Raw genomic sequence first — 70399 nt, 5'->3', positions numbered from 1 at the left:
CTGTCCATGCGTGGTTGGCCATGGTCACGATCTGGCGAACAATTTCTGTTTTTGGCTATTAACGATGAATAATAGATAGTCACCGTATTAAGTTATTTTAAGGTTTCTTTAATTCTCAGACGATATCTTTATCTCTAGAAAAAAAATCTCTAAAAGAAAAAAAACCACTTGTAGATATCCAAGGCGTCCTGTAATCGGGAAGATTTATCTCTAAAAATAAAAGAAAAAATTCAACAGGCATACAATACCTAATATATAGACGGAGCTAAAGGGCTCTACGGAAGAAGGGTGAAGAACAAGTCATCAGAGAGCACTACAAGCGAGGCAAGCCAACGGAAGTCAAGAAGAAAGTCACCGACTAGATTTAAATCTATATAAGCTAGCTACACCTCCTTATAACAGACTCAGATCAATACAAGATAAATAGAATGTAGGGCTATTATTCTCAGACAGACCCGAATCTGTCTAAAAACCCCTGTGTGTTTCCCTTGTAATTCGTCTACTTAAAACATCTCTCAATTCTTCAATAAGTTTGTTAGATCCACAGTTTACCAATTGTCATCGATAACTGACGCCATCCATGGGGATCATTAAAAAAAGGTGTTGAAGAGTCTACACACGATATGCCATCAACATCGCCCAAAGCTTCATCAAAAACTGGTTTTTCGGATTTGGGGGGGGGGGGGGTTTCTACGACAGTTTTACATCTTTTCCTAACAAACCGATGATCAATCGGGTGGATTTCGATGATGAACTTTCTGACGACTATTGAAGCGACGAGGTAAGTCGATTTATGGATCAATGCGCCAAATATTACGGTATCGAGTTCAAACTACTTGGCAACCAAGACAACTGTGAATGTCCAATTCACGACAAGTTAGGATCAATCCCCGTAGTTTCTGACAACATGTATAGTACGTGAAATCTTCAGCCACTCCCTTCGTCCAGATACCACTACCCATTACCTTCGGGAAGTATGACAATTTCCGAATAGAAAAAAATCTGTTTGACGTGATCGACTTCGAGACAGCATACAATGCCATCCTAGGAAGACCTACTTTCACCAAATTCATAGCCACCATGCATTACGCTTATCAGTGCATGAAGATCCCTGAACCAAGGGAATCATCACTATCCGGAGTTGTCCTAAGATAGGTCTCTATTGTGACAAGCGAAGTCTCGAGACCACAATTCAACAACAACCAAACGAGGAACCCAAAAGCTCAAGGACAAAGGTGGATAAGAAGCCAAAATCATAATCGCGATCACAACGCCTCGAGACGCGAACCCAAAGACTCAGGGGCTTGGCTTCACAAATAATCCGAAGCCCATGAAACAACATTTACGCTGCCCTCAGAATAATAAGGGTCACTGCTTACCGGCTTAATCTAGTCTGTATCATTTAGGTTTAAGATAATGGGTCTACATAGCTCAAAGGTCATCAGGAGTTTTCCGTAAGTTCTAAGTGTAAGTTCTTAGAGTACCTTCTCATAATAATAAAGACCATATTGCCTATGAAGTCGACCGATTTTCATTTATTTGCCTTACTTGTCTTATCGCACATCTTCATGTTGACAAATGGGGTAAGTTGCTTCTCGGATCCTGCATCCCAAATGCGCACCTGAGGCGGCGAAAAGTTTGTCTTGACCCAAGCTCCGAGCAGTTTTTTTCATGTCCCAATTCCTTAATCATGTCATTAATCATAATTTAGCATCATAAGCATCATGTTTAAATGTTAAGCAATATGGTTTATTTGTTATTCCAATTGGTGGTTTGGTTTTTGCTATGTGTTATGAAACTAACTGATGTTAGCACTTATGTTAGTTTAAGTCTCACCTAGGCTTTTGGGTGAATCCAATTTAATTGGGTTCATCATGTTTTGTTCTAGAGGCACAAAAATCCTTAGAATTTTGGAGCCATCTCTCTTTAGTGAACAAAAGGGGAGGATAAATTGAGGAGGAATAGAAATAATTTTCAGCTGAAATGGCTTGCTTCACTTGCAAGTGGGACCCACCTTGGGTTGGCCCACCCCCTCCTTTTTCCCCAACTCCGCTCACTCCTTCTCTCCCACCTCACTCTCTCTCTCTCTCTCTCTCTCTCTCTCTCTCAGAGCTGAACAAAGCAAAGGCAGCAGCCCCTCTCTTCTCCCTCAAGCACTCTCTCCATTCTTTCCCTCAAATCCCACCCAAGGAGCAAAAAACAAGGTTTGCATGTCATTCTATGACATTCCCCACCTCTCTAGCTCTCCATCCATCTAATTCTTACTCACATGCATGAAGGTTTGGAGAATTGCAATCAAATTCTTCACCTTTGTTGTTCTGCAACTTTCAACAAGTTTGCTCTCCCTTCTCCAAGTGTTTTCCTTCGGTTCTTCCCCAAAACAACGTCCCCAAGCCTTGGCAAAGGACCTTGGGTAAGTATCATAGAGTTTCCATGATAGCATCGCAAGTTTAGCTTGGTTTTGGTTGAATTTGTAGACAGCAATGGAAGATTAGCAAAGCAATGTCGTGTTCTTGAGAGATGGAAAGAAGGTTTGGATGGGATAGCTAGTAAATCGAGGGTGTACAGTGAGTGTAATAGGTTTAGAACTAATGTATTAGTGCCATTGCATGTTTATGTGGTTTAGATTTCAACATGCAAGTCGATTTGATCGACGAATCATCGTGAACAATTGTTCTACAGAACTTCAGAGAGTCTAGATAAAAATCTGAAGAGTCCAGATATCCCAGAAAAAATCCAGAAACTCGGAGAGTCTGGAGATTTGTCCAGAGACTCCGGACTCCTGTTACTTTCTAACGATGTTTAGATCGCAAACATTCATTGTTTCTTTGTATGTTTTGTACTTTTAGCTTGATGTTAGGATGCATCCACTATTGATATGCATCATGCATCATATTTCATTGCATCTCTTTCATGCTCATCATTGCACGCGTTCTTCTTTAGTGAACGAATGATCGGAGGGTGACGTGGGCGTGATTGAGGATGATCCGGAGGTTGTTTCTGTTGCTTGTGAAGGTAATCAACAAGGCAAGCATCTAAGCATTTTCATTACATTACTTTGGATCATATATTGTGTCAGTTGAGAAGTTATGTTTTATTTATGTTTATCACTTGATCCTTTGTAACCTGGGTTGTTCATGTCACATAATGGTCTAACTTAAGAAGAATGTGTTATGCTTAGCATGGCTTAGGTCCTCAGTAGAAGTCGAGCGGTGGTTCGACCATCATTCGTTAGCTTAGGGCTTACCTTATATCACAAAGATAATGATGATGGAGGATGATGTAAGCTAGTGAGGATGAGTTGAGATTCGAGCGGGCAATAGGGATGGCTCGAGAAGGGAGTCTCGAATGCTATAGGCCCGTTTGAATCAATTAAGCATCGTCTGTTGTTGCAGTTAGCTTTAGCACTTTTTTGTACTTAGTACGTATCCGTATATGGGACGGATGAGCCGAATACCTTATATAGTTGTGATCTTTTGACGTGCTAGTATCGGGTGTTGTTGGCATATTAGGATTGGAAGAGGTATCTAGTTTGCTTTGGGAGTAGTTTTAGATAACCCTCGTATATCAAGGCGCATGTTCAAATGGTTAGGGCTTATTTGGGAAAGGTTGACATGAGTACCCCCTTGTGTGAACTTGTGTGGTCACGCAAGACATATGGTCCTCAAGTCATGTGGGTAATGGAGTATCCTCTGCAAGGTGTAAAACAATTTAAATTGACGTGCTGTCGGTTATAAGCACGCTTTTGTCCATTTGCATCAATCATAGAGTTTTGATTGTGGTTGTGATGGTATGTTAGGAAATGTATGGTGATGTTGTTGAAGCTTTGATACGGTTCAAGTTATAATTATAGTATGGTAATGATCTCAAGGTAGACTATTATTTATGGTTAGTTGTAGATGCTTACACTTGAGTCGAAATTGCTCTTGCATATGAAATTCACTTAACCTTGTGGCCGAGTCCTTGCTAATTATCCTAATTGCATTCTCCTTAGAGTCAGGCTATTTATAAGTGTCCATTATGGATTAAGTCTTGCGAGTACCTTCATACTCATGTGCTTTGTTTGCTTTTCTAGTGAGGAAGGTTTAGTATTTGGCTACTTTATGCCCACCGATGTTGGCAACGAGCATGAGTAGTGCCATTCTACTCAAGTGTTGTTATTTTGGGGTGGCATCTTAGGGCAACGGCACTACCCATCTTTTGTCATAATGTAACTCTTTCCGATGCGTAGTTATTCTAACAATGTTTGGTTTATGCTTTCATTGTAAAGTTAATCTACTTAAAGACTTGTAACTTAATTTAATTATTCACTCTTTATTATGTCTTGTGATGATGTGCTTGTTGTAAAGGTGTGTGTTCCGATCTTGGGCACAAAACATATACTGGGACTATCAGGGTGATATTCTGGTTAATCATTGTAGTCATGATTACATAAATGATTGACTTAATGATTAATTAGAATATTATCTGGATGGTTCCTCACAGCGTGGCATTAGAGTTTGGTTTAATAAAGTAGCCTAAAAATACTTAGGATGGGTTAATAAAATTTTGTCAACCTCACTAAGACAACCCTTTAAAGTTTATATTTAGTTCCTAAGTATTTGTTATATTTAATCCTCATCTTATCTTAGAGCTAATCGTACCTCTTCTTGTTGCTAACATGCTTAAAATTGATTTCTTAATGCGTTAAGGATGGCCGCTGTTACGTTGGTAATGGCTACTCATGCTGAGGGTGTGGAAGGTTTTCCAGCACTCCTCCGCAAAATGCTTTGGCATGCTAACTTCACCTATGTGCCAGAGTATGCGGTGTATGTGTGAGGAATTGGACCGGATTTGGTGGACTGCTTGGCGACCGTGGACATTCGAGCAAGGATCATTGAAGGTGGGGCCAATCCCCACTACTTCAAGGCGATGGGGACTTCAGAAGAAATGGCGGTCCAATATGTGGCATACAAGGCGATGGCTGCACTTCGTGATGAACTGTCAGTTCTTCGTGGATGGCGTTCATCTATTTTCCAATTCGGAGCAACAACGTCAACTACTTTGAAGATGTCCCGGATGCTGTCCCACTCAATGAGCACCGCATGGTAGAATTGTTTCGCTCCTTAGACCAATACTACCGTTGTGTGGTGGCTGAGTTGTGGGAGACGCGTAGGCGCTACAACAGGTTGCAACATGCATTGGAACCACAAGTGCGGTGCAGATTGGTGAACCGCGAGGTGCCGTATGGCGAGGGCCATATGATGCAGTATGGTATAGCACCTCACACTCATCGCTTTTCAGTGGTGCAAGGCACACGGGTATCTCGTCCCTGTGGCTGAGGTGTGAGAGTATGCGGTGCAAGTGCATAGTTTCACAACTCGGGATACACGAGGGAAGTGTTGTTGGGTGAGTCACATCCTCTCTCACATCCTGAGGCCATTGATGATACGGGCTACCCCCAACATCACCTTTTGGATGAATTTTTAGAGGACTTAGTTCGGGATCCATATAGTGGGTGGTTTTAAGTCGGTGGAGCTTTATTTATGTAATAGGGCGTAGTTTCTTTTTGTGAACTTTTGGACAATTAAGTTAGTTATATTATGCCCTATGTATGATATTTTTATGTTGTAACTTTAGGTTGTATGATTATTATGACTATTTAATATGTCTTTCAATTCTGTTGATGGTGATATATTAATCTATCATTTTACTCATATTGCATCGACGCGATCGACAAAAAGGGTAAGAAGGTAAGGGACGCATTCCAATAGCGGTCAATATTGGGGGCTCAACTAGTGCGAGGTAGGGGCCTGGTATGTCCCATATGGCGATGGTACGAGAAGTGAATATGTTAGCAATAATGTATGAACATCCACCATACGATGGTAGTTATGGTTGTCTACCCATGTGGTGATTAGATGAGGTGTCATGTAAGGTGAAGGTACGGGAAGTGAATATATTGGCAACAACGTATGAAACGTCGCTTGTGCGGCGAGTTGCACATGCACCATTCATGTGAATATTTTATCTTCTCGCGCGAAGGGTGATGATTGGTGGTCTGAATGAATTCATGCCTGTGACGATTATGGGGAGTGATGCACTCGGGAAAGAAAATGTGTAGGTAGGGATTGAGCATACTTCATTCCTATCTCTTATTTTGCACGCATTTACATATAGAGGGATTTAAGGAGCCCGACCGCATTCCTGTTGATTTATCCCTTCCTTGTCGCTTAAGGTTCCTTGGTCATTTTGCCTTCTCAAGATCTAATCTGAAATGTTGTCCAAACTACAGATCCTTCGCAAAAATTTATGGACACTCTGCATTTTTCATAGAAATGCGGACACTCTGGACAATTTTGCGGACTCTCAGCACCTTTGAACATGTGTTTTTCCTTGGTCTGTGATGCCTTAGTGTGCATCACTTGCGTTTCCTTGGTGTGTGATGCCTTAGTGTGCATCACTTGCGTTTGATATCCAACTAGTACATTTTTCCATGGCCTTGTATCACTATGTCAGAATTTGACCTCTTCCTTTTCCATCTTATCGTCCTAGCAAGATGAGGACCCGCGGTAATTCAGGTGATCTTCCTAAGGGGACCAACAAGAACAACCTATGCCACCTCCGCCGCCGAGCATGGCGGATGTGCTCATGCAAATCGAGCAGAATCTCCATGCACAGACCACTCTACTCGAGGCACTCGTGCATAATACGACTCCTTAAGGAGGAGGAGCTGGTCGCCGTGACGACTACTCGGACATCCTCCGTACTAGTCCTCCTACCTTCACACGGGCCAAGGATCCTCTCGATGTGGACCACTAGCTGCGCACCATCGAGCAGAAACTCACTCTTCTTCGGTGTGAGAACCACGAGAAGGCCCTATTTGCCGCACATTAACTCCAAGGCGCGGCTGGAGCGTGGTGGACAAACTATCTCACCATGCACGCCACTGATCATCGCATCTCATGGGCGGAGTTCCGCTAAGCCTTCCGCGATTATCATATCCCTAAAGGGATAATGCATATCAAGCAGTGAGAATTTCTGGACCTCAAGCAAGGAGGCAAGTCGGTCGTGGAATATGTGCAAATGTTCAACCACTTGGCACAATATGCACCAAAAGAAATCGGTACCGATGTACGGAAGCAAGATCGCTTTGTAAATGGTACCTCCACCAAGATGCAAGACTGTTTATCTACTCACAAGTTTGCTGACTTCAATAAGTTGGTGAGCACCTCTCTCACTGTCGCACACAAGTTGAAGAACCATCAAGAGGAGAAAAAGCGTAAGAGGGTCCCATCATCCTCTATGGGCGGGTGCTATCAACGTTAGCGAATGGGGAATTAATTCCCTCCGTCTTCCATGTCAACACCGTGTGCTCCACGTCCTATGTGGGTGGTGCAACGTTCATGCTCCTCATCACCAGGACAAACTCCAAGGCCTGCGGGGTCACAAGTAAGTGTGGTTGGTGGTCCCCGCAACCCATGCTACAATTGTGGGCATGTCGGGCACTTTGCATGGGAGTGTCATTTTCCAAAGATGGGAGTCGTGGTGATTGCTCCAAGGCCACCACTACAAGCACAACCCTCTCAGTAGGCATCTAAGGCTATGCAAGTTCCCAAACGTGGCCAGGTGAACCACATCACCACTGAAGGGGCTCAGAAGGATGATAGTATGCTTGTTGGTACGGTACTCATAAATTCCCACCTTGCAGTTGCACTTTTTGATTTCGGAGCATCTCATTCATTTGTTAAGGAGGGTTACATCTTGCATCAAAATATGGTCACCAAGACTCTACCTTCTTCATATCATATTGATGCACCCAATACCCAATTGCAAACCAATCAAGTCATTCCTTTGGCCGAGATCCTCGTTGAAGAAGTTCCATTTTCTGCGAACTTGGTCATTCTTGATACTAGGGGAGTGGATGTCATCTTAGGAATGAATTGGTTGACCAAATATGGTGTTCTCATCAATTGCACTTGGAGGATCATCTCTCTCAAAAATTTGACTGGTGTCCCTACCCCCCTCGACTTGGGAGAGGGTGGTCCCCATCTCTATACTTTAGAGTGTGCTGCAACCACAAACCTTTGGAATATCCCAGTGGTGTGTGAGTACCTAGATGTTTTTCCTGAATAATTACCAGGGATGTCGCCCAACTGAGATGTTCAATTTTTGATTGAACTAACACTCGGAACAGCCTCGGTGTCTAAAAGGCCCTATCGTATGTCTTCGAATGAGTTAATGGAATTGAAGAAACAGTTGAAGGAATTACTTGAGAAGGGTTTCATTCTTCCGAGCTCCTCACCTTAGGGATGTCTGGCTATCTTCGTCAAGAAGAAGGATAATACTTTGAGGATGTGTGTTGATTATCGTCCTCTCAATGTGATCACTATCAAAAATAAATATCCCCTTTCCTGCATTGACATCTTATTCGATCAATTGACCGGTGCTCATTTCTTCTCCAACATTGACCTAAGATTGGGTTATCACCAAATAAAGATTCGATCGGAGGATGCTCCTAAAATGGCTTTCTCCACTCGTTATGGACTCTATGTATACACGGTCATGTCCTTCAGCCTAACCAATGCACCAACTTACTTCATGTATCTAATGAACACAGTGTTCATGAAAGAGCTAGATTCTTTCATCGTAATCTTCATCGATGATATCCTCATTTATTCCAAGACTGAAGAAGAACATGCCCATCATCTCTGAGTCGTTCTCGAAAGGCTCCATGAACATCATCTTTATGCCAAGTTCAGCAAATGTGAATTCTAGCTCAAGAAAGTTGCTTTCCTCTATCATGTCCTTTCCAAAAATGGTGTCGTTGTTGACACAAGAAAGGTTCAAGATGTCCCTAATTAGGGGCAATGGCAGAACATCACCGACATTCAGAGTTTTCTTGGAGTTGCGTGATACTACTGCTGGTTCATTGAGAACTTCTCCAAAATTGCCAAGCCTATGACTGAACTCTTGCAGAAGGGAGTAAAGTTTGCTTCGTCTGGGGCTTGTGAACAAGCCTTCTAGACCTTGAAGAATCTTCTCACTACTGCTCTCGTCCTTTCTCAACCAGATGTGGGCAAGAGTTTCAATGTTTATTGTGATGCTTCCTGTATAGGTCTCAGCTGTGTTCTCATGCAAGAGGGCCGAGTCGTCGCCTATGCTTCTCGCCAATTGAAGTGTCATAAGAGAAATTATCCAACTCACGATTTAGAGCTTGCTACTGTTGTGCATGCTCTAAAAATCTAGCGCCATTACCTTCTTGGTAATCTTTGTAATATCTACATCGATCACAAGAGCCTCGAATACATATTCACCCAAGCCGACCTCAACTTGAGGCACAGAAGGTAGCTTGAATTGATCAAGGACTATAAATTGGAGGATCATTATCATCCCAGCAAGGCAAACGTCGTTGTTGATACCCTGAGCCAAAAGGCTCGGTGCAATTGTCTTATGGTCAAGCCCAGAAATGCCACACTTTGTGATGAAATTTGAAGACTTGGACTCAATATGGTATCAAAGGGATTTCTTGCAAATCTTGAGGTCAAATCCACCCTCCTCGATCAAATCAAGGAAGCATAGAAGGATGACAAGGGCATGGCCCGAATTCGTGACAAGACGAAGGAGGGCAAAGTTGTGGAGTTTTCGGAGGATAATCAAGGCATCTTGTGGTTTAGAAGGCAACTTGTGGTCCCTAAGGTCCATGAGTTAAGGAAGAAGATTTTGGGTGAAGCCCGTGACTCATGGATGTCTATTCATCCCGGGAGCACCAAAATGTATCAAGACCTCAAGCAAAGATTTTGGTGGACCCACATGAAGTGTGAGGTCACTCATTACATCATCGAGTGTAATGTCTGCTAGAGGGTGAAGGCCGAACATCTCAAGCTGATTGGTACGCTCCAACCCTTACCTATTCCCTTTTGGAAGTGGGAGGAAATCGATATGGATTTCATTACCAGACTACCTAAGACCACTCAAGGGTATCACTTGATTTAGGTCATTGTGGACTGGTTGACCAAATCAGCTCATTTCATTCCCGTCAAAACCATGTTTTCTGTCAAGCAGTATGCGGAGCTTTACCTCGGTTGAATTATTTGTCTTCATTGTCTTCCTACAAAGATCATCTACGACTGTGGGTCTATCTTTGTCTCTCATTACTGGAAGAGCCTTCATGAAGCTATGGGAACTAAACTCTTCCATAGCACCTCATACCATCCTCAAACCAATGGTCAAACAGAGAGAATAAATCAAATCCTTGAAGACATGTTAAGAGCTTGTGCTCTCACCTATAGGAAGAGGTGGGCAATAGGCTTGTCATTTGCGGAATTCTCCTACAACAATAGTTGCCAATCGAGTATCAAGATGTCCCCGTTTGAAGCACTCTATGGAAGGAAATGTCGAATCCCATTGAATTGGTCCAAGTCCGGTGAAAGAGCTTTTCTAGGCCCGGATTTGGTCAAAGACGTAGAAAAGCAAGTCCTAACCATTCGCAAGAACCTTCTCATAGCTCAATCTCATCAGGAAAGCTATGCTGATCATCGTCGATGTGAGCTTGTGTTCAAAATTGGAGATTTCGTCTATCTCAAGGTCTCTCCCCTTAGAGGAATGCAGTGTTTCCAAATAAAAGGAAAGTTGGCACCACATTATGTTGGCCCTTTCCAAATTATTTCCCGGCATGGCGAGACAGCTTATCAGCTAGAGATACCTACATCCCTCTCTGTTGTGCACAATATCTTCCATGTCTCAAAATTGAAGAAGTGTCTCCACGTTCCAATCGAAGTTGTGACAGTGGATGACAAAGACCTTCAACCTGACCTTTCTTATCGCAAGCATCCTATTCGCATTCTTGATGAGGCTGAACAGAAAACACGATGCAATTCATTTAGGTTTCTCAAGGTTCAATAGAGCAATCATACCGAAGATAAAGCAACGTGGGAACATGAAGATCGACTTCGGGCTGACTATCCCGAGTTTTTCTCCAACACGTGAATGTTGCCTTAGTTTCCATTCCCACAACGTGAAGTTCCTCAACTCACCATACTCTCCCCTAAGCTCACCCGAATCTCAAGACGAGATTCTTTTAAGGGGGGAGGTTTGTCACATCCCAATTCCTTAATCATGTCATTAAGCATAATTTAGCATCATAAGCATCATGTTTAAATGTTAAGCATTATGGTTTGTTTGTTATGTGTTATGAAACTAACCGACGTTAGAACTTATGTTAGTTTAAGTCTCGCCTAGGCTTTTGGGTGAATCCAATTTAATTGGGTTCATCATGTTTTGTTTTAGAGGCACAAAAATCCTTAGAATTTTGGAGCCATCTCTCTTGAGTGAACAAAATGGGAGGAGAAATTGAGGAGAAATAGAAATAATTTTCAACTGAAATGGCTTGCTTCACATGCAAGTGGGACCCACTTTGGGTTGGCCCACCCCCTCCTTTTTCCCCCACCTCAGCTCACTCCCTCTCTCCCACCTCACTCACTCACTCTCTTGCTCTCGCTCTCTCTCTCAGCTGGACAGAGCAAGGGCAACAGCCCCTCTCTTCTCCCTCAAGCACTCTGTCCATTCTTTCCTCCAAATCCCATCCAAGGAGCTCTCCATCTATCTAATTCTTACTCACATGCATGAAGGTTTGGAGGATTGCAATCAAATTCGTCACCCTTGTTGTTTTGCAACTTTCAACAAGTTTGCTCTCCCTTCTCCAAGTGTTTTCCTTTGGTTCTTCCCCAAATCGACATACTCAAGCCTTGGCAAAGGACCTTGGGTAAGTACCCTCGGGTTTCCTTGATAGCATCACAAGTTTAGCTTGGTTTTAGTTGAATTTGTGAACAGCAATGGAAGATTAGCAAAGCATTGTGTTCTTGAGGTATTAGAGATGGAAAGAAGGTTTGGATGAGATAGCTAGTAAATTGAGGGTGTAGAGTGAGTGTATTAGGTTTAGAACTAATGTATTAGTGTTATTGCATGTTTATGTGGTTTAGATTTCAACATGCAAGTCGATTTGATCGACGAATCATCGTGAACAATTGTTCTACAGAACTTCGGAGAGTCTGGAAAAAAATCCCGAGAGTCTGGATCCAAAGTAAATCCAGAAACCCGGAGAGTCTGGAGAATTATGTGGAGACATTGAAAAAATCCAGAGAGTCCGGAGATTTGTCCGGAGACTCCGGACTCGTGTTACTTTTCAATAATGTTTTGATTGCAAACTTTCATTGTTTCTTTGTATGTTTTATAATTTTAGCTTGATGTTAGGATGCATCCACTACTGATATGCATCATGCAACATATTTCATTGCATCTCTTTCATGCTCATCATTGCACGTGTTCTTCTTTAGTAAATGAAGGATTGGAGGGTGACGTGGGCGTGATTGAGGGCAATCTGGAGGTTGTTTCTATTGCTTGTGAAGCTAATCAACAAGGCAAGAATCTAAGCATTCATCCCATTACTTTGGATCATATATTGTATCAATTGATAAGTTATGCTTTATGTATATTTGCATGTCAATGAGTCTTATGTCGGGTTTTGGGTTAGATCCTATTTGCTGCATTACCCTCCCTTGACATTGTTTTTCGCTTGATCCTTTGTAACTTGGGTTGTTCATGTCACATAATGGTCTAACTTAAGAAGAATGCATTATGCTTAGCATGGCTTAGGTCTTCGGTAGAAGTCGATCGGTGGTTCGGCCATCATTGACGACCTTAGGGCTTACCTTATATCACAAAGATAATGATGATGGAGGATGGTGTAAGCCAGTGAGAATGAGCCGAGATTCAGGAGGGCAATAGGGATTGCTCGAGAAGGGAGTCCTGGATGCTATAGGCCCACTTGAATCAATTAAGCATTGTCTAGTATTGCAGTTGACCTTAGCACTTGTGATACGGATGGTGTCCCGATCTTCAGAACATAGGATCATGAACAAGATAACTTGCTTCAAAGAAGCCGGATAACTAGCTGCAAGCAGGCGGATAACAGTGCAACCTGGCAAATAAAACTTGAAGCCAACCACCGTCTTTAACCAGTAACCTGAATCGAGGTTTTTCCCAACCACACTCTCAAAGAACCAACCAACACAACCTGGAATCAACTAACTAGGAGCACCAATTGGGAGCCGATGACGTGGCCACTTCTGTAATTCCACAAGGAAACCACAAGAGCAAAGGGGTAGAGATCACTCTCTGAATTTGTTAGCACACAGCTGAACAAAAAGGTTTATATTTTGATTATCCAAAAGTATCCTATAATAGTGGCACAAGGGGGTATTTATACTAGGAACAACCCTCCTAGATATATGTGAAAGGTTGGTGGAGTTTCCTTGAAGATAAGCTATTTGAAAGGTCTAAAGTTGAAGAGTCTCGCGTGGCTTATTCAGCTTCTGGCAGTCTTTAGTAAATTGGCCATTACTCCTTATTGGGAAGTCAAAATGATGAAACATTTATTGGGTGTGAAAGTAGACTTGATTATCTTTCCAACCATGTGTATTATGCATGACGAATCATCACAGGCTTCGTCGCATGACTCGTGGAAGTTGAAGCAGTTGTCACAAGACTAAGAGTGTTGAAGTTTGTGGAGGTGGTCGAGGCCCCCTCTTTGTGGTCGACGAGATTGACCACTTCCTCTTCGTGGTTGTTGTTTCTTCTTCATGGTTGAGTATCTCGCTGCACTTCTCGGAACTGGTCGAGGATCACATGGCGCTGCTCAGAGTTGGTAGAAGAGCACACGACGTTACTCAGAACTGGTCGAGGAGTATGCGGCGCTACTCGGAGCTGGTCGAGGATTACGTGACGTTGCTCATAGGTCTTTGTATCCAAAGCAATGTCCTTCTCTTCAGGTGTAAACCTTAGCAAAACAAATATACAACATTTAGGTAGTATAAAATTCTCATCATTATTAAAGTTTAACTCAGTAAGATGCGAGTTCACCTCTTGTTGTATCTTTTTGGCATGGCTTCATGTAATCGACCCTTGGACTACGGGTGCAGTATCTTGGTTTGCATGAATGGTTGGGATGTCCCCATCAACTTGTCTGTACTTAACACGTATCCGTATATGGGACGGATGAGCCAAATAACTTATGTAGCTGTGATCTTTTACCATGCTAGTCTCAGGTGTTGTCAGCATAATAGGTTTGGAAAGGGTATCTAGTTTGCTCTGGAAGTAGTTCTAGATGACCCCCTCTTGTCGAGGAACATGTTCAAATGGTTAGGGCTTATTTGGGAAAGGTTGACATGAGTACCCCTTTATGTGGACCTATGTGGTCACGCAAACCGTATGGTCCTCAAGTCATGTGGCTAATGGAGTACCCCCCCTACAGGGTGTAAAACAATTTGAATTGTCGCGCTCTCAGTTATGAGCACACTTCTGTTCATTTCCATCAATCGTAGAGTTTCGGTTGTGGTTGTGATGGTATGTTAGGAAATGTATGGTGATGTTGTTGAAGCTTTGATATGGTTCAAGTTATAATTATGGTATGGTAATGTGAGGATAGAAGGTTGTTTATGGTTAGCTCTATATGCTTACACTTGAGTCGAAATTGCTCTTGCATATGAAATTCACTTAACCTTGTGGCTGAGTCCTTGCTAATTATCCAAATTGCATTATCTTTGGAGTCGGGCTATTTATAAATGTCCATTATGGATTAAGTCTTGCAAGTACCTTTCTACTCGCGTGCTTTGTTTGCTTTTCATATGATGAAGGTTTAGTCTTTGGCTACTTTACGCCCATCGATGTTGGCAATGGGCAGGAGTAATGCCATTCTACTCAAGTGTTGTTATTTTGGGGTGGCACCTTAGGGCAATGGCGATACCCATCTTTTGTCGTTATGTAACTCTTTCCGCTGTGTAGTTACTCTAACAATGTTCGGTTTATGCTTTTGTTGTAAGGTTAATCTACTTAAAGAATTGTGACTTAATTTAATTACTCGTTCTTTGTTATGTCTTGTGATGATGTGCTTGTTGTAAAGGTGTGTGTTCCGATCTTGGGCACAAAACACATGCTAGGACTACCAGGGTGATATTATGGATAATCATTGTAGTTGTGATTACACAAATGATTTTATGATTAATTTGAATATTATCTGGACGGTTCCTCACAGTTTTGCACCATAGGGAACATTATTCTAATGTTGATTGATATTTTGCTACAAAATTATATTGAAATCAAACTTGAGACAGATCCCCATGGCGAAGAGTTCATGGTAGAGTATTTTTGCACATGTGGATAGATTATCACTGCCAGTTCCAGAGCCAGTAGTGGTAATCCATTATTATCACTGCCACTAATTCACTGTCATTCAAAAACTGGTAGTGATGCTAGTTTTGAACCAGCAGTGATAGTGTGCTTTGTAGTATTGAGCTAATAGTTAGTAGAGCACGGTCTCGTTGAAAGATCAATGGACCTTGCATAGGGTTAGTGTGTTTTGGTGATTAATATCAATATAGTTGTTGGGGGTCGCCATCCAGGACCCCCAATGCCCCTTGGCTCTATCAGTCTAGGCCTGAGGACCATTAGGCTCAGGACCCCTCTGGGACCCCATGGCTCTGGAGGGGTCCTAGAGGCCATACTTTTGGAGCCCTCCAGACCCCCAGAGCCATCGGTCCTTCAGAAAGATAAACCAAGAGGGGTCCGTAGGCCACCCCGCACTTGCAGTGAAGTGACCGACATTTAATACCCATCACGTGGTTGTCGCCTGACATGCTAGTGAAAGTGGTGGCCGCTAGACATGTTAGTATAGTGCGGCGCCGGTATAGACGACCTGCCGCTAGTACAGAAAAGAACTTGTATGTCTACCGGCCTCATTTGGGCACGTTTGTACATTTACACTCTAAATATAAGTATAAATATTGACCCTTGGCCACCAAGCTAAAGGACACAGATTTTTCCCTAAGAACTTTAGGCACTTATATGTTCTCCACTTCTCCTCCAAGCTTGAATCACATGTGTGAGTTGGTTCATGCCTCTCTTTGTTCGTGGAAGACATTTTCTTTCACCAACAGCTGACGCCATCCATGGAGAGAGAATAAGTGTAGAAGCACTAGGAGAGGTAGGATGCTGCCAAAGAAGAAAAACTATCAGGGTGGCAGCCCAGGCGACCGACTCCCCGGCCACACCAGTGCAAAAGTCCACATGACCTCTACAACCAAGCTCATGCTACGCCAATGCCAGCCCCTCAGCTAGCCGAAATGAGGGCATTGTGGCCACCGGCGATTCGGAAATGACCCTTGCATGGCTGATTATAGGGGCCCCACCATTCTGGAGGCCCTTCAGCAGCAACATGGTGCGGACCATGCTGCATCCCATGGAGCTGCGGCTGAGGCCACGACCACAGAAGCTGCCATGGCCGACCACCAATCGCACGTGGTGGCCCTCCGGGCTCAGCTGGAGGAGCTGCAGGTGGCCCTAAGGGCTGCACAACCACCTACCGACATACCTATGCTAGTTCCCATAATGGCCAATGTTGCGCTAGCCCAGGCTCTGGGGCCTAGGGAGGGCTTCAATGTCATGACGCATCATCACCGTGCAGCATCTGTGGTTAACCAACATGCTGTGGAGACTTGGGCCCATCAGTGCGAGGCCTTGCACGTCAACTCTAACTCACCCCTTTAGGTGGACATGTAGGCCGTACCCTTCCTAGACGGATTCTGGACACCCAAGCTACCTAAATCAAAAGGCGATTCAGACCTAGAGGAGTTCACTCGCGCATTAGCCCTCACCATCGAAGCCAATGGAGGCGTGTAGGCCACCATGGCCAAGTGCTTTCCTCTCGCTCTAGAGGGAGTAGCTCTTCGATGGTTCTGGGCACTGGAGCCTGGGTCTCTCTACGCCTGGGCCCAGCTCAGGGACATCTTCTGCAACCACTTTCAGCGCACCTTCATCGAGCCGATGACCTCCGGGAGCCTGTATGCCATTAAGCAATAGCCCGGTGAGACCCTCCGACGGTACTTTTGAAGGTTCGCCCAAACCAAGGCCCAGGTAAAAGGCATTTTAGAGTCATCAGTCATTGACACCGCCACCAAAGGTCTGGCCACCAGGCCTCTCTTTGATCGACCTCATTGATTCCTGGTGCGCTCAGTAAGCACCCTCATGTGCAAGTTTGAGGAAAATACACATGCAAAGGAGGAGCGGCTCCGTCAGGAGATCGTGCATGTCACGATGACCCCTTGCGTTGAGCCTGAGAAGCCAACCTCCCAAGTGGGGTCCTCGCATGCCCTGCCACCTCCATTGGTAAAAAGGGGCTCCAAGGAAGCTAAGGGCTTCAGGGCGGGCAAGCCCCAGTAAAAATAACAGCGTGGCATCCACAACATCGCTCAAACCCGAGGAGCTCCAAGCTTGCCCTGTTCTAGGGGGTGCGGCCAAGGGTGCTCTAGAGCCTTCCTCAAGCAGCAGTGAACCCCAGGCCAGCAGTTAGACGAAGGATACTGGTGCACTCTGCACGAGGCAGAACGAGCCCACAACATCGAAGATTGCTGGACCCTCATCACCTTTCAAGAGGAGTACCTCGAGAGGTAGGCAGCACACACGCCAAGGGATAGGGCCAGCGACGAGCAGTGTGGAGATTGTAGGCTAGCAGCAGGCCACTAGATTGATCATCTAGCCTTGCAAAACCCTTCCCCGCTAGCTCTGCCTCTGCCTCCACCGCTACCCATGGAGTAGCACATCGACGAAGGGAATCATGCTAGGTGGGTGGTCCTAGCCATAATAGGAGGAGGACCCTTTAGTGGCTCCTCGAAGCAATAGCGGCGGGACACTATGCACGTGGGGTCAACCATGTCAGAGCCACCAGCATCCACCACTAAGTACATGGATGGGCCGAAGCCCATGTAACCTTCTCCCACGATGACACTATGGGAGTAAACTTCCCCCATACCGACACACTGGTGCTGATCGATGGAGGAAGCTCTATAGATATCCTCTTCGTACATGCTTTCAACTAGCTCCGCATTCCACAGAGCTGGCTCTCTCCAGCCTAGAGGCCCCTTCAAGGGTTCAATGGGGCTCCCCTCGATTCCTTGGGCTGGATAGAGCTACCAGCCGCCTTCAGCAAAGGCTCTGCTATGTGGACCAAGATGATCACCTTCGACGTCGTGGCCACTAGGCTACACATACAATGTCATCCTAGGCTGGGGAACTCTAAACAAGTTTGGAGTAGTCTCCCATCACAATTACCTCTGCATGAAGATACCTAGGCCCCAAGGGCTGATCTCCATATACGGCGATTAATACTTGGCTAGGCGCATCGAGTATGGGCACCCCGCCCCTCTCGATAGCCACCACGTGCATAATGTGGCTGAAGGCCCCATTAAAGATCCCTCTTCGACATGCCTCGAACACTTGGTCCCTCTGAAGCCTTGACTGGAGGGGGACATCAAGCACGTAATATTGCAAGTAGGGAACCCCGACTGAGCTTTCCAAATTGGGTTACACCTCACTTTAGAGCAATAAGCCAAGCTCATAGCCATACTAAGGGACTCCAATGTATTTGCATGGTCTCCGCAGGACCTCACCGGAGTCGATCGCCATATCATTGAGCATGCCCTCCAGGTTGACCTATAGGCCTAACTTGGATGATAGGGGAGTCCCAAGCTGTCCATCGAGCAAATAGAGGCCGCAAAGAAGGAGGTCCAGAAGCTACTAGAGACCGATGTTATTTGGGAAGTCATCCATTTGGAGTGGCTGTTAAATCCCATCCTGGTCAACAAGCCTAATGGGAAATGGTGCATGTGCATTGAGTTCATGGCGCTCAACAAAGCCTGCCCGTGAGACCCGTACCCACTGGCTATGAGTTGGTGAGCTTCCTGGATGCGTACTCAGGATACCATCAGGTGTAGAAGGTTGCTAAGGACGAGGCCAAGACCAGCTTCATTACCCCCTTCAGAGTGTACTGTTACATTCGGATGCCTATTTGCCCCCGAAATGTAGGAGCTACCTTCTCCCACCTACTACGAAAAATCTAGCAACAACAGTTAGGCCGCAATATGGAGGCCTATGTAGATGACATAGTCATTAAAAGAAAGCTTCAAGCCGACCACGTTGCGGACCTACAAGAAACCTTCAATAACCTCCGGGTCACTAGCATGTGACTTAACACAGAGAAGTGCGTCTTCGGTGCTAAAGCTGGAAAATCACTGGGGTTAGCCTAGATGCCTCATCTCCCGGTGAGGCATCTAGGCTAACCCTGGAAAAATCCATGCCATCATGAAGATGGCACCCCCACTAGCTCAAAGGGGGTCCAGCGTCTGGCTGATCTTCTGGCAGCTTTTAGTCGTTTCCTTACCAAGTCCGCCAAGCACAACCTTTTGTTGTTCAAAACGTTGAGGGGCTCTGGGCCATACATGTGGATGACGAAGTGTTAGGACACCTTCGAGGCCCTCAAGGCCCACCTTTCCAACCTCAAGATGCTCGATATACCTTCCTGGCGAGGGGCTCCTCTTGCACCTATCTGCCTTCGCCTCCACCTCCGTTGTAAGCGTCGTACTCATATGGGAGGAGGACAAGGAAGGTCATTCTATCTAGAGGGTGGTTTACTACATTTTTTAGGCCCAAGCCGAGGCCAAGACGCGCTACACACAGCTCAAAAAGGTGGCATATGCATTTCTGATGGCCTCCTACAAGCTTCGGCACTACTTCCTCGCCCACTTTCATGGAAGATATTTTCTTTCATCAATAGCTGGTGCTGTGCAATTCGTGGCTCGTACGGCCATCAAGTCGTAGGTCCTAGCTGACTTCATCGCTGAATGGACTCCCTCATCTGCAGGGCTCCCAGAGACCCCTCCTCAAGATATATGGATGGTATACGCTGACGAAACATACAGGTCTAGCGGCGCAGGGGCCGGAGCTATCCTCATCTCCTTGACTGACCAGCAGGCGGCATTCGCAGCCCACTTGGAGTTCAAGGCAACCAAAAACATCACTGAGTATGAGGCCGTCCTCTCGGGGCTCCGCAAGGCTTGGGCCTTAGGGGCCGCCAAGATCATTGTCAAAACAGACTCACATGTTGTTGCCGGACATGTTGATAAGATTTTCCAGGTTCGGCATCCGGAGCTGTTGAAGTACCTCGAAGCTATCCGCAAGGCCAAAGGGTTCTTCTAAGGCATCTCAGTGCGAAGCATTCCCCTCACGGACAACCACCAGGCAGACAGCCTGGAAAAGGCCACCGTCGGAAGCGGAGTCCTTCCTTCGAGGGCCTTCTTCGAAGTCCTCCATAAGTCGACAATGGGTAACTCCGACAAGGCCACCACCGTTGTCCTACCCATTGGGCCTCTAGATTGGAGGGCCTCCCTCCTTTCCTTCCTAAAGGGAATGAAGCATTCTGACGACCTGTTCAAGCTCCGTCATATTCAACAACCTGCCAGGGGCTACCTCCTAGTGGATGGAGCCCTTTACAAGGTCTAAGTCTATAGCCCCATCCTCTGATGTGTCACTAAGGAGTAGGGGGTGACCTCCTAAGATAGATTCACGAGGGGCTTTGTGGCAGCCACCTCGCGTCCCACGCCCTCATAGGAAAAGCACTTTGCTAGGGGCTATATTGGCCCACTATCATGACCGACTCCAAGGAGTCATCCGCACTTGCCAAGGATGCCATTGGATGGGATGATGAAGCCATCATCCTCTGACCCCACTACAGCCAATCGCTCTCATTTGGCCCCTGGCATGCTGGGGGTGGACTTAATTGGGGCATTCCCTTGCGCCAAAGGATACCTCCAGTATGCAGTCGTGGTCTTGGAGTACTTCTCCAAATGGATCTAAGCTGAGCCCCTCACAACAACCACAACCAACAATGTCTAGAAATTATTCAGGAAAAACATCATATGCTGCTTCGGCGTCCCATGGCACCTCACCGTCGACAATGGGACGTGGTTTGCCTCTGGCCCATTTCGGGAGTTCTGTGCCGACCACGGCATTGAGATGTGGTTCACCGCGATTCAGCACCCATAATCCAACAGGGCGGTTGAGTGTGCCAATAGCAACATCCTCTTCGGACTAAACCTACATCTCATCGACTTCACAAAAGGCATATGGGTTGAAGACCACCCAAAGGTGTTGTGGTCCCTCCGTACTACAGTCACCGTCCCACTGGGTTTATCCCCTTTCATCTCCTATTCAGCGACGAAGCCATGACTCCAATATAAATCAAGGGACGCTCCCTCCGAGTTCACTTACAAAAAACCACAGGGGAAAGAGGATTCATAATATCTAGAACCTCAATCGCTACATCGCCGAGACCAAGGCTTGGTACAATCCTAAGGTCATGCAGTGAACTTTCAGGCTCAAAGATCTATTCCTCCGACGCATGCTGGCTCCGAGAAAACTCCAAAACAAATGGGAAGACCCCTACCATGTCCTTGCGTCCAACAGGCCAGGCTCCTATCACTTGGCAGACATTGACGGGGGCCCCCTTGAGCACACCTGGAATGCAAAAGCACTCTGTAGATACTATGTGTAAGCAGGGAACTGACAGAGCCTCGCTACAGTATCAGTTGGGGGAAGAATATCTTGAGAAATATATTCGACCGGTGGGCCTTACATCCAAAAGGGGCTTCCACGCGCATGGTACCCCTTTGATCACCTGGCCTCATAAGCAACCCAAAGGACAAAACACAAAAAGGAAAAAATCCAATGGACTACAAGGCCATAAGGCCAGCGTAGGCGCTTCAGACGTGGTGCCCTACCTCAGAGGTTGATGTAGTAGTGGGCGTCGTCGAAGGACAAAAAGGAACAGGGGTACACCTCCTTGGCCTCTTCCTTCGCCTTCTCCCCTTCCTTCTCCTCCTCGTCGATCTCCTTCTCCAAGAGATCCCAGTCTATCTCCTCTTCATCATTGGAGATGTTAACAATCTCAATAGGAGCAACCACTCCAGTCGGAGATTGGGTTGGAGCAATGGGAGGTGGCCCCCTCTATAGGGATGACAACTTGATGGCGGCCGACTCTAGTTTAGTGAGCAGGCCCCTGAGATCGTCCGCCCTCTGTGGTGACGCGGCCAGGGGAGCCGGCACTGGCATCAATAGTGATTCACCCCGGCCATTTACACATGGAGTGGGTGGCGACGCCATGGGAGCTATGAGATAAGTTGTGAAAAAAGAAAACTTGTCTTACTCAAGGCCATTAGGGTCACAAGGACGAGCATTGCTTATAAAGCCTGGTCACAATGAGTCCAATTCCACCTCAGGAACACGCTGCCACATAAATGCCCCAGTTTTTTGTGCACACGTCCCATCACAGTTAGTGCCCCAATTACTTCCAGTGCATGCCAGGGTAGCAGGCGCAAGACCCCAAAAGTCAGACGGAGACAAGTCCCCTGGTATCACCCCACCCTATGGCATGGTCACTGACATATAGGGCCCACGATGAAGTTGGCCTGCGTATCAGACCAATTCCACTAGAGTTAGGCACACTGCCTTCATTGCGCACCATCATGTCCCTATGCTAGAAAAATGTGAGAAGATCTCACCACCTCAGGGCTCCAGATGGCTTCGCCTCTGTCGAGCCTTGATGCAGCCATCAAAAAGAAGGCCTGATTCGTGAAAGCTACGCCCACCCACCAGCACTTTCAAAGTTCAGCATCGCTATTTACCTTTGACCCTTACATTGTGTACAAAAGTCCTTAGTTCAGCATGCGCTAAAGGTAGTCATATCACTAGCTACAATCAGCTATTTTCTGGTAACAGTAAACATCGAAACTACGATAAATCTCTTCTCAATAATGCCACATACAACATAACAAGCACCAGAACCCTCCGCCACCTATAAGGCATCAGCCTCGATCGCGTCGAGGTAAAAACCCTCCACCACCCAAAGGCATCAGCCTCGGTCGCATCAAGGTAAAAACCCTCCACCACCTCGAAGGCATTAGCCTCAGTCGCATCGAGGTCAAAACCTCCACTAGGTTAAACCCCTTCGCCACCTCAAAGGCATTAGCCTCGGTCGCGTCGAGGTCGAAACCCTCTGCCACCTAAAATGCATCAGCCTTGGTCACATAGAGGTCAAAACCCTCTTTCACCTCGAAGGCATCAACCTCGGTCATGTTGAGGTCCAAACCCTCTGCCACCCGAAGGCATCAGCCTCGGTCGTGTCAAGGTCCAAACCCTCCACCACCCAAAGGCATCAGCCTCAGTCACGTTAAGGTAAAAACCCTTCGTCACCTCGAAAGCATTAGCCTTGGCCACATTGAGGTCCAAACCCTTCACCACTTCGAACTTATCAGCCTTGGTCAAATTGAGGTCCAAACCCTGTGCCACCTCGAAAGCAAATGCATTGGTCGCGTTGCGGTCCCAGCAAATGCACTTAGTCACCAATACCAAGGATCACTCGCTCCTTCCGCACCTAAGACACCTAGGTGTTCCTACTATCGTACCCTCCGACCACCAATATCCACAGAGTGCGAGGGGGGCATGGAAAGGGAGAACCTCCAGGGTATAGGTGTGAGCAAAAGGCGAGGAGTAAAATCAGCACATTACTTTATTATTCATGCATCATATGTATAGAAGTCACACTTGGCCATATGCCATATAGTCAATCTAGGCCTAACAAGTGCGCCAGACTGCCACATCTTCCAGAAGTACAACGAGCCGAAGAGGACTGGCCTTGGCTTCTAGAGCCACCTGCTTCGTGGCAAGACCAATACCGGTGCATGGAGCAACAACACGGGTACCCCGGGCGTGAAGACCTATTAAAAATAGAATCCCCTCGAACCCGAGGAGCTAAGGGTTCCGCCTGTAAAGGGTATGAGTCGAAGGCTATAAAATCCAGCTCCTCAAGTGCCCCTGCAACCTCCTCAGCATCCTCTTCCTTAACTCGAGCCATGATGTTCGTAAGGATGTCCGATGGCACCAGTCTATCGAGGTCGCGGGGGAGAACAAAACGCTAGGAGTCACGTGGGCCAGTAGCCTCAAATGTTGTCCACCACTCGTCTACCCCTATGGAGCTCAGACTAGCCTCTAAAGAAGAATCGAAGGGACCCTCGGCTCTGCCTTTACCAAGACACCAGTGGCCACCCCTGGGTCCACATGTCCTTGGGAATCACGAGGAAGGACAAAGTGCGCCCGTCGTGAGGAAAGCAGTGTAGACACTGAGGATTGGGACCCCCGGGGCGTCGACCCAAACCCTCGGGATGGTTCCAGCTGCTTTAGGTTACCCGGCTTGCACGCGTAAGTCCTACTCAAAGATTAGCACCATAGCCTTTAAATCCTGACGTATCAACAGAGTAAATGGACAAGACAAAAAGGAGACATAGCTTCACTCAAGATTAGCCAGCAACATCATGATACATGGAGTAGGGATGTCGGGCCAACATGCTACATCTCTGCCCCCTCCCTCCCCCCCCCCCCCTCGCGTAAAAGAAGAAGAGAAACAAAAAAGTAAAGCCTACTAAGGGCTACACCTTAGAAGGCTGGCCCAGCGAAGCATCATCCACACGTGGTCACTGCCCCTACGGAGGGATGTCCGAACAAGGAGATCGCCCAGGTGGTGGCAGTTCATCGAATGAGTCATCTCAGCCAGAGCGAAGCCTAAACTTCTAAACTCAGAGTCCCTCGGACACCGGACTTCATGTGCTCTGGCATGAAATGCAGTGTCATAGGCTGGTCGTGCCTCACCTATACTCCCCAGTGGAAGCCATCCAAGGCAGCGCGAATCTGCGCCAAGGGTGCCTCGGGCCGACCGTCCTCAACAGCGAAGCCTGGGTCTGGCTACTCCAACATGCCGAACTGGTGGACCCCAGCTCAAAGCAGAAGCACTAGCTAAAGCGTCAACACCACCGGAACACTCGAGCCAGCATAGACCTCGGTAGCGTTGCACATCACCCCTGCCATGGACCGAAGCCAATGGAGCGTCCGAACTAGGACATTTGGGCCAGAGAGCAATGGTGGGACCTTTGCCTCGAGGCTGGTCAGAGCACTATCTACAGCACGGGTGGCCTCTTGTGGCGGCTCAGCCAACCCTTAGCGCTCCGCTCGCCGAACTTCCTCCACCACCCATGCCACCCTCCGCTCTTGTTGAACTGTGGCCGCCGCTATCCGAAGGTCCTGGGCGTCACATTCGACAGCCACATGGGCCACATTGGCCTCATTTATATCCTCCACTACGACCCGATGGGCTTTAGTAGCCTCCAGGGTTGCGGCCTCCGTGCGCTCTCGTCACGTCGTCTCCTCTAGCAGGGAAGCCTCCACATGCTCCCATCGCGCTGCCTCCTCCTTTAGGGAACCCTTCATGGGCTACCGGTGCACCATATCATACTACAGACGACCCTCCACTGAATCTGTGTGCTTCATGGCCTCCTCCAGGGTGCTTCAGAGAGTCGCCACTTCTTATCGTGTGGTGCCTTGGGCTGCTGCGAGGGCCTGGCGCTATGAGCTCCTCAGTGCCTTCACTAGCAATAGTTGTTGTGAGATGCGGGAAAGGACGGATGAGATGACAGTCCAAGGACCAGGGATAAAAAAGACCTACCTGCTAAAACATACATGCCAGGCCGCCACCTTTAGACGCACCACCACCTCCTCTAGGGGCCTTCGAGTAAGGGATGCTTCAATCTCTCTGCTCCTCAAGAGCGACGAGGCCAAAGCAAAAATACTCGACGCCTTCAGGTGGAGAGTGAAGTCGTTCAGGGTCAGAGCCTCGAAACCAAAGCTCCACCCTGAGGGCGCAAGGGTGCTCACTGTAAAGAGTCTGGCTCCCCACGTACCAGCCACAAGGTCCAGACCTTGGCCCAATGCAAGGCCCTGAGGTGCCAAAACATCCACTTCTGGAGTGGCAGTCGGGGGCGCCAATGGAATAGTCATCAAGCCCTCTGAGGGTGGGAAGGCCTCAGGAGAGAAGGCAGAGGCCAGCTCCAACTCGAATGCCTTTGAGTACCAGAAGAAATACGAAGGCCAGAATCCTCAAGCACCAGAGCATCGAGATAACAAAAGGGGTGCCAGCAAAGGTCTTGCCTACGCCTCGAGCCACCACATTCGCGGGGTTTGTAACGTCCACTCCAGCAAAGGGATCAACAAGATCCCATGCCGTAGAGTTGCCCAGGGACGCCTCGCTCCCTCCTCCAATCTGGCCACAATCGGTCAGGACTGGAGGGGCCATAGCCCCCCTAGTGTCATGTTCCCCGTACTGGGCCTCATCCTCGGCAGCACCGCCCACGAACCCAGCATCTGATACACGCCTCTGGCTTTTCGTCCCATCTGACACGGCCTCAGATGACTCAGCTACCAAGCTGCCACACGAGCCCATGGGGCTAGGCAAAGTCTGAGCATGGCACAGAATCATCGAAGTTGTAGAGCCTGTGGCGTGACCACGCTTTCCCATGGCCCAGGGCTTCGCCGGAGCCACCGGACCGAGGCCGGAGCAGATCCGGTTATATTGCTCCCAACTTCCCACCAGATCCATGCGCTGGCCCCGCTTCATGACAGAATGCTGGCCCAGGAATTTCTCCATCACCTCGGCCACTCGGTTCAACGGGAGGCAACTCTTTGAAAGAAAAAGGTGTCTCAAGTTTGTAGATTTGAAGCTAGATGATGAAGAAGACTCACTGGAACTTGTGGTGGGTCCAGAATACATGTTCGGCTCACCTTCCCCACCTTGTTCGAAGATGTGGTACCAGCCCACCTAAAGAGACCGGATGCGTAGCATCGTGAACTCCTCTGTGAGGTCACACATGCTCATCTTCTGGACCACCCTCTGAAGGAGTGCCACCCTCAAAAGCAACTGAGCCTCGAGGACATCCACCACCAGGCTCCAGACATACTGAATGACCGAGCTAGTATAATGGAGGGGAGATCCTAAGCCTACATCATAATAGGACCACCCCTCCGTCCATACGGTGTACCACCTATTATTGATGGCCTTCGTCGGGAACACATTTTGGTATTCTGGCCGGAGCTGGAAGTTCACACTACCAAAATTGAGTGCCTTCGTCTCTGAGCCCTCTGTCTGAACCTTTGGCTAGCAACTTGCTTCATGGATAGCCATGAATAGCTCCGCCCGACCCTCACGGCCCTCTGCCTGCATGGCCCATTCAAACATGGCCAGGCGGGCAATGGCGTTGGCTGAGAGTTGAGGGAACTCCACATAGAAGTAGCGGAGCACCCATTCGAGAAGCGGCGCGGCCGGGAACCCGAGCCCCGGGTCGAAGAAGGCCTCAAAGACCACCACTTCATGACTCCATGGGGCCAAGATCGCCTCGCCAACCAAAGGGCAAGCCACCGACCTAGAGGGGATCTTCCCCTCCTCGACCATCTGGTCAAGATCAGCCATGGTAACGGTCGACTCCCCTAGCACGCTGGTCTACCTAGGGTGCTTCTTGCTGGTGTGACAGAGTTCCACAACTGGCGGTGGCCCAAAAAGCTGTGGGGGAACCACAGCTCCAGCTGGCATGGCGACCTGGTCCCCAGATGTCGCGTGGCCCCACCCCGGCGGGGGTCCGGATCTATGGCATGCGCTAGAGCGAGTCATGACACCCCTGGGATTACCTCGAGGAGTGCTCGGCGATGATGAAAAGCGGAGGCGCAGTGGCTAGCAAGCACGCTGACAAAAGAAAGGGAAAAGAGGTGAGAGTGTCGGATGAGGACACCAACCGGCCATGACTCCCACCTTTATGCACCCAAGGAAGAGTTTTTTCCGCCTCGGGGTGCGAGCGCACGTTCTATCCTATCCTTTCCCCACTATCACCAGGAAGCGAAACCGCTCTCTATGACCCTCCAATACCAAAGCGTCAAGCGTCCCACTATCGACCAGCCAGATGCAGCTACATCACTAACCGTAGGTTGTGTGTAATGTTCTCTCTCACAGGTGATGTTAGGCACTATGCCTAACCGCTGGACCGGCACTTCCCAGTTCAATACCATCAGAAGGCTAAGGGCCCATGACCACAAAGCCAATGGTCGTCGGAAGCCCTGCTCGAGTACAGCGGGGATGGCCGCACTGTTAGCCATCCTCATGAGGGGATGTTGTTGGGGGTCACCATCAAGGACCCCCGACGCCCCTTTGCTCTGCTGGTCTAGACCCGAGGACCATTAGGCTCAGGACCCCTTTAGGACTCCATGGCTCCAGAGGGGTCCCGGAGGCCATGCCTTCGAAGCCCTTCAGACTCCCAGAGCCATCGATCCTTCAGAAAGTTCAACCAGGAGGGGGCTCGCAGCCCCCCACTTGCAGTGAAGTGACCGACATTTAATACCCATCAAGTGGTGGCCACCTGACATGCTGGTGCAAGTGGTGGCCACCTGACACGCTGGTGCAAGTGGTGGCCACCTGACACGCTGGTGCAAGTGGTGGCCGCCTGACACGCTGGTGCAGTGCGGCACCAGAATAGATGACTAGCCGCTGGGACAACCGCCTCACTAGCTGTAGTAATGATTTACAGGGTTGTCCCTATGCCTTGCTGTACAAAAAAGAACTTGTATGTCTACCGGCCTTATATGGTCACGTTTGTACATTTACACTTTGAATATCAGTATAAATATTGACCCTTGGCCACCAAGCCAAAGGACACAGATTTTTCCCTGAGAACTTTAGGCACTTATATTCTCTCCACTTCTCCTCCAAGCTTGAACCACTCTTGTGAGTTGGTTCTCGCGGCACTTTATTTGTGGAAGACATTTTATTTCACCAACAATAGTCAATGAGGCAAACTTTGTTTGTGAGTATATAAGGTTTAATCTCATGAATGCTATGTGGTGTGCTTGGGGTATCAAACACATCAAAAATGTTGCAATTCAAGGTCAAAGAAGAGCTACATGAAGATATAAGGACATATTGTTTAGACAAGTGATCATGATGTTATGTAGATAGGTTTGTTTTCTTTGACCGTACTATAAAGAGAGGTTTGGGTTCATTAGTTTAATCTAGTGTCTTTAGGTTAGTTACCTAGTAGTGATGCATACTAGACTTGGCTAGTCCTAATAGACCAGAGGAAGACCCAAGACATCAAGGAAGAAAAGTCATCGAAGACGGGACAAAGTTGATTGAATTGCACAAATTCTTTGTCGCATTACACTCACCGGATGATTTGATGTGAACACAAGAAGGTTTATTGGAAGTTTCAATGTGCACTAGAAGGTTACACCGAAACAAGTTTTCAGAGAGATGAAGTGAAGAATTCCAAGCGCCAACATTCATCAGATGATCCTCTGTTCTCACTGGAAGATGAAAAGTACACTCATCGGTTGTTCCAATGCGCACACCAGAGGATTCACTGGAAGGATTGTGCAGAGAAGTTGCTTGGCTTGGAGTTGGTGATGAATATTGAAAACCATCGGATGATCCGATGATGTGGAAATGTACTCTAATGACTAGTTTCTGTTTCACTCACTAGATGTTTCGGTGCTAAGGAAAATGTGCTCACCGGATTATCCTGTGTTCACATATTTCTAGGACCGAGAGCAACAACTGTTTTGTGAGTTGGGGCTATAAATATACCCCCGCACTCAGCCATTTGAGGATGCTTGAGCTCAGGAGTATACATATATATTTGAGAGCAGTTAAGCCACCAAAGTTGAGCACGTTGAAGACCAAAGCAATTAGCACAAAATTAAAGACTTGATTGGTGCTAGTTTAGGCTTAGCATGCATCTAACTAAATAATTAGCCTATGGTTGGATCAAGTGAGTGATCCAACTTGTTAATTAGCCTATGGTTGGATCAAGTGAGTGATCCAACTTGTTATTCTTAGTACTTGCCAGGACCTAAATGGCTTACCAGCAATCTTGTCTTATGAGACCATCTGAGAAGGTTGTGGAGCGATCGCAAACTTTGTAAGTGGGAGGAGTGACCCGAGCCAGAGTGGCGAAGCTCGACCATGTGAAGACGGTGGTGAGCATCTAGGAGAGAGCTAGTAGGAGACCCATTTGCGAGTAGAGAGCTCTAACGGTTATCCACGGAGTTATGACCAGGTAGCTTGGCCCTTACGAGAGGCTCCAACATGAACTAGGGGTGAACGGCAATTCACCGATATCATAGGAAAAGTAGTCATATCGAGTGTTTGCATTCTCACTACCTTTATATTCTCCACTTATGTCTTGCACTTATTATTCCGTGTTTACGTTTTCTAGAATTGCCATGTGTAGTTGTTAAGTTTGGTTTCTATGTTGTAAAACTTTGTTTAGATAGAGTAGAAACGCTAGATAAATCTAGAGTACATTTAGATTAAAACTAAAATAGATGTATCTTTTGGTTTTGAGCATCAATTTTGAGTGATCCTAATTTACCTCTTTTAGGCATCACCCATCCTTACGCTCGCTAAGCCGGCTCTGAAGCACACACTTGCGCTAGCAATATTGCGCAGGCATTTAACAAAACAGGTCCTTATCCAGCTGGTTATCCTTACTTGGACAATCTGGACCCTATTATGCACTCCTTATAATCTCAGGTTATTGCCGCCTTGGTTTTGTTGAAACACCACAAGTCACAGACCCAAAGTCTGGAGGCATCATACCGGGCCTTAACTTCTTGTGCTCTTTGATGTTTGGTGCACGGAACAACTGAACATGATGAACAGAACAATCGAATGTGTAAACTGGACAAGAAACCATTTGATAACACATCTTGCTTCGGCCGTGAAATGAAAATTTAAAATAACGAGTCACAATCACATCATTCATCTTTCATGAGTCGAAATAATTATATCAATTGCTGTGCATATTTGTAGAACAATTGCTGTGCATATTTCTTTGTACTGATACTCAAAATTAGTTCATTGCCCGTATATGTGTAACTCAACAAAAAAATATACTGCAAGATTTAAACATCATTTGATTGCATTCATCACCTCCGCTGTTAAACAGTCTAAAATGCAAATGTACAACATGCGTCTGTTGTCAAAAGTGTTATTTCTCCTTTCCATTGCTAATCGAATGCCTTGAGAACATCTCCACGGGGAGAATTGAGTAGTGCGAAAATTGGTGCGATTGTGATGTGCTACCCACAAAAGGAGGGGGGGGGGGGGGGCAAGGAATCTTCTGAAGAGCTTGTGCCATCAGCTTGTGGCGTATGAAATTCTTTGCTGCTTCAGCTGTGGTGATAAATGGTAATTTCTTCCCGCAGCAGGTACATTGTAGAACTCTGCCAAGTACTCCAAAGCTTCATAATTCCCATCACAAACCTTCCACAGTGACGCCACTTCGCCAGGAGAAACCGTGCCCCACTCCTGGCAGTCACTCAGAAAGTCCAGCAACTTGGAGTAATAAGAATCGTAGTTGAGAAGCAAGAACGGGACCGGGAGCGCCGAACCAATCCTCTCCAGTTGAATCAGCGCCAATATCTCAAACAACTCGTCCAACGTCCCTATCCCTCCCGGTAATGCAACCACGACAGTTCGGTCCGTAGGGTTGCTCCGCACTACAGCATCCACCAGTCCATGCTTCCTTGCCGAGAAGAACCTAAAATTCAGTTTAACACGGAGTGATTTGCATTTGTACAAGATGGCACCCACTAGAGCTCAATCTTATGTTTGCATCGTCAGGATTCAGCTACCTGCAGGTGAGATAGGTCTCCGGGGGCAGGTAAGGATGGAAGCTTGAGGTTGTCCATTCGCCTGCCTCCTTGGCAATCTTGAAGCCGCCGACAGGCTTGTCTGCCCCAAGAGCGCCTTGGATGGCGGCATCCATGAGCCCGGGACCGGCTCCGGTCCATGTGGTGCAGTCCAGCAGCCGAGCTATCTGTTGTAATGCAAAGACAGGCTCAGCACAAGTTGTTCCAGAGTTTTTTTTTCCATGTAAACGCACAAGGCTATATTGTGCCATAACAATTGCCCTGATCTGCAGCTAGTTCTAATCCAATTCGATACCATGTTTTGTCTCTATATAGATTTGTTGACAGTGCGCTGGTGAAAGAAAAGAATGCGAGGAATGCATATCAGTTCAAGGCTGGGTTGGTGAAGCTTGCATACTACTTGCCTCTCTTGCGAGCTCGGCGGTGCGGTGGTAGTGCGGGTGGGTGGGCGGCACCCTGGAGGAGCCGAGGTAGACGGCACCCCTGCCGAGGCGGCGGACGAGGTCGAAGCACCGCGCCATCTCCTCCCTCACCTGCACAGCCAACCAAATCAACTCAAACGATGGTCACGAACGAGCTGGGATTGGAGACGGCTGGGGAGGGAAGGTGGTAAGTGGTGGACCTCGCGGGGGCTGCTCCTCCCGGCCTCCCAGGCCGACCCGCCGACCGCCTCCGCCTCCGCCTCGAGCTCCCCCAGCTGCCGCTGCTGGTCGCGAGAAGCGGAAGCGGCGACGCGGGGACGGGCTTCCCCGCGGTAGACGAGGCGCGAGGCCGGCCGGGGCGGACGCAGGCACCAACGAAGAGGGGGAGCGCGAAAGCGTCCGTCCCTGAATCCGAGCGGGGAACGCAGCTGCGATGCGACTCCGGCCCTTACCGAGCTCGCCGCCGCCGCTTCCATGGATGGGCTCCTGTTTTGACAATCCTAAATGCCTCGAGGAAGCAGCGTCAGGGTTCGGACAAAAAGCATCCGGTCCGTGCGTCTTGCTCGCTTTGTTCCCCGCACCAGAGAGCCGGCACTTTTTTTTAACACCACGCTCACACTACCACAGGCAGATCATGGTCAAAATTGTCATATAAAAACAGTATACCACCCAGGTAAAATGTCTTAGTTATTGCAAATGGACTTTATAAAATCGTCAAAGAACATACGTCAAAAGTCTTAAAAATTTGTCTCAAGATCAATTGGTTTTATCTACTATGGGATGGTTTACATGAATTTATGGGTTGCTCTTCTGAATTCAGTTGAAAAATGAAGATAGAACAGGTACATAGGGAGTACAGGTGTTCATAAAGTTGAGGGGTTTAAAATTCCTTTTTGGTTTGTTCGTAAAAATTGTAAGTTACAGTTTGACAATGAAAATAAGGTTGTACCTAGGTAAAAATTTCTTTCTGCGAATGAGCACAGAGCTCGATTGGCAAAGCTGCAGGAAGCAGCCGAGCCCACCCGGGTTCAATCCTCGAGTGCCGCACGCCTCCGTCTGGCCTCCAAATAAGGCCCCAGATAAGAGGAGGGCAATTTTAAAAAAGGCATATTTCTGATATTTATCTTTGGTTTGTAATATGTTGTTTAACTCCTGGGTATGGTGCAATGTTAAGAGAACAATGGTTTCATGTGCTTGTTTGTGGCTAGGATGGTGCGCTGGGCTAGGCATATCTATGTTTTCTTGCACATCTGTTACTGGAGGCACAAGGCACGGAAGCTGTGTCTGACGATAGTGCAGGAGAGGTGGCTGGAGCAGCGGAGAGACGGATCAGAAGAAGGAACCAAGGAGAAGGAACATAAGCTGACATGGAATCTATGTTTGATAATTGTAACCTTTGTAAATGTTTGGTTACGCAGACGATAGAAGTAGCAGTGTTGGGTGCCCACAGCTCTGGAGAATTGCTTGGATATTTCATTTTCTTGTAACCGTTCAAAATACTTTGGTTCGTCTGGCTTCATTAGAAGTCAGGGCCTGATTAAAAAAAAGCCTTTTTACCCAAAAAAAACTTCAAAATTTAGGGGAAATATATGGACTTGACATAACCACTCTGAATAAGATGGGGTTAATCCCCTTCTATCCAGACAAACCATGGAAGTTGAACGGTTGCTGAAGCCTGAGCATCCACATGTCGACATAAAGAAATAGCAAAAAAGACCCCCAAAAAAATGGTGCATTGTACCGTGTCCAAGATGGTACCACAAACAATGTTGCTGATGTAGTATTACATGAAAATTTGCCTTGACAATATATTATTATTGATATGGCAAGGCATTCTTATTTTTTGTTCTAATTCATAAATATTAGTACTAGTCAATTCAGCTTGAATCCCCCAACTCTTTGATGAACTGATCCTTTAGCAAGCCATTTGATCCCGCCATCCTTCGCGTCATCAAATCAAATTCTCCACCACTTCTGCAGATCAGAACGAAGTACAAACACACTCAGAGACACTCGTCAAATTACGAAAAATTTGATAAATTATGGACAATGTAGCTATCAGTATGTTTGACTAAATTTCATGACATACGGATCAAAAACAAGGCCCCCAGCTTCCTGAAGAATCACAGCTCCAGCAGCAACATCCCTAGAGGAGAAAAGTTAGCAATTTTAGACGACCATGTAGCTGATATTTTTCGTGAAATTACTGTCAATAATTTGGTTAATCGTACCAGGGTCCACCAAATCCAATTTCGTAACACAAATCAAGCCTACCACAAGCAACTCCACACATGTTTAATGCCAAGGAGCCACACATCCGTATAGATCTAATCTGAAAAGATGAATACTCTGTTAAGAACGTTGAAGTGTTAACTTTATTTACGTTTGATGCCCCTAATGTTACTTTACAGGGTTTACCTTGTATAGTAGCTTGTTGATTCTGTTGGTTGTATCATCCACAGTGGACTTATCTCTCTTGGTTCCAGCCTGCTCAATCGGTAATGTTATCAGTTAAGTATTTCCAGTAAGTTCTTGTAAGTAAAAATTTCTGGATGTAATTCCCCATGATATTTAAATACACAACTCTCATTTCCAGTATAGTTAGCTCAGAAGGTGCATTATATGCAGCTACAAAGAAGTATTTGCCAGTCAAACAAAAAACATGTTACAATTATCAATGAATCATGCCCAATGATGTAGATGGAACATACAAGAAACAATTTCCTCCAATGGGACATGTGTCTTATTCATGTATGCGCATGGCCCATTGGACCCCAATTCAAATTTATGGAATGACATTGGACCTGGACAATTTCAAGAAACCCAATGCAGCCCATGGCTATAGTTGTTGGGATCTGCTTCAGTAGTCCCCTCTATGGAAAATGTTTACAAATCTCAAAGGATAGGGTAAAGTTGTAAATGCAACACATCCGTTAATCGAGTACCCAAAATTATGAAACAATATCCCAAACGGAAAAAAATCTAGGGTAACTTCCCTCCCAAAAAAATGTCCTGATATTGACTGTATCAACAAGTTTAGATGGATTGCAACCCTTGTCTCATTTTATCTTTTACGCAACCATAAACTAGTTTATCCCAGCAACTGTTCAATCAAATATTTATATCAAGGGCACAACTATAATTCCCAGATTAAACTTCATCAAGGGTCTACATTTGATTGAAAGAGAAATTACTTGAATGGACACAATAGCACATGACAATAAACTTTCTTGGGCACATCAACGCATGATGATGCTGCAATGATAGTGTGGAAGTTAAAAGGTTTAACCCATTCTAATCCATCCAAACAACAGTTGTTCCAATGCAAGCATGATGCGCTGGCAATTTTTATGGTTCAGGTCTAAGTGTCAAACTGAAAAAGGAAAATCCGAAAAAGTCTGATCAGTGGATCTGATAAGAGGATGTAAGAACCGGCAAAGTGTTCCCTCGATCATAATAATCTTTTAAATCACAACAAGATTAATCCTCAACTTTGATCTGTTTTAATATCCGTACGTTTTCCATGGTGGGAGACTGAAGCACAAGCCATAGCTATTTAGATGACAGTTACCACGGATTTGGAATGTAATGATTTTTTTGCAGCTACATTTTTCAGATGAAAACTCAAGAGGAGCTAGCAGCAATAGAGTTTCTGCATGTATTTATCATCAACTAAGAAAACAAATTTGAAGCCAAAATATGATGTTATCTCCGGTTCAATGTCTAAAGTGCATGGTACAAGTTAATTCTTGATGGTGCCACGTACCTCTGTTACCAGGAGAGCCTTCACCAACTCGTTCTGTGATGATGCTGCACAAGAAAGACATGCATATTGAAATTAGCACGGGCAATTGGAAAAGAAAAAAGGTGTGTTACAATCAACATGCTGCTTAATTGATTGTAACCAAATTAAGGTATACCTTTGATAGGAGAGCCATTGAGGAAAGCACCTTTTCCACGAACAGCCGTGAAAAGCTGATTGGAACAAGCAACATGAGCTTAGACTCAAAATCTTTTTTGTAAATTCAATGCATACAATATATCAGTTTTTTAGAATTGGGGTCTACACAATAATAGAGGCAATGATTCTACATATACTTTCATGAATGTGATGCTCCACAGATAATATAGAGCCGTGTTATTTAATACCTCATTCATAATGGGATTGTACACGACTCCGATCGTGGGAATTTTCCCAATGGTGAGGCCAATGGAGACGCACACGAAAGGGAAGCTGCAATGCAAAAGGCAAGCACAATCTCGGAGGGGGAAGATGCACAATGAAAGAACCTAGTATAGGGATGAAACATGAGCTTTACCCATGGACGAAATTTGTGGTTCCATCGAGGGGGTCGACGATCCAGGTGGGTTCGTCGGTGAGATCGGCGGTGGCGCCGAGCGCCGCAGACGTCTCCTCCCCGATGAACTTGTGGTCCGGGAAGTACTCCCGGAGGTGGTTGAAGATGAGGTCCTCGCAGGACTTGTCCGTCTCCGTCACCAAATCCACCTGCCACCGACGAACAATGCGAGCCACCATAGATTACCAAATCGGCAAATCTCAATCTCCAATCGAAGGGAACCAATGGCATCAACATGCCACGAGATGGGTGAGGAGAAGGCGAGGAAGGAGATACCTGGCCCTTGTGCTCCACATTCTTGGTCTGGTAAAATCCCTTGCGAATGATCTGCTCAGGAAATCAATAATTCATGAGGAGTCGGCTCGAGAACATGGAAAAGAAAGAATCCATGCCCATGAGTAGTGCGGGGGAGGGGGGGCGTGCGTAGGAGGGGAACCTCGCCGGCGTTCTTGGCGGCGTCCACCGCGACGGCGAGGAACTGCTCCTCCGCCATGTCCTCGTCCCGATCTCTCGCCCCCGAGAGTAGAGAGGAGAGGAGATTTTGGGTCGCTCGCTACAGCTAGCAATTCTGGCCGCTCGTGAACGAGGCTTAAAAACGGAACGCATCCCGTGTATTAGTTGGGCCGTGACATGACCCATATTCCCCTCAACTTCTATATTCCTCTCAAAAAAGATATATATTTTTAGGTTACCTGATTGATAATTATCCCGATGCAAATACAAGCTTAGATCAGCGATTTCAATTTCATTTAACAGTTTTTTTCATTCACTGGCGAGAAGATAGAAATTCACAATTTTTTGTCGAAATTTTGATCATTTTTCGTTTTCTGCTCGGTAGGTTTTACATATTAGTGAAAGAAAATTTCAGAATTAAAAATTTCATTCCTCTCCAAAATTCATAAAATTTTAGCAAAATTTTAATCCCTATCTTAGATTACATTACATGGATGCTCACACTGGTAGACTATGAATATCGCATATGGGTTGTGTGGATGCTTAGTGCGAAAGACAAGTCAAGGCCGTTTACAACTTATCAACAATTAATTTGTTGGAAATTAGGTGATTTACATATGCTGTAATCTAAAATATAAAATAAAAGCAACATTAGCCATCAACCGCCTAGGAGAAATGTTAGCATTGGTGTTGTCTATCTCCTTCACTGTCACATCTTCAACTTGTCATTGCCAAGGCCTCCTCCATATCCAATGGTTCACCGTTGTCAAATATATCATCCATTGCTAACCTTGATTCACCACTTTCGATAACATCATCACGCCACCGCTAAACCGCCAGTAGGGTTCAAGGGTTGGTGAACCTAAATGACAACATTGTGAAATCCATCTCTAACCCTCACAACGAGCTCCGCTAGAGGTGAGATGACGCTACACAAATCACTAATCTGATGCAAATTCAGAGGAGAGAAATTTAAATGTTATCCTAAAATTTTAGTTGGATGTCGTTTAGCAAGCCACTTAACAAAATTGACTAATGGGATAGCTCTTGGTCATTAATTTCGCAAAGTTTTTCATAACCTTATCTCGCCAAAACCATACTGTTTCCTTAAAATTTAATTTACCATCATGACCCCAAATCATCCTCGTTAGATTTCTATGCCAACAAAGTTAAGAACACATAACCCACAAAAAAGAAAGAAAGTGAAGAACACATGGTTGTTGAAGTTAATGTGGGACAATAAACGCCGAAGATGACAATGTGGGCCAGTTGTGTTTTGAATATTGCATTATATGTTGCTTGGGAAACTTTTGAAGTTTATGAAAAAAAATTCCTTACTGCAAATTCCATAAGAATTTTGGAGAAACTCTGGCGCGATATTAGACCTTGATGTCTTGCAAGAATAATATATTCCTGCTCAAAAATCCCGAAATTTTCTTATGGAGTAAACCAACACCAATTCAAAACATTCTATTTCGGTAGAATTGCACTAGAACTTTTAGTTTATCATATTCCTCTGTTTACTGGGACCCTTTCATTATGAGAAGTACTGAATCAATGGGTTTATGAATATGGTTGCAATGATACATGGATCAAGAAATTGGATATATGAAAACAATGACGCCTCAGACTCCATTCGCAGAAACACCTTCTCCTTTCTCTCTCTATATAAGAACTGAGTCATAGCTCATTTGGTAAGTTGCCAGATGAACAAGGAACCCACCTACGTTTGAGCTACCCTCAACGCAAGTGCTCATCTACGTCCGAGTTGAGCTCAAGTTAGACTTAGGTTAAGTACATATATGTGTTTAGTGATACTATATGTTCTAAAAAACAGAATAGTATATTACCACCATTAGTTAGAGATCCATACCATCCACCGAAGCACAGGCCCTACCCTATCTCACTCATTTTGCCCGCCTATCGTATCCGTCCGTCAAGCAACAGCTTCTGCCTCTGACAACTTAATGCATGCCACGTATTGAAGGTATCAAACCTCCTATTCCCTTTTAACGTGTATATAAACACGTAGGCATATACGGTGTATAGATAGTGTGTGTCTCTTTGTGCCTAAAAAAAGAACCGTCTTCTCTCTTCACCGGGATATTTTATGCTTGCACGGTATATTCTCGCGAATGTTCCCTCAAAGCAGGAATCCCATCACCGGGACAAAAGGATAAGCAAAAGGCAAAGCACCTCCTACACAATTCCACAGCACATTCCCTATCCATAGAGCTCTCGTTCTCGCTAGCATTCCGTTCCCATGATGCTAGCAACAGCAGAAAGACACATCGTTTGGACGGATCATATATTCTAATGAAAAAGAGAGCAAAGATGGATAGAACCACATCATTACAATGGGCTTCCAATGAAGCTTCTATCTACTTGCTCCATGGATATGCTAGATGCGTCGCACACATGCGCCACCAAGTGCCACTGAAAGAACTATCTCTTGTGCAAGAAGATTGACAAATCAATCAGAACATGTATGGATACTTCTCCACTGAACCACCGAGTTCGGGTACGAGAAGCGCCCGGGTATCATGGCTGTCACACCAGTCAGCTGCTCTGGTATTCTGATGCGCTCAAGTACTCCCCGTTCTCCTCAAAGTATTCAACCAAGCGCTTCAAGAATGCGTCGTTGCTCACAGTCTCCACATCGCACACCAGGCAGCACTGCCTCCTGGCTCGTGTCACGGCAACATTCATCCGCCTGTGATCACTCAAGAACCCTACCTGAAAGAACCAAAGGCATAGCGTTTACCAGGCAGTGGCTATACAAAAGTTATTGTGAAGTCAGATCACTTTTTTTTTAATGACAAGTAGATTTTGCTCATTCTAATGACAAGAACTAAAAACGGTAGTCACAGAAACAAAATATTTACAGATTATGCTAGCCATGCATATAGTCCTTACACTGTTTATTCAACAACAACAACAAAGCCTTTTAGTCCCAAGCAAGTTGGGGTAGACTAGAGATGAAACCCAACTAGAGCCACCAACACTATTTATTCAACATTTTTAACAGTTCAGGTGTACCAAAGTCCTATTTTGTTGGATCAACTGTGAAACATACTAACATCAAATATGCATCAATGTCTAATATTCATGTATATTTGCATCTGAAGGTCAAAATAGGAAACCTTTCACCTAAGTGGATCTTGGGAGGGAGCTTACCTCTTTCTTTGAGTTAGACCGGACCATTGAAATGATGATGGCTTCTTTCTCCCGGCCTTGAAACCCATCAACTGTTGATATCTCTAAATCTTTCAATTTAGCATCTTTGTTTCTCATCATCTTCAGGCAGGTTACCTATGATATTAAACCATTGAATAATTCAGTCCCTCAGAACCTGGTGAAGTCCTCAAGAAGACAACCATAAATTCATAACATGTAGATGAATTATAAGCTGAAAGTTACAAGAAAAACGTTTCAACGTAAAAGGACTACTGGCAATTAACCATGTAAAATCTCCCAACCACCAAATATGGTGTAAAATGCAAAAAAAAAGTAATTATATATACTAAAGACAGGCATCCCGCATCAAACATTAAGAGAGCGAGAACAAAAGACATGAAGCAACAAAGGCTTGTAGAATGGCCCCAAAAGGAACTAGATTGTGACAATCTGACATAAGAGTATAAAGCATGGTTATTCTGCAGAAGATTAAATGTGTACTGCAGGCATGACTGGTAAAATTATTTGACAATGATTGATGACACTGAGAATGTCTAAGGGACCAAAACCTGTGCAGCATAAGGCGTAATTATTCCAATATCAGATGCATGAACACCACTCTCAACAAGCAGCTTGGCATGAGAAATGGATACTGCTGCCTCACCCTCGTTCATGGTGCTCTCCTCTTCGTCTTTTACTTCATCCATATCACACCTAAAAGTATTTGAAAAATGCTAAAAGAATTATGTAAAAGGCATCCAGAGAGTCATCTCTTAGAAATAACAAGCATCATTTTTCGATCAACCAAACGATGGCCCCATATTTGAAACGTTGAACTTCTGACTAATTATTTTCTTCAAATATGAAGTATCTTTCTGCAGAGAAAACAGTAATGCTGTTCTTTTGTAAAGGTGTACTCAATACTATTTGCAAGGCAGATACAACAAACAGGCTCCATGCATGAATAATTCGACAAATATGACAATATGAGTGCTTGAACAAGCCAGAAGCATCGAATAATACTTACCCTGTAGTGTCAATGAGTATAATAGTTGGTTCTGTTGAATTAGATCTTTTCACTTCTTCGAGATCATAAAGCATATGCCCAGCAACACTAGAATGCGCTTTGATCTGACAAGAAGAAACAAGGGAACAATAATGTGAGGAAAATGGCCATCTAAAGAATAAGAATCAAAACCAGGTTACCTAACTGATAGCACAATAACATAAGGGGAAAAGAGCACCTTATTATTGTAAAGTTCTTTAGACGACCAATTCATAATGAGCTCGTGCATTCTGTACTGGATAGTGAGCATGAATGTGATTTCCTCTCCATAAGCTTCAGTAAGGCGTTCAAAGAGTGTCTTTCCCATCCCTTTCTTTTCAGCCTCAACACTTTGAATTGTTGGAGGAAGTTGAAGATGGTCTCCAGCAAGAATACACCTTGGACCCTGGATGCCCAGAAAATAGATCAAGAAGCTTCATAAATCACAACATAAAAGCTGGATAGCTACTGTGTAGATTATTATAACTACAGCATTGTGCATGCTCACTCAAACCAAATATAAATGCAATCACTTATAGGGTGTTTGATTTGAGGGATCACTCCATCCTAGATGGGATAGTCCATCATGGGATCATCACATGGATTTTGGTGAGACGATCCCATACCTCATATTCACACTAACCATGTGCTTACGAGGAATGAGGTGGTGATGGATCAACCCATGCCAATCCTCAAATCAAACAAGTGTGTTAGGTTCGGACTTTGGAGTTAGGATTGGATGAACCATCACGACTCCATTCCTCAAACCAAACCGGCTAGTTATTGAGAAGCCCACAACTAAACAACCATCAGTAGCAGGATCCTTTAAGTGAATTGTATGCTAAATATGAGTTCATATATGTCCCAGCATTTATCTAGTGGGCCATATCGATTACAGATCTTATCATAAATTCGATTTGTGCTTGAGTCTTATACTTACCTTCAGTAAGGCAATCCAACAAGCCACCTCAAGTGCCTGAGCGGCTTCGTCAATAACAACCAAATCAAATGTAATGCCATCAAGCTTTTTCGAAGATGCACCAGTCAAAGTCGCAAGCACAACATCTGTGTTTTTTAGTACATCAGTGATTGCAAGGAGTTGTCTTTTTCTCTCCTCTTTGGCAAGGGTTTTGAGCTCTTTCCTGATTTCCCTTTTTGTGTTCCTATCTTTAGCTTTCAGCAATTTGCTATTAAGCACCTAAAAGAAGAGAGAGAACATATCAAGAAAAAACTAACTGCAGCGAATAAAATAACTGAAGTTACAAGAGCCATTAGTATTATCTTCATAGGACAGCCTTGTCAGTATTTGGTTCCTTTACTGGTTGTCGGTAGTATGTCAAAATAATGTACTCCCTGCATTCTTTTTATTTGATGTTTTTGTTTTTTTTACAGTCTCCGATATGCACCTTTGACCATATTTTTATAAATACATCACTAAAATTTATAGGGTTTTTTTGGTAACAAATCAAATTATGTAGTTTAAAAATATCAAAAATTTGATAATTTTAAGCATATTGATGTTCAAAGTATTGAATGCTTGACAACACAAATTCTAAAGCATCAAATAAAAAAGAGCGGAGGGGTTAGTAAGTAAATAAGAGGTGAATAATTTGGAAGTGAATGATTAGTTGTTTACCTTCATTTCCTTGCGAATGTCTCCTGCCAGGCTACTATTATCGGCTCGCAATACCTGGTCCCAAAAGTCATATGAATCCATAATGGTATCACAATAACATAGCTGCAAACCATAATTTTTAAAAGAAGTCTCCCCAATTCATAGCATTTTCAGAGAGATAATTTGCTCAAATAAACTGCGTATGACTGTATGTAGTCATATGGTCGATAACAAAAATATAAGACAGTATAAAACCAACTCCTTTCTTAATGTTAGGTAAAAGGAAGCATAGTCTCCAATGCATAAGCAGATATGAAAAATGATCTAACCAAATGGGAACATACAACATTCATGCATTTGGATAAAGACTATAGTTAAAAAAGAGCCAAATCATCGCTTATGAAATAAATAAGCAAAGTAGGCTTCATGCATCTAGAAAGTATTGTCCACCAGTATATAAGCAAGTTGATAAACCACTTGAAATAGGGTTATACCTGTGCATCAAGAGCGCTATCTAACACTTGGGGTAGTAAACGAGCAGGATGGCCTAACCTCACTAATTTTGTCCTGCAAAAGTTCAACAGCACCATCTCACATGGAGGAAATTGATGAAAAACAAGGACTTATATTGTGCCAGTTGTAGGATATATGAGATTATTAAGTTACCATATTCCATCTTTTCTAAAATGGGTACAATATAATGATATATGATTGTCATTTTTTGCCAAAAGAAATCATAGAACTAAAAGTTTAAGTAAAATACATCTTTCATAATCTTATTTTTAGCAAACCTGTATCGTGCAAGTCGCTCAACAATATTATCAACGGCGATATTGGAAGCAGCGCAAGCAAGAATCTTTGATCCACGCTTGACCTCCTGTAATATTATCTCAATAATAGTTGTTGTCTTCCCAGTTCCAGGAGGTCCATGAAGCAAGAAAACATCCCTCGATCCAAGTGCCTTTGAGATAGCATCTTTCTACAAAAGAAATGTACACTGTCTGTTTATGATATGATCCAAAAGCATTCTATAGAACTATTGAATTTATGCCATATAATTTAATTATTATGTTTCGCTAGATGTCTAGATATACATACATAAAAGATCAAAACAAAACATTCTTTTTGCAGATTTTTCTGATCTTTTTAAACAATAATAACTTTCTAATACAAGTCTCTAGTATGGACCTTTGTCAAACATCATTTCAAAATTGACCCAAGATACCAATGCCAAAGAAATGCCATCCTTTCTGGCATTGCAGCATGTAATTAATGCCAAACATCCCGGTGAATTGTAACGCAATTCGACTCCCTTTACCGAAATAATTACAATGTCACAAAAATCCTCTCTTTGCAGATTAACAAATCAAACCATTAATTCATATAGGATTCACTTCATGTAATGTAATTAACTGCTTAAAAGGAACAATGGAACAAAACAATTACTGAAATTCTATGGTGAAGCAATCTGTTAAATAATATAGTAAATTTTACTGTTCTGGCATAAATCTCTAAGTCTCATTTGCATATATCAATTCTTTAACTCATCTAATCGTGTGGATCAAAACACAAATGGAAAGTAATGCTGTAGAAGCAACAAACAAGAACTAAATACAATCAACAAAGGAAAAGTTTCAAACGGCAACCTGTGAATCATCCAAATTCTTATTGAATGGACTGAATTTCATAGCATCCTTGGAGCGCATGGGTGCCTTCTCTCCAAATAAAACAGGAACAAGGTTTGCACAAGGTCCTGTTTGGACGGCTTTGCTAAGTTGAATTAGTGCATCCTTCATCCTGCGATAAGTGACCTAGAATAGGGATTATCAATTTGATATCTGGGAACCTGTAAAATATGGACTATGCCAGGATAAAATCCACAGCGAAATAGGTAGTATTCAAACTGCAGGCCAATGTAGGCATTACAAACAAAGAGGTGGTAGGTCAATTGTTGGACTGATGTGCAATTCTAAGCTGAAAAGCTGTGAACAACAGAAAGCATGGAATGATGCAAAAGATGGCAGTACCTCATTCGCAAGCTTCTCAAGACGCAGAGGGCTATTTAAACCATCTTCAGGAATATCATCAAAAGCAACGGTGATAGAAGAATCCTGTTGGTTCAAAAACAAGATTACTATTGTTACTCCAACACGTAGAGCAAAATTTAAATGGTCGGCGGCCTTAGATGATAGGAAGGCACCTTTAAGCGATAAACTACACCTTGCCCGAGAGAAGCAGCTCCAGCATCTGCTTTATTTGGCTTCAGGGCAACTACATCATGCGTTCCGAACTAGAGTAGAAAGAAAAAAGAATAGCAAACATTATCAGTTATAGTAAACATGATTTCTATCTCAACATCCGGTAAATTTACAAAGCACATGCAAGACTTTCCTGTGTCACACTGTCATATATAGAATTGACTGAAATTACATGTGACCACTCACAAAAGAAACAAGGTGCCAAGTTCAACAAGGCATGTAATGTGATTCTTAACATGCTCGCACAAAGCATTTAGTATCCAAGAAACCCATTTTCTGGCGATACATCATTCCTCATCCACAATTAACACTGCACTAACTCAAAAGGCACAAGATTTGCAACCGTCTAAGCCCCCCAATGCCAGATACAACAGCAAGTGATACAGAGCACAGAGATCATTTGCATCACACTCCGAATTCCTAGCCAAAATGACATGCTAGCAAGCAACCAAAAACAGAAGTGGGACGGGAAACGAGGGCAACCTCACCTTGTGCGCCGGGAGCACATCGCCTCTGTTGGGCTGGAACTCCAGGAGCGTCTTCCCCATCAGTCCCGTCTACTCTACGCACCAACCAGCACAAGCAAATCGATGCCCATGACAAGATTAGCACCGCAGCCAAGCCAATGATAAGGAATAGCACAAGCAGAAGCAGCAACAGACAGAACCGAACAGCGAACACCAACCTGGGCATCGGTGCACTTGAGGTTGGCGATGACGCAGCCCCTCCTCTCCAGGCTCTTGGCGCTCGTCTCCGACTCCGCTGATATCTCCGCCGCCTGCGCACGCACACATCCACCCACCGAGGGGCTCTCAGCATCCGTTTCCATTCCATTCCCAACCGAGTCAGCCACAAACGAGGAAAAATCCAAAGAGAAAAACCTTCTCGAGATCGATGAGCGGGGCCATGGAGGAGACGAACTCCTGCAGAGACACCATCCTCCCCGCCGCACCCTTGCCGGCGCTCCGTCCGCCGCCGCCGCCGCCGCCTCTTCCCTCCATGGCAACCGGAACTGCAAAGCGCTGCTGGCTGCTCCCTCCCAAGTCCCAACCGCCGCGTAATCCTCTATCGCCTCCGGCCCTCCGCTCCGCCGAGAGGTCAGCCACGTGGGCCGTTATCTAGGCCCACTTCACCTTGGGGCCCACTAGGCGGTCATGTGGGCTGTTCCGGCCCATCGGCAAGTCTCGAGCGCTCGGCCCACGTGAGCTGTCGTGGAGGGTTCCTTTCCTGGCGAGAGGTTTCCTTTCCTCCGCGCCGCCACAGCCCTAAACCCTACCTCCACCTGCGCCTCCGCGTTCCTACCCGTCTCATCTGTTCAGCTCCGCGACCCGCGAAACCATAGAATCTGGTGTGAGGCATGGCGGACGGCGAGGCCTCGGCGTCGGGTCTGGCGGAGAAGCTCGCAGGGCTCTCCGCGGGCGGCGGCGACGACCACCAGCAGCCGCCGCCGGCTGGGGGCGACGAGCCGCAGCTCTCGAAGAAGTGCGCCTCCCTGTTTTTGCCTCTTGCGTCCTTGGATTTTCTTAGTTTTTTTAATCTGATTTTTGGTTGATTGCCGCGTGCTTGATGGGTGCAGCGCGAGGAAGAGGGAGGAGAAGAAGAAGAAGCTCGAGGAGGAGCGCCGGCTCAAGGAGGAAGATAAGAAGAACAAGGTAACCTTTGAAATTTTGCCCCTCTCGTTGTCCTATTACAATTCTTGTTATTCAATTATTCAGCGAGTCCTAGACTGGTTTAGCTAATACATGTCATAGCTTCCAAGTTCCAACAAATATTCATGTATTCCAGTAGCTGTGTGGATGACTGCGATGCTCCAGCTGGAAGTTCAGTGTTTGCTGTCTTGACGGCAAAACAGTAAATAGATGTGTGCCTTTTGTTGTTGTAGGCGGCGGAGGCTGCCGCCAGTGGAGCGCACCAGAAGGCATCTGCTGCCGATGATGATGACATGGATCCAACTGTATGTTTCATTGTGCTGTTCCTGTGTTTGTTTACTGAATTACATTCCTGGCTTTTATTGGGAAGACTCAGATGAATGTGTTTCCTGCTGCAGCAATATTATGAGAACAGGCTCAAGACGCTTGATTCGCTTAAGGGCACTGGCGTAAACCCATATCCACACAAGTTCGGGGTTGGCATCTCTTTAACCGAATACATTGATAAATATAAGAGCTTAAGTGATGGGGAGAAGCTTGTTGATGTGACAGAGTGTTTAGCTGGTAATTTTCAACCCCCCACCCCAGCATTGTGTTGTTAACTTGGAGTTGCATATATGCCTCATTTGTCAATTTATGTTTGAAAGGGAGGATTATGAACAAGAGGACATCGTCATCTAAGCTAATCTTTTATGATCTTTATGGTGGTGGCATGAAGGTTCAAGTGATGGCTGATGCCAGGTAAAAATTTCAAGTTAGATATGGTATTCAGTTGTCTTTCTTCACTATGCAACTAGCCGTTTACAGCACGATCTGGTTATCAATAAGTGCCTGGGGTTTATCCTTCTCATGATATCACTAAAATCTCATCCATATGCTGCACTATTTTTTTTTTTTTTTGCACTAACATCCATATGCTGCACTATGTCTTTGGTTTAATGCCATAACAAATAAGTTCTATTTGTTTAGCTGGGTGAATGTCATGAAATTGTACGCTTAATAGAAAAAAGTTTCCTGGTGGTAGAATGCACGCTTGAACTTTACACATAGATGCTAGGTCAAGCATTATAGGTTAGAACGAGCCAGAATTTTAAACCAAGGCCGTTCAAGGTGCATAATGCATTTGTATGAGCAGTAGTGGTACATCAGCTTACTCGGCCGCTTATATATAGTTTGTGTTCGGACTATGCCCTGAAAACCACTAATCACATGCTGCTTACCTAGTTTTTAACTTTTTATTATTTGGCTAGCATACAGGTGGTTTTTTTCTTGTTGTTTGATGCTCATGTCACATATGTTTAGCATATTTGGAACCCATTATATACATAAATATGTCTATTTTGTACAATAGTTAAGCCAGATATGAGGTTGAATATCTCATTAGTACCGAAGGCTATTTGGGTTCCACATGCTGTTATTTAGAACATCGGATCAAACAAAAGTTCAATTTATTTTTTATTTCAACTAAACTGTGTGGCAAACTTTGGTTATCTTGTGGACAGTACATAGTTAATACTTTTGTTCACAGATAACTATTGTTTCCACTATAGATACTTCTCATCATAGAAAATGCCTCTATTGTTTGTTAAATTGGACTGTCTTGTTGACCTTTTTATCCATTATAGGACCTCAGAGTTGGAAGAAACTGAGTTCTGTAGGTACCATTCTGGTGTGAAGCGAGGTGATATTGTCGGTATATGTGGTTATCCAGGTTTGTAACCTTGCTTCATATTTCAAATTCTTAGCTCTGAAACAAGCATTTCAATACAACTTTTATGAACTCTATTAATTGATATTCCTATTTGTTCATAGCCTATTAAAATATAAGTAGGTACTGATATCCAAGCCGTACTGTTTGAAGACACATAAAATTCAAGTAATATGTTTTGATGTTATCGATATTATTACCTCTTGAATTTGGTACAAGTAAAATGTTCTTTTATATAGCTTATATTCCTAATTAGCTGTACAATTCTAAAACAAATATCCCATTGGCGCACATTGTTAGCCCGAGTATTAACCAAATGATAGTATGATTGTTCATTGTACTGTTTTTGTTGTATTTGATAATTTGGTGCTCTCATTTTGTTGGACATCAGGGAAAAGCAATAAAGGGGAGCTTAGTGTATTCCCACGGAAATTTATTGTGCTCTCTCCATGTCTCCATATGATGCCTCGACAGGTGAGAATCACAACTTGGTTCAAAGAAGTATCTCAATCTCTGTATTCTTTTTTTAATGCATGAGAAGGAATTTATCCTGTATGGGATGAAGCATGTTTGAAAGCTTTTCTGTATCTTCTGAATGTGTTCCGGGTGCTGAGCCCAGCTTTGGCCTACTTCAGTTTCTTAAGAAGGTCCATTATATTATATTTGTCAGAATGTTTACAGTGTGAATGACTATTCACGTTAATATGCAGTATTTACATATTTCGTGTTTATCTTAACAGAAAGGAGGTGCAGGTAAGGGCCAAGGAAATGCAGTACCTGCACCGTGGACTCCGGGAATGGGTAGGAATATTGAAAATTATGTTTTGAGAGATCAGGTTTGTTATCTTTTTCCATTACGTCTTAAGCTGTTATGTTTCTCAATCTAAACACTGGTTACAGTATTCTATTTTCCAAGCAAGAAGTAGGGTTGTCTTTTTTTCTGATATGGTACGGTGGCAAATAATCATAATTTAAATATTGCTTTTTTTGTTCATTTAGTACTTCTTTATAGTTGTGACTTCACATCATTTGTTACAACTTTTTTCCACTCCATTTTTGCATAAAGCATGCTTTTGAGGGATAAAATGATTTCCATTAGTATCCTGAATATGTAGTGAACAGTTAGGCAGGCTTAAGATTATTAGTGGACACTGTAATTTAAACCGTGTAACGGCTTACCGGCGGTGGGTGTTGAACCTAGGTAGCTAGCTGCTACATAATGTACTGTCTTCTTTGGGTTCTTTTTGGAGCATCTAGCTGCTTCATGAATTCATGTGCGCTTCTTGTGATCACAGTTGGGCTGAAAATGTAGGTAAGTGGGGCATGCAATATCAGCACACCTTAAGAAATAGTAAGCCTGTTAGAAAAATATATTTACTTATTTAGGCCTTATTTGGATGGACCAGGGTGGTATGGGATCCCGGCCCAGTAGCCTTGCCCATATTGGACCATGCAAATAAACCTTACTGTGGAGACAAACAATACTTAGCATGCTGAGAGATCAGTCGTTTTGTCTAATTTTGCTATTTCTTACGACTTGTATGGGATGTCCGGTTTGAGGAATTGGATTGTGATGAGCCATCCGATTCCGAACTGGAACCTAACACACTTGTTTGGTTTAAAGAATTGAATGGATTGGTCGATCACCACCTCATTCCTCATGAGCACGTGGTTAGTATAGAAGTGAGGAATGGTGTCATCCCACAAAGATCTTGGGAAGGTCCATGATGGACCATCCAATCTAGGATGACTTGGTTCCTCAAAACACCTCTGTAGTTTCCAAAATTGGCTGCACTTCTGATCCAATTTGAACAGCGAAACCATTAAGTTGATGCGGATGGTTTTCGACTAGTCCTCATGTCGTACTTGGCGCCAAATGGATAATTCACTTTTTCTTTAGTGTATGTTCAAATGTTGATAGTAACTACGAATAGTGCTTTTTTTTTGTGGGGAAACTACAAATAGTGCTTTGATTATGAAGTGTTTGTTTTCTGGTGTCAGGAAACTCGGTATCGTCAACGGTATCTTGATCTTATGGTAAACCATGAAGTCAGGCATATATTCAAGACACGATCTAAAGTTGTCTCTTTTATCCGGAAGTTTCTTGATGACCGTGAATTTTTGGAGGTAAGCATGGAATTTATTTAGTTGCACTTCAGTGATCCTTTGATATCTGATCCTTTCACATGTTTCTAGGTGGAGACTCCAATGATGAACATGATTGCTGGTGGAGCAGCTGCAAGGCCTTTCGTCACACACCACAACGAATTAAACATGAGGCTTTATATGCGCGTTGCTCCTGAGTTATATCTGAAGGAATTGGTTGTTGGTGGTCTGGACCGTGTTTATGAAATTGGAAAACAATTTAGAAATGAAGGGATTGACTTAACACACAATCCTGAATTCACAACATGTGAATTTTATATGGCTTATGCAGATTACGATGATCTGATGGAGCTTACTGAAGCCATGTTATCTGGTAAGAAACAGTCTGTTCCTATCTGAATTAGTCATCTGAATCTATTACCTAATAGTACTGCAATAGTGTAGCTTTGCATCATTTAAATGAGAACCTATGGAGTGTTTCCCTTTTTGAGGTGTAACCTATTTCATTTTTATTTCATGGTCGTCAGGCATGGTTAAGGAGCTGACAGGTGGCTACAAGATAAAATATCATGCAAATGGAGTTATGAACCCCCCAATAGAGATTGATTTCACACCTCCCTTCAGGTAATAAACAAGATATTCAAAGCATTTGAATAACTTTTTTTTCCCTATATGTGCTTTTAGCTTCCCGTGTTCTTCAGTTGCAACAAAAACTTATACAAGTTCTCTTATCTTACCACAGAAGGATAGATATGATTCAAGAATTGGAGGCTATGGCCAATCTCAATATACCAAAAGATCTATCAAGTGAAGAAGCAAATAAGTACTTGATAGATGCATGCGCAAAGTATGATGTAAAATGTCCACCTCCCCAAACGACATCGCGGTTGCTTGATAAGGTTTTATTTTTTACTTCCTTGGAAACTGCAATCTGGTGCTGTATTTGATTTTGTTAGTTAAATTTTAGTGTTGGCAATATGTTTCATTACTTGAAGAAGCGTGCCCATCCAGTTGGTTGAATTTTTTGTTTGTTTCCAATTGAATCCCTTATTTCTTAACACTTAACATGATGAGTTGATAATGTTCCACCCTCCTTAAAACAAAAAACCCAAAATCTCAAGGATGTGAACCTAACCTGAATTCATTTGTTTATATGTCAAGGTCTTGGCTTTTGGGTTGTTCGTTTCTGTAGCAATGTCTTCTTTATAATTGTATTTTCTATGTTGATGTGCTCTGTTTGTCTTTGATAGTTAGTTGGCCATTTCTTGGAGGAGACATGTGTGAATCCAACTTTTATCATCAATCATCCAGAGATAATGAGTCCATTGGCAAAGTGGCATAGGTCCCGACCTGGATTGACTGAGAGGTTTGAGCTATTTGCTAACAAACATGAGGTATACACGGTTCTTCGTTGCACTTCCCTAGCTGACTTCAAGTTGTCTCACAGTTTGACCTTCAAATGCCTGTAGGTGTGCAATGCATACACAGAGTTAAATGATCCTGTTGTGCAGAGGCAACGGTTTGAGGAACAACTAAAGGTACACTTTGGACTTGGTGGATGCCTAAATAACCTTGCAGATTGTATCTTCCTTCCTGTTGGAACCAACCTACTTGCTATGTTTGTGATTTCTTAATCCATCATGTGTGCACCTAAGAATACCAGACCAAGAAATTTACACTGGAAGCATGGGATAAAGAATGGCGAAAAGAGGGGTTCAAAAGAGAACAAATCCTTCGACCATTGGAATAGAGCGATATACATTATCTGATACTTGCATTTGCCTACTTTCTAGTGTTACTTATTGGAAAGCTGTATAATCCTTAAGTTTATATCCTGCCAGGATCGTCAATCTGGTGATGATGAAGCTATGGCCTTGGACGAAACATTCTGTACTGCCCTTGAGTATGGCCTGCCACCGACAGGTGGTTGGGGCTTGGGGATTGATCGCCTCACTATGTTGCTAACAGATTCCCAGAACATCAAGGTACGAGCCTTTCCATCATTTGTCATATGAATGTCCAACTCTTTTGACTTTCTTGGCATTCACTAAAAATATGATCCTTTTGATATATTATCTTTTGATGCAAATTCAGGAAGTTCTTCTATTCCCGGCTATGAAACCACAAGACTAGTTGTCCACAGAGCTAAAATCCACAGAAGGGTATGTTATACGATTCTGTAACTCTGTTCTGTTTGCTGGATTAAGAACTGCAAAAAAATGGTTAGTAATGTGAGACAGAACTTTGAGAGGTGCATTACCGTTTGCATCATGGAATATCCCTGAAAAGTGAAAAATGACTAGTAACATCCTATATTCTATCGATACCTCTCAACTTGGCACCAAGCAAACAATGAGGATTGTGCCTGTCATCCTTTATCTCCCTACAGGGTTTAGGCATTTCGACATTATTTGAAACCTGACTCTCTACAATTTTAAGACTACCTGAACTTGCAGAGTGCGTTGTTCTATTTTTTTTAATTGGAAGCTTTGTTTGAGATGCTGTTATTTTATTATAATTTAAATTTTTATCGTTTGCCCCTTGCCGGTTCTGTTGTATAATTCGGACTTGCCCATTGTTGCTTTTACACTTGTTCTACTGCATCCATAAATTGCGGGTTACACTGACTCTTTTTATACTGCAGTTCAATCCAGCTTGGATGCTACGTGAGTGAAGGACATATCAAGTTTGAGGATCTGTAGGGAATTATACATCTTTTAGCCTGTGCTTGTGAGGGGTTTCCATTTTAATTTATTCTTGATAAACCATCGTGTTTACCTTGCCTGCCGGGTAAGTATTCTAACGCCACTGAAGAAAATTTGGTGTTACTTTAATTGTGGAGTTTAAGAAGCATGTGCGAAACACTCTGGGTCTGCAGAATTTTGAGTTCTAATTGTCGGCATGTTTTTTGCACATTGTCGGATTATCAACATTTTCCCAATGCGCTGCGCCAGCATCCATGTATCAATTAACTGCCTCGCTTGATGTTATCATTTCGTTGTTTAAGTAGTAGGATTAGCGCTTGAAGAAACGCATCTGGCTACTGGCTAGGCCTAGTTTGAAGGCATGAACTTCGCTGGGTTTCCAAAGGGGCCTTAGCGACCTCAAATCAAGTTCGAATGGCGTAGAGTATGTTGCCCTCGATAAGCGTGTGGATGTATTTAGTCTGCGGGAGATCCACGTCTCTAATCACATGCGTTAAGAGAATCACAGCAGCTCAGTTGCTATGTTGACATGTGATAAGGCAGTAAATCAGAGTTCCTGGTATGAACCTAGACATACGTAACAAATTGTTCTCGCTCTCAAGGTATGTGTCAAGGCAGTAAATTTGGATGACAAAATATGGCTTTTTCAAGGTACTTCTAACCTCAATCCACCAACACAATTTCTTGTCCACGTGTGCTGCATAAGAAAATGCTCAAGGTATGTGACAACTGCATATCGTGCTGCTTAAAACCTATCGTCTCTGGTCAAAATAACAATGCATGGGGTGTCTAATGTATGAGTTGGGTTAAGTTAATAAAAAGTACCGTGCCACTTGTACCAACTGAAAGATTCCATGAGATACAATGTACCTTATATGCTTCTCACGACCCCTCTCTCTTCGTGCATCTAGAGGGGCGTGATCAAATCAACAATACAATCGTTGGGATTTCCTATGACTATATGATATATATTTTGTCACCATTGGTATATGAAGTAGTGGCAAAGAGATATTTTGCTACTGTCGATATCTGGTAGGGTATTCATGACAAAGTAAATAATTTGTGACTAAGTATTGATGAAAAGTTTTAAATTTGTGATCGTTTATTTGAAAAAAAAAATCTTCGTAAATAGTGTTAGCAATTTCGAAACATGTTTTCATCACTATGTCAAACAACCAAAGGTTAAACTCTTGTGGAAGTGAGCGTAAATAAAGCTGATTATTTTGTTACTATGGGGGCAACCAAATAAATATAGCTACTTTGCATCTAGCTAGTGGCGTAACAAAGCGAGAAGTCACTTGCCGGTGAAAACTTGTGGTGCAAGCTCTTTGACCGGCCATTCGGCATAGAAAAGGCCTTCCATCTACTCGATCGATCCCAACAAATCATTGTACCCTCCACTAAAAAAACATTGTACCCTACAAACAAATGCGATCCCTTTTCACACTTTGGATGCAAGCAGTAGTGCGCATGCACGTCCTTTGTTTGTTGTCGCTGGAAGACCTACGCTACGAAGTTCTCATCAGCATAGCATTCCATAGCATCTGGCTTTCTATCGCGAAGCATGATGACTAGCCAAAGTACTAGACGGTTCTTGGCGCTACGCTCCGCACTGATCAAGTGATCAAGTAGCTCGCGTCTCATTCCAACAAGCCTGTGTGTACTGATTAAAGGTTACTCACACCAGATGCAAAGGTGGTTTAGCCTAATGCATCTGGCCACGCCATCATATTACTGTAGAACGCTACAAAGCTGACGGGATATAATAGATAATAACGAAAACCCGATTGTGGTAGAGATATCACGTGCGGTACTCATAAATGTGTCTCCTGATTACTCAGGAAACCTGTCTGTGATAACACTACATCACACATGATCACAATCGGTTATCAAAATGAATTGTCTGTGATGATATATCACAGCCTATGGTTGATATAAAAAAAACTATGTGTCATATACGGTATTGGTCCTACCTATTGTTGACCGATACTGATGATGTTATGGTCCAGCCTCGAAGAGGAGAAAGCTGTAATAGATAGTATTGCAAAATAGTAGTAGTGTAGCTAGTAGTAGAAGCATTTTGCTTCCCGTGCGCCGATCTTATTTAAATATATAGCATATCAGACATATGAAGATTGTAAAAAAAAAATAGAGTTATAAAGATCTCGCAAAAGATACGTGAGAAAATTTTGTTTGTGATGACAGATATCATAGACGTGTTTTGTGTTTCTAGGGTGAGTTTTGAGATATGCAGACAGTTGACTTTAGGAGCTGATGCAATATGTTTCGACCCAAACAACCCAAATCCCCCTAAACCCTTGAATAGATAGCCGACCAAGATGCACAGGCTCTATCGCCACTCTCTCTTCCACATAACAACATATCAAGCTTGACCTCGATAGCAACAGTAGTGACCCTGTCTCCTCATGTTCATCGACGTCGACGAAGGCCCTGCCTCATTGTCGGCTACAATGGCCCTGGTCATCGGCCTCCTCATCATTGGCATTGAAGGTGATCTCGGTGAGGAAGAGGGTGTTGACAAGACGAGGACGACATGGCCCAACCTCCTCGTGCTTAATAGTGAAGACCTCAACCTCCTCGTGCTTGACAATGACAACCCTGATCTCCTCGTGATCAATTGTGTTGGTGATGGCCTGTGCCTCATCTTTGACCTTCTTGTCCTCGGTGTTGAGGAGGATTGCGACGTTGGCGATGGCCTTAGCCTCCTTGGCCACGGCGACAACCTTGTCTGGGAGGTTACCGTGGTTGTAGGCTATCATCGTTGCTTTCTTTTTTTTCGGTCTCCACACATATCATTCCATGTAAAGAAGATAGTTTTTTGCTTCCTCATGAAGTGATATGGATGTCTTCTCTCACAAACGGTTTCTTTCAGTGACCCATCTAATTATCGCAATTACGTGGGTTTATCACGTACACTTTTTATCGGTCCAAAAGGAAGTCATGTGGGATTCAGCTTGAAAACCGTGTGCCATAATCGGTACTAGTAAGCAGTAAGGCATTAACATGTGCTATCTTCTAAGCAGGTTGTCAGGACAGTGTGTAATCAGGTGTCCATTAAAGTAGAGGAGAAGAACACAAAAGTCGTTGGTGCAGGCATCCCCATCTGAAAGGGGCAAACGAGGAAAATGTGTTCTCTCGTGCTTTGTCTGTCCATGCACACTCTGACGCGACGGCGTGTCGGGACGCCCCAGAATAGCAGGCCGCAGATCAGATCAAATCGCCGGATCGGCTCTTCAGTTGGACGCGCCAAGCGGACCACTCGCCAGATCGCATGACGCATGTGCGGTTTCGTGAGGCCGAGGCCACGCTTGACCGCATCGGATAAAGACTGGACTGGACCGGATCAGGAGCGGGCGGCTCTTGGCCTTCGAGAATATGCTCAGCGCCCGCCCACCCGCCGTGGCGTTGGATATGCGGTTCGCACGCGCTCGTGAGAGCGAGGCATGCACGGCAACATGGCACGGCACATGGACAGAAATTGGACAAAGAGAACCCAGTGCTTGGGAATGAGCAACGGGGTGGGGGCCGTCCTCGAATATGCCGGCGGCAATGTTGCGTGGGAACGGTGGAGATGCCGGATGCGAGCGCGTGATTCTCGTCTCCTCGAGCACTAGGCCTGGACCGGAACGGGGACGGGTCATCAGGCGACTCAGGGGCTGCTTTCAAGAAGTGGGTTCTCCATGGATCATCTCATCCTAGCTTTCAACCTAACCAAGCATATGGTTAGTGTTAGGAAATGGATAGACTAAGCTAGTTTAAAATAAAAAATTCTACGGTAATCATTTAGAAAATCATGTTAGTAGGAGATTATAGATTATAATCACTCGACATGTAGTGCAGCGGAAGAAAAAATGGAGTAAGCCGATCCAGCGTCGTGCACGTCAAACTCTTTGAACAGTTTCTCAATCAGATTCGCGATCAGTCCCGCATAGGTGGTCACACTCGACCAACCCCGAGCAAGTGGTCGTGGTTCTCAATCAGTTTCTCGACCAGCTCCCGATCAGGTATATCGCGACCTCGATCAGTTCTGAGTGATCGTGTCATACTATCCGACCAGATTCGAGTGGTGGCGTTATGCTCCACGACTAGACTGCTCATGGTCGACGACCAGTCCCAAACACGTCGTGATCAACTCGCCGAGAAGATCAGTGCGACAATAGCAGCAGCGCCTCTACGGTATCCACACGTACCAGGCAGAAACATTGAGCGCCGATGTGCTAGCACCTCGCGCGCGGCTAGGATCTTGGGATATCGTGTGGAAAGCTACGGCTAGGGTTTTCAAGTGGCTCAACCTATCCATATGCCACCCCACGCCTCTTCTTATATAGAACTCGCTAATGAACTCCTACGATGAAAGCCGTTTAGGACTCTAACACCTCATGGATCACAATCCAATCAAACCCATATATGAATCCAATTCGTATATTTTGTTCTATCCCATTAAGTATGTGACCCGTTAGGTTCATGTACAAACGGCTATAACTCAAAAATTCTTTTCAAACTAAAATCAATAGTAGTCCCTAGCAGGATATGTTAACTCCCGAGTGTACACAAAAGATCATATCAATTAAACCTTGATATGCACATGCACCGACCCTTTTGCCTCACAATACCAGTCAAACTCAAGGCGAGATACGTGTTATCTTTGTGATAGCTCGACCATTCACTTGATTAAGTAGTGGATTCATTATGATTAACTCTTTAATCATATTGACATGACTATGCACTTTTTCAATCCAACTACCTCGAGAGGTTTAGAGATATCTCTCATGTTATCAAGGAGGGACAAATTTCATCTTGATCGTTCACACCCCATGACATGTTTCATGACAAATCAGAAAACTACCTTTATGACTACCCAATTATGGAATAGCGTTTGGCAGCCCTAAAGTATGTCACTACACATTCTCGGAATCAATGACGATCTCAGGTCTAAGGATCCTGCATGTACATCATTTGAGATAACAACTGATGACGCATCATAATAATAATCCCAGTATTATCTCAAGGTGGATCTATCAACATTATATTTTCTAATATAAATGTCCACATTATTGACCTGGTATCTCTATACCTATTATCCATGAAACATGATCATCAATCAGTACATGTGTTAGTCTTTATGTCATCACAATGATATACGACCAGGGATTGACTAAAAATAATATCATAATATAAATAAAGAGTTTCGTAAACAGGTCAAATACTTGCCAATCAAAATAAACGATAGTCATTCTTGGAATAACACATTATTCAGAAGCACATGAACGCACATGAACATAGACGTGTGATACAATCATCTTTATGATTGGCTTTAGGGCCTTATTAACTTCAATCTCTCAATTGCACTAGAATCAATCATGTAAATATCTAATATCCATAGCTCTTATGTGCGCCTCATGTTTGGACCACGGGAGTGGCTTTGTCAATGGATCAAAAATATTCAAATCCCGTGCACCTTGCATATCTTCACATCACTACGATCTAAAATCTCTCGAATAAGGTGATAGCACCATAGTATGTGGTTGGATTTCTGATGTGACCTAGGTTATTTGCCTTGCGCAACAGCTTCACTATTATCACAATAGAGATCCATTGGACTAGAAGCACTAGGCATCACACCTAACTTAGAAATAAACTTTCTGATTTAAACAACCTCCTTTACAGCTTCAGAAGCTACGATATACTCGACCTCCGTCGTGGAATTGGCCATCGTTTCTTGCTTGAAACTCTTCTAACTCACTACTCCTCTATTGAGGCAAAACACAAAACCAGATTGCGATCTCGAATCGTCCTTGTCGGTTTGAAAGCTAGTATTGGTGTAACTATTTACAATGAGTTCCTTCTCACCTCCATAAAGTAGGAACATATCTATAGTTCTTCTCAAGTACTTTAGGATATTCTTTACTGTTATCCAGTGAGTTTTACCCAGATTTGATTGGTATCTACTCGTAACACTTATAGTATAGAAAACATCTAGACGTGTACAAAACATGGCATACATGATGGACCCAATAGCGAAAGCATACAGGATCACACTCATCCTCTCGAGATCATCAGTGGTCGAAGGACACTGACTCTTATTGAGAGTAATGTCATGTAACATTGGCAAGAACCCTTTTTGGAATCCTGTATATTGAACCTTTTTAATACATTATCGATGTATGTACTCTGGCTTAATCTGATCAGCCTTCTCGACCTATCTCTATAGATCTTTATGCCCAATATGTATGCTACCTCTCCTAGATCTTTTATTAAAAAATTCTTTTACAACGAAGATTTGATAGCATCAAGCATCGGAATATCATTCCCAATCAATAATATATCATCTACATATAAGATCAGAAAAACAAGTGCGCTCCTACTAGCCTTTTGTAAATACAAGGCTCTTCTTCATTCTTGATAAAACCAAGTCCTTTGACCACTTCATCAAAACGAAGATTCCAACTCCGAGAAGCTTGCTTCAGCCCATAGATGAACTTTTGCACCTTGCATCTTCTTAGCATTTTTCGGATCGACCGAACCTTGAGTCTGTGTCATGTACACATCCTCATTTAGGTTTTCATTAAGGAAAACGGTTTTGACATCCATCTGTCATATCTCATAGTCATAATATACGTCAATTGCTAGGATGATCCAGATAGACTTTAGCATTGCGATAAACGAAAATGTTTCGTCATAATCAACACCTTGAATTTGCCTGAAACCTTTCACCACCAATCGTACCTTATATATGTGAACATTCCCATCAACATCTATCTTTTCTTAAAAACTCATTTGCACTCAACTGCTTAACACCATCGGGTGGATCAACCAAGTTACAAACTTGATTATTGTGCATGGATTCTAGCTTAGATCTAATGGCTCCTAACCATCTCTCAGAGTTCGGTTCCACCACTGCTTCCAAGTAAGTCTTAGGTTCATTATTGTTCAACAATAAAATATTGCATTGCTCCGTGGTTAGGAATATAAACCTCTCAGGGGCGCGACTGACCCTTTCCGATCATCGTGGGGCTGGTGTCTCCACAACATATTCTGCAACATCCAATTTTGGTTCAGTAAGAGCTGAAACACTTTCTGATGGTTCCCAAATCTCTTCGAGTTGCACCGTGCTCCCACTGATATTTCTTGAGAGAAACTCTTTCTCCAGAAAATACTGTTCCAGGTGACAAACACTTTGCCTTCTTCTCGATTATAAAAGTAATATCCTTTGGTTTTCTTCGGATGCCCCACAAAGAAGTATTTATCTGATTTGAGAGTGAGCTTATCTAACGTCAAACGTTTTACATAGGCCTCACATACTTATATCTTAAGGAAAGATAACCTAGGATGCTTCCTGGTCCATATCTCATATGGTGTCCTCTCTACAACTTTAGATGGAATCCTATTTAAAGTGAACGTTATAGTTTCTAGAGTGTATCATCGGAAGGATAATAGAAGACCATATAGCTCATCAAGGGCCGGATCATGTCCAACAAAGACTGGTTATACAATAACATGACAGCCTTTGGCTGCAATTAACCATGACTCGTAGGCCATAAAAATTACACGCATGCATCCCATACACATAAGGTTCATACTATCCACACAATTCCCTGCAAAAACAAGTTAAGCACATAATCGAATTCTAACGAGATGATAAAAATATGTTATCCTTAAAAGCCTTAGGCTTGGACAGTACGGTGGTCCCGCTAACCGGTTAGCGAGTGGGGGGTCGAGGGGGAAGCCGCCCCCGGGTTTCAGGGCAGCGCCTTGAAAACCTCTCGAAAATACATAGATCATATTTATAAAATCGCTATGAAAATCTTATCGGGTTGATCATATCAAGTCGATTTCGAGTCATTCATAATGCCTCAATTTTCATTGGATCAATTATATTGATCATCGCGTGAGGTTTTCTAGAATTGATGATAACACACATAAACTCGATCTGTTGTTCTTCCGACCATACAACGGTGCATGCTGTTAGCCCCGATGATGATTTCAGTCGGTAAGAGCAAATCGCACGGGGGGCCAGGTGGAAGAGCAAGCTAATCCTTTGGTCATATAGTTCCATCGACTCACACATCATCCGACCCCTATTACAACAAAATGTACAATAACTGATCCATCATATGAACTGATTAAGATCCAATCTTTTACTACCACACATCATCTATATGTGATCAATCTATATAAAAAAAACTACACAAGATGGCTTTAATACCGTTGTTGAGGAACGGGTAGACTATGCTAATCTAAAACAAAATTTTTCTGGTATCTTTATACCTATGATCTATGGAACATGATCATCAATCAATATATGTGCTGATTTTATATATCATCACAATGCTGTGCGATTAGAGATGGACTAAAAATAATATCATAATATAAATAAAGAGTTTCATAAACAAATCAAATACTTGTCGATCAAAGTAACGATTGTTATTTTTGAATAACATATTATTCAAAAATACATGAACTTAAATATGTGATATAATTATTTTTATGATTGTGTTTATGACATATCATCTTTTGTTAGTGTCATGAGAAAGAATCGTCTCATCTCACAAGAATTCATAGGATAATCTTATAATAAAACCACTACATTCTTAATGGGTTTATTACTCAAACCAAGCGCTATATTCCTGGCTGCCACCGTATCTATATTTTAGCGGTAGATCATCATGTCACCGTCCAAATCCACCACCACCCGTCACGCTCGATCCTGATATTATGCTCCTGACTTTGCGTTCACACCTGAGATCAAAATAAAACGCTTGTTTGACAACAACCTCGATCGATCTCCTAGCTGGCTGTTGATTAACGATCGGTAACCCATTACTTAATACTCCTACTTAAGAGTTGTTGTTAAATAGTGCCAGTTCGTGCCAAGTGCCATGAAGCCCATGATGATGATAACAAGGACCTAAGAGCTGTTAATTTGGGCAGATCAGCTGGACTAGTAGAAAACCAGCAACAAAAGAAAGTTCCCAGCAACGGCACGAGTATCACGTGTGCTGCAGCAGCCGTCCATATTTTTTATTCTCTTCTTTAACGGGCCAATGCAGCACACTGTTTCATCTCGAAAGGAACTGGAGTTGTACTCTATTTGTCGCCGATGCGGCGTTACGCGATTTCCGAAGACATGACAATGGTACTTAATATACGGATACGGCTGAAGCATGGGTGATAGTGAGCTTGTCGTGCTGCGAGGACACGTGGCAGCGACGAGCACGGTGCAACAACTGCGGCTTCGATACGGATCCGGGGCCGGGCTGCAGGCTGCCTATTTGGCCTGACGCCCCGGAGCCTGCCTATCCCACATCTCGATGCCTATAAGCCGGTCTCCCCTCCCCACCCCACTCTCCCCTTTCGCTGCTTCCTCCCCCCCCCCTCCGCCTCGCCTCATCGCTTCCTATTGGCCTCGCCGCCGTCTCGCCCCGTCCCGTCGTCCCAATCCCGCCGTATCCGGTCCGTGGGACGGCGTTGATTGCCGGGGCCCGGATAGGAGGAGGAGGAGGAGGAGAAGGAGGACGCGGTGGTGGTGCGCGGAATTGCGTGGCGCGGGAGCACGGATGGAGGTCGGGGAGATGGAGGACGTGCAGGCGGCCGCGGCGGCCGAGCAGGTCATCAGCAGCAGGGGCGGCTCCGTGCTCGGCAAGAAGGCCATCCTCAAGAGCGACCACTTCCCCGGGTGCCAGAACAAGCGCCTCTCCCCGCAAATCGACGGCGCGCCCAATTACCGCCAGGTTTTCCATAGATTCTCTTCTTCTCTTCACCCTAACCAATCTTGCGTTTCTCTAACACCTCTCGGTCTCCGAGCGGACGGGACGATGGTGCCGAATTAGTTACTAGTCCTCTGTTGCTGGCTGCGGATTATCCAATCCCCCGCCCCGCCGTCATTCCCCGCGCTCACGCAGAAAAGGAATTGTTTTCGTTGTTTCTATCTCCCGAATGTTTGATTATTGTCAAGCGTCTTCTGTTCTATCATAATCTGTCTAACCATCGGTTCCGAATCGTGTAGCATGCTTTCGAGGTCTTGATGGTTATTTTGATAATAGAAGAGCTTTGCTATTTTTCAAGCGCCTCCCAAGTTTTTTTAAGCTCCCAGTTACTTAAAACCACACGCTACTTTGCTTAAAATTGCAGAACTACATAATGTGCAATTTTTAGGGAATAATAACGGCTGTTTTAACAGTATCCAGAAAAACACATTGTTGGATGTTAATCTCGTGGTTTAAATTAGTGACTCCTTGCATTTAATCTATTTCGTTGCAGTAAAATCTCACAAATGTACTATGCATACATAATATTCTTAGAGGAAAAAACACAAACTTTTCCACGTGGACATATGCAGGCACAAAATACTTCGTGTTTAATTTGGCGATATGCATGCTGCCGTAATGTTAGTTCAAAAAGGCTTGAATGCATAAACTTTAAATAAGTGTGCTTGCTCTTGTGCTGCTCTAGTTTCCTTTCTCATAAGACCCTTCAAATTCAAGAGGCTGTATATAGACTTGGTACCCTACCATTTTTAAATTTTGTTATGTTAATTATTTTTTGATAGTTAACAAAGTAGGTCTTTCATCAACTGCTACCACCACCTTTTTTTTTTTCAGGCTGGATCCTTGCGTGTTCATGGTGTTGCAATGCCGACGATGGAAGGAATTGCTAATGTGCTAAACCATATTGGAGCACAAAAGAAAGGAAAGCAAACTCGGGTTCTATGGCATAGTCTTCGGGAGGAACCGGTAAGAATACTAATTTCTAGACTAGAGTACATTATGTTTACGGCTTCAAAAAGAAATATAGAATGTCAAGTTGTCACCCTCACTAGTTAGACACAAATTAGAAAAGAGAAGTAGAAAAGAGAGTGAGTCTTTTTTCTTAGAGAAACATGAGAAACTCTCTCTCTCAATATGTATTTTTCAGATTACATATTTCACATCCATGCCTTAGCAATATGTAATTTTTAAATTTCAAGTGACTACCGCATCTCCCCGGAACAGGGTGTACCATATTTTTTTTTTGTTTTTCTGTTTCTTACTGCCTCTAGTAACTTGTGTTTATTCCACTAATACTATGCAGGTTATCTACATCAATGGTCGCCCCTTTGTTTTGCGAGATGTTGAAAGGCCCTTCTCAAACCTTGAATACACGGTCAGATTAGATCTCTGACCTCCATATTGATTTCTCTTGCATTGTTGTGATCATGTAGTGTCCACTTTTCTTACTGATTTTGTTAGAAGATCACAAAGGTCATAATCCATAAGCCATAGTTTCTGTTAAACTTTCATGGTGGAAGTTAAGATGCTAATGCCCTGAGACCAAAGAAAATATTTTGCTTTGTTTCAAAGGAATTATGATGCATGAGTGCGGCTGCTAATGCGGGATGTCTTTCTTGGGAAACCTCCTATTAATTGGGTGTGTTTGTTCTTCTGTTTTCTAGGCCTGTAGTCGGACCGTTTTTTCTCCCACTTTAATTGTTCGAGAAAAAATGGGTGCTTTGACAAATACTTACGCTAACTTATATCCATGTAATGTTTATGTTTTGTGTCAACTAAATTAGTTTTGTTTTTGCAAAATATTGTCATGCTCATGTTATTAAGTCTTAACTTGAAAACATGTTGACTATTTCTAGGTATACTTTTGAGGTTAGAAAAGTGAAACATCTTGGGAAGTATTTTTAAAAAGAATATATTGGGAAGTAAGACACATGAAGTTGTTCATTATTTTCCTTTTTTTAACTATTAGTGATCCTGAATCTCTGTCAACATAGGGAATTAACAGGGAGAGAGTGGAGCAGATGGAGTTTCGCCTTAAAGAGGATATTCTTCAGGAAGCATCAAGGTACATCAGTTGCAAATTTGCAATGCAAACTATTTATGTCCATATTACTATTAAGTGGTCTCTGTTATTGGAATATTTGATGGAGCAGATATGGGAATAAGATCCTAGTAACTGATGAACTGCCAAGTGGTCAGATGGTGGACCAGTGGGAATCAGTGATGTCTGATACAGTGAAGACTCCACTTGAGGTAGTGGCACATTTATGATTTCATATTTTTTTTCTCATACATGGTCCTTTTCAGAAAACTTGATTCCTGTATAGGTCTATGAGGATCTACAACATCAAGGATACCTTGTTGATTATGAACGTGTTCCAATTACTGACGAAAAAGCCCCGAAGGAAGGAGATTTTGACAACCTGGTTAGTTTATGTTGGCGTTGAACTTGCTAACTGTTCCTGCTAGTATCTTCTCACCCCATTTCTGGGAAAATTGAGCCTTTAGGTTGTCTGGCCACCTTGAGATATTTGTTCCAGTCATGTTCGTTCTTTGTGTTTAACTATTCCTTTTAGTTGAAAAAGGTGTGGACTGTTTTGCCACACTCATAGGAAGCACATTTGGTGGGTTCAAATTATCCGCAGACACTCAGCTATTGCAATTTATGAAATATGCTGAGATTTGATAACATCAAAGTTATCCTATTGTGGCAAGTCAATTGGTTCATAACATCGAATTTTGTTGTGCTTAACAGGTACGTCGAATCTCTCAAGTTGATATAGAAACGGAAATTGTGTTTAACTGTCAAATGGGGAGGGGACGGACAACTACTGGTATGGTTATAGCTACATTGGTGTACCTAAACCGAATAGGAGCTTCAGGTGAGCAACAAATTTTAATTTGGTTGCATTCATGGGCTTCTGTTACCTGTATGAAACTGATTGAGAAACAGTAGCATGCCCACAGACAGTCGTGTTGGGAACTGTCATGTGGTCTTTTAGTATTACAAACTGATGGCAGCTGATTCTACGTAAGGCATACTGTATCTTGCTCTATGCTTGTAGCATTTTATTCTTATAATTAATGCCTGTACTTGGAATTTTGAGATGTGGGGCTTTGCTATTTGCTGCAGGTATCCCGAGGACAGACTCGATTGGGAAGGTCTTCTATGCTGGAAATGATGTAGATGACTATATGCCTAGCTCAGAAGAAGCAATACTCAGAGGAGAATATGCTGTCATTAGGAGCTTAGTCCGAGTTCTCGAGGCAATGACCTTAATAAATTAATTTCCTTTCCCTTTTCTTCCTTTCATCTCTCATTTCCTCTGAGTATGGCCACTTTGTGCTTTGATATTTTTGCAGGGTGGTGTCGAAGGCAAAAGGCAAGTTGATAAAGTTATTGATAAATGCGACTCTATGCAGGTATATACCATTTGATGTTCTGAATGGCAGCAATTTAGTTGAAGCTACACTATCTGTTTATTTCCTGTTTATGCCTGCATCTCATCGTGAACAGAACCTAAGAGAAGCAATTGCCACCTACCGCAATAACATTCTTCGGCAACCTGATGAGATGAAACGGGAGGCATCACTTTCCTTCTTTATGGAGTACTTGGAACGTTATTACTTCCTCATATGCTTTGCTGTCTATGTGCATTCAGTGAGCTCTGCTCACCAAACGACATTATCAGTAGAAGTTAGTTTCTCTGATTGGATGAGAGCAAGGCCTGAACTGTACAGCATTCTTCGAAGGTGAGATATGGTACTTTACTGTACAAATGTCGGCAGCATATACAGCTTGTAAGAGTGTTTGCATCGTAATTACTGTTTCCTTTGTGACATGGGATTAGCTCTTCAATATCAACACTCTTTTTTTTTTGCGGGGCTTCATTTGTTGTATAATAGATGGAATGCTCAGAGTACTGTCATCTGCTTTCTGTACTGCATGACAAAAAGACAATTTGATATAATTTTTAATAAAATTGTAAGCAGCATTGAAAATTTGATTATTTACTTAAATATTTTTTTGAATTTTATATATTCAACAAGTAACCTAGTTTATGATTGATATGAAGAGAAAATACGATGTATGATATTACTTCACTGGTGGCTTGATGAGTTTATTGTGCTCTCACCTCACCCATTCATCCTCCTAGCCTTTGCCATGTTTCAACCAAGTCAATTTGTCTCGAAGACTCTCTAACCTGTGTTAGACGCCAAATTGATCTTTGCTCCTGATTTTACTCTTGATGGCAATGAGGACTGTTGCAGGGCATAAGCCATCGTGTAAAAAGTTCTGTCGTTCAAAAATAAGTATCGTATTCTTAATGCAACATTGGAGATCACAAACAGCACTGTGGATTTGTGGCTCAAGAATTCTTTAGTTTGTGGCCTTAATCTGAAGAATTACTACATTTGTCAAAAATCTTCATTTGAATTCGTGGCTTGAGACTAAAAAATTCTTTAACTTGTGATCTGTTTTGGAAAGTTAATACAGTAATTACATTTTTTAGATTTGAGCAGTTGATTCCCTATATGAACCCGCATATTAAACCAATGCTTTCTTTACATTTGATATTGGAAAATGGATGTGCGAAATTACTAGTTTTATTCTTGTTACATAACTTAACAAAGGAGACCGAGATTTTTTTTTGCAATTGCAAGCTCAGTGTTTAGTGCCTGCTATATTGCACCTAGATATTATCCACTATATAAGAAGTCCATCGATTCCTTTGCTTACTGTTTAAAGCATTTGCATGGATGCTTTGTGATGACAGTCAACAGTGCCATATAGAAAAATCTATGTCTAATCTTACCACCTATCTTATTTTCTATTTCTGGCCACTTGTTACATGATCATTTGACATAACAAGGAAGCCTTCAGCAATGCCATATAGAAAAAAACTGTTTCTAATATTTCCAGTTATTTTTTTCTATTTCTGGCCTCTTGTTACATGATAATTCGACATAACAAGGAAGCTCACTTCTCTACATTTGAATTTATTCAGGCTACTGAGGAGAGATCCAATGGGTGCTCTTGGTTATTCAAGTTCGAAACCCCATCTTACGAAAATTGTTGAGTCTGCTGATGGACATCCGCATGAGATGGATGTCGTTGCTGCCATGAGGAATGGAGAAGTTCTTGGGCGTCAAACTGTTTTAAAAAGTGACCACTGCCCAGGCTGCCACAACCTTAATTTACCTGAAAGAGTGGAGGGTGCACCGAATTTTCGGGAAATTCCTGGATTTCCAGTCTATGGTGTTGCAAATCCTACGGTTGATGGCATTCGCGCTGTTATTCAGCGTATCAGTACAAGCAAGGGAGGGCGATCAGTACTATGGCATAATATGAGAGAAGAACCAGTTATTTACATAAATGGAAAGCCATTTGTGCTTCGTGAAGTGGAAAGACCATGCAAGAATATGCTGGAGTACACGGTACACACCATCACCAGTTGCCTCAATGGATTTGTGACAAAGAATAGGTTGCTCCTATTATTTTGTGCTAATAAGAACAAGATTTTCAAAAGTTATATTGCATGGGCATTTTTGTGTTTTTCTCTTCTTGTAGCAGCATGCACCCATAAGAATATCATTATGAAATGATGTGATAATTTTCTGCAAAGGTGTTCATAGAACTACTGATATTAAGGCTGTCCAAAGGACTTGTGCCTATTCTGGTTCTCTGAAAATAATTTTTCTTATTTATTCATATTGTTAGATTTTTTGTACTTATTGATTATTATATATCTAAACATACTGAGTGAACTATTATTTAAACGATATGTGATATACTATGAGAAAGGGTGTTGTGATCTTACTTGATCTTACTGATACACGGTATCAGGGAATTGATCGTGATAGGGTGGAACGCATGGAAGCTCGGCTGAAGGAAGACATTTTACGGGAGGCGGAACGGTTTGATGGGGCAATAATGGTTATTCATGAAACTGACAATGGTGAGATCTTCGACACATGGGAAAATGTAGATAATGAAGCTGTTCTGACTCCGTTAGAGGTATACAAACATTTGGAGTGTGAAGGTCTTCCGATCAAATATGCGCGAGTGCCCATCACTGATGGTAAAGCCCCCAAAAGTTCAGATTTTGACACAATAGCCTTAAATGTAGCGGCTGCTAGCAAGAACACTGCTTTTGTGTTCAATTGCCAGGTACTGCATCTCATTTCTTTACCGGGGTATTCTACATTAAGCAAAGGATTGACTCTTGATTTATGTGAGTGGCTTCAAAAACTTAAGTGTTGATTTTGTGGTTTTATAGATGGGCAGGGGCAGAACAACTACAGGTACTGTGATTGCTTGCCTACTGAAAATCCGAATTGATCATGGCAGGCCTATTAGAATTCCATCTTGTCAAAATAGCCATGAAGATGCTAATGATGCTGTTTACTCAACCGGAGAAGAAACAACAGACCACAATGGTCACTTGAATTCAGAATCATGGAAACCTCGTACTTTGACAAAGCTACATTCTGGATTTCGAATTAATGACATCCTTCTGCTGCGAAAGATTACACGATTATTTGACAATGGAATTGAGTGTAGGCAGACTTTGGATACTGTTATTGATAGATGTTCAGCTTTGCAGAATATTCGCCAAGCTGTTTTGCAGTATACGAAAGTAATTAATCAACAAAATGTGGAGCCTAGAGTTAGGAGAGTTGCATTAAATCGCGGCGCTGAATATTTGGAGAGATACCTCAAATTAATTGCATTCTCGGCATACCTCGGGAGTGAAGCATTTGATGGTTTCTGTGGGCAAGGAGAAGCAAAGATATCATTTAAAGGATGGCTGCAACAGCGGCCAGAGATCCAAACTATGAAATGGAGCATAAGACTGCGACCTGGGCGTTTTTTCACTGTACCGGTAAATATCTTCCTCTGTTTTCACCATAATTTCATTTTTGGCACCTTTGAGGAAAGAACACTACTAAAAATATTTGCCATTTGCAGCATGAACCGAAAGCAACATATCCATCTCCGCAAGGTGATGTAACAATGGAAACCATTGTCAAAGCTCGTAATGGTTCTGTACTGGGGAAGGGATCAATACTTAAAATGTATTTCTTTCCTGGACAGAAAAAGTCACACAGTGTGAATTTCCGGGGTGCACCGCATGTTTTTAAGGTATTATTGTATAATGTAAACTTTGTTGCATTTGATCTTTGATCATTGGACGTGTATAGTTGTTTTATGTAGTTAATCCTGTCCCTGTTTAATTCTGCCAATTGAACTTCCTTACCCACTAGATTAGATAAACTTTTGGTATGAGGTTTCTCGTGGACAAATATTTCGAACTAGTTCACACCATATGCAGTGTTGTATTTCAAAGGAATGATATTTCTCCTCAAAAGATATTGTTTCATCAATTTTTTAGCTTTTGTTATGGCAACTAATACCTGCGCTAATATTAGGCTGTCAGCTGGCTTCATAACTAGATTTTAAAATTGTGAGCCTTGAATCTTTGTGTTAGGTTTCATACTGATGTCATGTGTTGGGTGTCTCAATTACATTCAGTGCCTGTAAATTATCTTTTATAATTTGTTTTTGATGGAGTGTCAGTTTAAGTAGAAACAAACTTCTGCATTAAATATTTGTTACTTTGTTGTTCTTGTAGGACTAAGGCCCATTTGATTATTTAGTTATATGACA

At 43.6% G+C, this 70399-nt stretch overlaps 5 protein-coding genes across 8 annotated transcripts in view; 2 read left to right on the top strand and 3 right to left on the bottom strand.

The window, feature by feature from the left end:
• Positions 1-30899: 30899 nt before the first annotated feature.
• On the bottom strand, positions 30900-32425 carry LOC133912832 (uncharacterized). Of its 2 annotated transcripts, XM_062355759.1 has the most exons (3): positions 32066-32425; positions 31426-31976; positions 30900-31331 (listed from the first exon to the last, which is right to left on the bottom strand). In XM_062355759.1, exons 2-3 carry the CDS (start codon positions 31692-31694, stop codon positions 30929-30931), a joined length of 672 nt encoding a protein of 223 aa, XP_062211743.1. In that variant the 5' UTR covers positions 31695-31976; positions 32066-32425; the 3' UTR covers positions 30900-30928. The 2 variants fall into 2 exon arrangements, with proteins under 2 accessions (XP_062211743.1, XP_062211744.1); XM_062355760.1 differs by lacking the exon at positions 30900-31331 and having other exon boundaries at positions 31711-31976; positions 32066-32423.
• Positions 32426-33579: 1154 nt separating this feature from the next.
• Positions 33580-36821, bottom strand: LOC133912831 (inositol monophosphatase 3). Its single transcript, XM_062355758.1, has 10 exons — positions 36660-36821; positions 36500-36550; positions 36185-36372; positions 36015-36099; positions 35786-35840; positions 35632-35675; positions 34284-34352; positions 34097-34197; positions 33955-34011; positions 33580-33839 (listed from the first exon to the last, which is right to left on the bottom strand). Exons 1-10 carry the CDS (start codon positions 36714-36716, stop codon positions 33743-33745), a joined length of 804 nt encoding a protein of 267 aa, XP_062211742.1. The 5' UTR covers positions 36717-36821; the 3' UTR covers positions 33580-33742.
• Positions 36822-38853: 2032 nt separating this feature from the next.
• On the bottom strand, positions 38854-45826 carry LOC133912829 (uncharacterized). Of its 2 annotated transcripts, none has more exons than XM_062355754.1 (15): positions 45653-45826; positions 45457-45549; positions 45260-45328; positions 44714-44803; positions 44541-44624; positions 44160-44324; positions 43305-43492; positions 43008-43080; positions 42535-42588; positions 41839-42096; positions 41098-41304; positions 40881-40984; positions 40423-40567; positions 39854-39988; positions 38854-39412 (listed from the first exon to the last, which is right to left on the bottom strand). In XM_062355754.1, exons 1-15 carry the CDS (start codon positions 45770-45772, stop codon positions 39236-39238), a joined length of 1962 nt encoding a protein of 653 aa, XP_062211738.1. In that variant the 5' UTR covers positions 45773-45826; the 3' UTR covers positions 38854-39235. The 2 variants fall into 2 exon arrangements, with proteins under 2 accessions (XP_062211738.1, XP_062211739.1); XM_062355755.1 differs by having other exon boundaries at positions 45260-45333; positions 45653-45692.
• A 184-nt stretch (positions 45827-46010) lies between these two features.
• On the top strand, positions 46011-53147 carry LOC133912830 (lysine--tRNA ligase). Of its 2 annotated transcripts, none has more exons than XM_062355757.1 (17): positions 46011-46253; positions 46348-46423; positions 46654-46725; positions 46819-46984; positions 47068-47161; positions 48046-48131; positions 48520-48602; positions 48869-48964; positions 50130-50255; positions 50325-50607; positions 50762-50858; positions 50977-51133; positions 51485-51628; positions 51704-51772; positions 52076-52219; positions 52329-52396; positions 52889-53147. In XM_062355757.1, the coding sequence occupies exons 1-16, from the start codon at positions 46129-46131 to the stop codon at positions 52365-52367; spliced, it is 1857 nt and encodes a 618-aa protein (XP_062211741.1). In that variant the 5' UTR covers positions 46011-46128; the 3' UTR covers positions 52368-52396; positions 52889-53147. The 2 variants fall into 2 exon arrangements, with proteins under 2 accessions (XP_062211741.1, XP_062211740.1); XM_062355756.1 differs by having other exon boundaries at positions 52879-53147.
• Positions 53148-62249: 9102 nt separating this feature from the next.
• Positions 62250-70399, top strand: part of LOC133912827 (uncharacterized) — a 12676-nt gene continuing 4526 nt past the window's right edge. Inside the window, exons 1-14 of the mRNA XM_062355752.1 lie at positions 62250-62691; positions 63562-63693; positions 64031-64102; positions 64722-64792; positions 64881-64980; positions 65055-65153; positions 65483-65609; positions 65861-65994; positions 66091-66150; positions 66245-66480; positions 67737-68166; positions 68576-68899; positions 69009-69614; positions 69701-69874. Of these exons, the coding sequence (XP_062211736.1) occupies positions 62272-62691; positions 63562-63693; positions 64031-64102; positions 64722-64792; positions 64881-64980; positions 65055-65153; positions 65483-65609; positions 65861-65994; positions 66091-66150; positions 66245-66480; positions 67737-68166; positions 68576-68899; positions 69009-69614; positions 69701-69874 (2985 nt within the window). The 5' untranslated portion in view covers positions 62250-62271. The remainder of the gene's footprint in view (positions 62692-63561; positions 63694-64030; positions 64103-64721; positions 64793-64880; positions 64981-65054; positions 65154-65482; positions 65610-65860; positions 65995-66090; positions 66151-66244; positions 66481-67736; positions 68167-68575; positions 68900-69008; positions 69615-69700; positions 69875-70399) is intronic.

Source organism: Phragmites australis, chromosome 3 (genome assembly GCF_958298935.1).
Source record: "Phragmites australis chromosome 3, lpPhrAust1.1, whole genome shotgun sequence".
NCBI lineage: Eukaryota > Viridiplantae > Streptophyta > Magnoliopsida > Poales > Poaceae > Phragmites > Phragmites australis.
This window is presented reverse-complemented; position numbering and strand designations above follow the sequence as displayed.

Coding starts and splice junctions, on each gene's coding strand:
- LOC133912829 (XM_062355754.1), bottom strand. CDS start 45,772: ATGGAGGGAAGAGGCGGCGGCGGCGGCGGCGGACGGAGCGCCGGCAAG. Junction 43,493..44,159: donor AGAATTTGGATGATTCACAG/GTTGCCGTTTGA, acceptor TTTCTTTTGTAG/AAAGATGCTATCTCAAAGGC. Junction 41,305..41,838: donor GTTGGATTGCCTTACTGAAG/GTAAGTATAAGA, acceptor CTGGGCATCCAG/GGTCCAAGGTGTATTCTTGC.
- LOC133912832 (XM_062355759.1), bottom strand. CDS start 31,694: ATGGCACAATATAGCCTTGTGCGTTTACATGGAAAAAAAAACTCTGGA. Junction 31,332..31,425: donor GAGACCTATCTCACCTGCAG/GTAGCTGAATCC, acceptor ACTGAATTTTAG/GTTCTTCTCGGCAAGGAAGC.
- LOC133912830 (XM_062355757.1), top strand. CDS start 46,129: ATGGCGGACGGCGAGGCCTCGGCGTCGGGTCTGGCGGAGAAGCTCGCA. Junction 48,603..48,868: donor TCCATATGATGCCTCGACAG/GTGAGAATCACA, acceptor TTATCTTAACAG/AAAGGAGGTGCAGGTAAGGG. Junction 51,134..51,484: donor CATCGCGGTTGCTTGATAAG/GTTTTATTTTTT, acceptor TGTCTTTGATAG/TTAGTTGGCCATTTCTTGGA.
- LOC133912831 (XM_062355758.1), bottom strand. CDS start 36,716: ATGGCGGAGGAGCAGTTCCTCGCCGTCGCGGTGGACGCCGCCAAGAAC. Junction 36,551..36,659: donor CCGCCAAGAACGCCGGCGAG/GTTCCCCTCCTA, acceptor TTTCCTGAGCAG/ATCATTCGCAAGGGATTTTA. Junction 33,840..33,954: donor GGGGGCCTTGTTTTTGATCC/GTATGTCATGAA, acceptor TCTGATCTGCAG/AAGTGGTGGAGAATTTGATT.